Raw genomic sequence first — 72,089 nt, forward strand, 5'->3', positions numbered from 1 at the left:
TTACAGAATACCTTACACCAGAATGAAGTTCTCTTGATGTTTGCCTGATGTCTTGAAGAACTTATTTCTCCCAGTAGAAAAAAAGGTTGTAGAAACTCAAATGAAAGTCATATTCTCCTTTTTCTTAAATACATCCAGTCCCCGCTTTCAATGCTGCCAAGGCCTTGCCTTTTATTCCCAGGAGCCCCGCAGGTTAGTGTGTAGGTTGGGATTTCCTTGTGCGGCATTTCAATCTCTTGCCTTTCAAATTTCCTGCATGTCCTTTTGTCTGCTATTACGAGACTGTAAGTAAGTCCATCTCGTTTACTGTTTTAGGACAAAGAGGCTGATTTTTTCCTTTTCTTCCCTATTGCTCGGAAACAGAACCCACACAAGGGGTAAGGAAGGCAGATACTGCATGGAGACCCTTCACCAAGCCTGCTGTCTCATCATGCCTTCCCTTCCACCCAACATGGGGCTCGGTTTCGTGCTGATTTGGCAGCCGCTTGGCCACCAGTGCCATCTGCCAGCGGGTGACTTCACCCAGTCCCAAGAAGGCGTCTTGCAGAAGCGTTGCCAACTGACTTGGGGTTGAAGGGAGGAACGAAAATAGAGCTCTGCGGAGTGGTGCAGGACGTGATCCCTAAAGCTAGGTGGGGATAGATAGTATCAACAGTAGGAGTAAGTGTGATCAACACATTTCAGGCTGCACTGGGCTGCATAGTCTGCCAAATTCAGGAGTTCCCCTATGAGTACTGGGGAAGGCAGGAGCTAGAGGAAAGCCCGTGCTCTCTGATCCCACTCATCAGAAGCCAGGTGGAGGGACACTGCTGCGGGGAGGGCTGGCAATAGGTGTACCCAAAGCCTGAATCCTGGCAAGCAGTCCCTAGCATGCTTTTCAAGAATAGCTTTCCATGCTTTTTAAGGCCCATTGTGGCTGGCTTTGCGGCACACAGAGCATGGCCAAGTCTCCTAAATCTCAAGACTATCAAAATGATAGTCAAAAGGACAGGCAGTCAAAAAGGCCCTGAGGAGCCTGGTGAGGTTTGATCTCAGTGCATCAGGATGTGGACTGGAAGCTGGAGATGAAGTCCTCAGAAGGGGCCAAGTGCAGCTGCCCACCACAATCCCACAATATGCCTGCTGACAAGAAGGGCGGTGCTCCAGCTGAGGTTTAGAGAGGCATGAAGGGGAGAGGGTGTCCTGGGGCCAAATAACATTTTTGCAAGCAGGCCAATGAGAAGTGGAGGCCAGCTGACTGTGAGGGGGCAGGCAGCCCCCAGAGAGGCACAGCCTTGAGCCCTCTCTGTTGGTGACATGCACCAGGGCACATGGTGGCAGCAGTGGTGGGATACACTATGCCCCTGACTCCCAGTGGGGAGGAAGATGCTGAGTTCCTCGATGCTTAAATCTTGCTGAAAACCATGTTCCTCCATTAAAGTCACTTCCAGGGAGATTGCAGCTGGAATTTCTGCTGTACACCCCTTGAGCTGGGTCAAAGAGACTGGGATTTGGGAGGGGTAGAAGGATTCCCCTCGTTTCAGTATCTGCAGGAAGGAGCATGCTTAGACCAGGGATGATGAGGACTGGTCCCCAGGTCACAGGATCCCTGCCCTCCCCAGCTGCCAGAGCAGCTCCTTTGCATGGAGACTCCAGAGTTTCAGGATCTGTCTCCATTGCCTTTCCATTGTTAGGGAGTCTGATGACTATTAGTGTCTTCTTCGAGTAGAGCTGAAATGAGAGGGATGGAAGGACAGCTGTGAAACAGGTTGGAAGTATTATTGATTCTGGTTAGAAACAGCACATTGGAGGTCATTCACAGGAGACTCTGTCTTTGCGAGGATAATTTCAAGATCACAGTGGTTTTGGCAAGGACAGTCTGAAGTCCAGAAAGTTGAACTTTTGAGCTCTCCGTCAGTGGTTACAAGATTCACTTTTCAGTTATGCATGTATTTTCCCTACACAATCTCTGACAGGTAAAGAAAATAAGTTATTACAGCTATTTTGCAGACAAGGAACTAAGCTTAAGAGTAACTAAATGTCTTCTCTAAGGTTAATTGAGCCATTTGTGGCATTACAGAAAACTGTACGGAACTCTTGATGCTGCCCAAGACATTAAGCCGTCTTTCCTCTAACCAAGCCTGTCTGAGTCCTGACAAACGGCTGCACAGGCATGTATTTTTCAAACTGTTTTCTTACCCTTTTCATATTTTCCAGAAGAATCACAGGTAAAACAGAAGCAGAAGTAGCCTAAATTCAACTCTTCTGGCATAAATTACAGTGACGGCAATTTGACTTTAACTCCCATCTGTATTGTCGCGCCCCTACGCACAAGCATGAGTCACACTAAGCAATAAATAATAGCTAAATCCTTATTCTGCCTCGACAGGTGATTTTGAGGATTTTCTCTCTGCGTACACATGAGCTATGGTGCTATAGCCTGATGATGTATTGTAGCTATGAATTTGGGGAGATGAAGCTTTTTCATCATGAATGTCCAACATGAACACAGGAATTTATTAGATTGTTTGGGAGGCAAATGCACAGCCTTCTCACCGCTATGAAGTGGTATGCCTAATTGCTTTTTGGTTTTTTTTTTCCCTTTTACTGGCTGAAGGCAACATTAGTTTCCAAGACTGGGTACTCCAGCTACTGTTACGCCTTCTCTCCCTTCCTTACTGACCTTCATCCTCCCACCGCCTGCCTTGTCCTACCTTCTTTGCCATAGCTCATGCTCTGCTGTTGCTTTCTCTCATTCTTTGGCTCCTGCAGTATCTGCTCCTTGTTTCAGTGGTTTACTCCTTTCCTCCTCTTCCTCTCCTATTCAACAGAGGCATGAACATTATTTCAGAAGACTGTGAGACAGTAGATGACCTGTGGCACAGCTGAGAACCACATGACTTTGGGCTGTCAAGATACTGCCCAAGCTTAAGGCTCTGTGTAAATGAGCTGCTCTTGCAAAGAGCTATCCTAAAAACTCCTGCAGGAACAAGAAAGGAATATGGGATGCTTGGGAAAAACCACTGCCAAGCAATCCACCCTTCCATAACATCAGGGAGCCCACTATATGTGCTCAAATTAGCTGTATTCCTCTTCTGCTGTATAGTGCACAAAAAACTGCCGGAGGCTCTTTTGAGTTGAAAGCCTCCATAAAACGTGAGTATAAATGTAATGTTGCTGTATGTGAGGTCTTATGTTACTGTTAAGTCAGTGCCAACATATTCCAGGCCCTATGGCAATTTTAGCATGTGCATCTAGTCAACGAAAAAAAATCTATTTTCATGATTTTCTGCAAGATACTTTTTTCAAAAGCAGGTTCTTCAAAGATCTGGGAATCTGAGATATTCAAGTTATAGTCTCCCAGCTAAGACAGGCTTTGCAAATTGCCTTCTTACAGAAGAAAACATCACTTTGTGGGTATGTTTTGTTTGTGCTGCAGTGATATATATGATGCACATAGTGAATTTGATAATCAGATAATGGAATCTGTTGAATGATCCTGGATGCTACAAAGTTCAGGTCTCCTCAGTAGTGTTTCATATCCAAAAAAATGGTCAAACTAATGAAAATGCTATGAAAACGGATGAAGCAATTGCTCCAGTGTTTTCCCTGCTAAATAACCTTGAAAGGAGTCTCAGAGTGAACATCTCTTTAAATCTGCTGCCGCTTGCACTTGTATTTCTCCACAGGCAAGGTGCATAATGAACAGTGCATTTGCAATTTTGAAAGCTCTTGTGGCCACAAAACAGTTGTATTGGAAGGCTTATGCAAAAAAGAAAGAAGCTGAATTTAGTTTGAGAACCACCTCTCTTATTTAATCTCAGTCTTAACACTGTAATAACTGTGCTCCTCAGACTTGATCATTGAGCAGACCCGAAGGGAAACATAAGTAACAAACTTATTAAAGAGCATGATGGAAGCATAAGGTTGGCTGCGACTGCGACAGGCTGCGGCATGGGGGATTTCTTGGAATGAGCCTGAATTCCGGCACGGCCAGTGCCCTGGTACACTTCACTGGAGCTGGCAAGCAACTAACTCTAGAGACTGATGCCTGAGCATCCCGGGCTGAGAAAGAGCTGTTCCCAATAACAAGAACAGTTCCCTGCAGAGAGAGATCTCAGCCTGTGGAAATGTCTCTGCTAGAGCCCTTTCTTAACACGCTCCAATACCATGGTGGAAAACAGGAGACAACCACCCTGCAAGGGCTGCTGTGAGGTGCATTAAATGATTTGTCCTTCTGTCTCCAGTTTGTGGGGAGGTTTGTTGGTCCCCCAGCAATGGGAAGGTGATCCCAGACAATAATTGATGATGCTTTTCAGTATCTGAAACACTACAGTCATTTCCCATTTGAGATGGGAGACGATGAGACATTGCACCCTGGCCACAGCAGTGTGGTAACTCTGGGCAAAGAGTGATTTTGTGGCACAACACACTGAAGACACCTTGACTGTGTGGAGCCAAAGGAGAGGGGGAGCTTCAGGCTTTGGCAAGGCAGAAAGGAGGGAAGGACAAGAGCAGGGAGCGCTGGGGGGAACAGACACAGCAGATATTGGCGCTGCTCTATTAGCTAGAGGCAGGAGAAAGAATGAGGCATTTAATAAAGATACTTGCTCAAATAAAATCCCTTCTGAAAGCAAGCAGTATTTAGAAATCACTCAGGGTTGTGTCTGCTTTCATGACTCTGTCACTGGAGCAAATATATTCATCACAGCCATGTATTAATGAATTAGTTAATTAAGTGGCTCGTTATTTAATAACACAGATTGCAAGTGTGATGAAATAAAAGTCTCCTTTGTAGCTAGAGGCACATCGTTGCCAATAAGCTAAGCAGTTCATAGTTAATCAGGCGTGTTTGCTGTCTGACACGGGCAGAATTTGCTGAATTGCAGGCAGTTTATTTCCAAGGTTATTGCTTACACTCATCTCTGGGAGCTTGTCAGGGCCTCCAAGCCCAGTAAGGTTAGACCTAATAAGCTGTCCAAGGGCAAACACCCAGAGAAATGTTCAAACTCATTAAAGGGCACCAGGGCACTCTTGTTTCTGAATCAACACTAGATTACCCATTGGTTTGTGCTGCCAGGTGCAATGCTGGTAAAGAGGTTGGTTTATTAATAAGCAGTAAAGCCTCGAAGACTCTAGCTCTCTGTATTTAAAAAGACAAGGACACAACAGAAACACGCACTGGATGTTTGGCACTGATATGGCTTCTCCAGGTGATCTTGGGAAAGCTTCTTGATTTACAGCTACACTGGGACATCTCAGAGTATTCCTTGGTATCCAGATCAGGGTTTGTTCCTCAGCTCCACATTAGGAAGAGATTTCTGGGACAGCAATGTTCACCTTTATCTTGGTCGTCATGTCAAAGATAGCTGGGTGTGAAGGTTGGAAGGAGGCCTTAGTCTGGTCTACAGGGGCCCCGGGAGTATGGGACACAGTGCACAGCATTTCTGTTTCAATGCTCAGATGAAGCTTTAGTCTCTTTCTGCCTCAGGTCATGATGTGCAAAACAAACCTAAGAACTTTTCCCAGCCTTGCATGGGAGCTGTGAGCACTGTAGGCTGCTTAGGTACCACGATAATGGGAGAGGAGGAGAGGAAGGAATAGATATCTAGGAGAAGTTTAGAGACCATGAGTATTTTCTCAGCTAAAAGATTGCTAATCTTGATAAGATGGCCAAATTCCAGTTCAGGCATATGCATTTCTAAGTTTTCTTTGGGTAAATTATCATCTCCACAAAACTCTGGCACTTGAAACCAGACACTCCTCTCCCACTAGTCCTCCTGCTGTGATTCTCCCTCATCCTCCATGGTTTTGTTCTTTTCCCCTTCATCACCTCCTTTCTGACTAAGCTCTCGGCTGTGATTTCTCCCTGCTTTTGCTCCTTGAAGCAAGTCTGTTCATTATTTATTAGCTACCATACTCTTATACCATCTGTCTCAACTCATTATCCATATTCAGCTTGTCAAATTGACCTTTTCTGGCCTTTCTCTGGAATCATAATGTCTAGTCTGTCCCTCCTTATATAGCTTTGTGCTGCTAAGCCCTTGCTTTCCAACTCCTACTGTTAAACATTCCTCTCTATATCTCACGAACATCCAACTTGCTAGTCGGCATCCTTAACTTCAGAAAAGCTGTTTATTCTGCTTGATTGTTGCTTGTTCCTTGTATCATCTGCTACACATTTGCTGTGCCAGCTTGCTGCAGCACATACTGTCTTAGATATGACCTTTAAAGCATCTGCACCAACGGAATATCAGGCTTTAAGATATGATCGCCCCTTAACAACCTGGGGGACTTTCTGTCCCTTAGTTCATAACATAACATGGTGGATTACAAGTTAAGTTCAGCCCCAGCCGCTTTGCCGTGAAAGTCACCACCACATAAGGCAATGGCATTTTACTGCCCAATGTGCTGGAAACTAGAAATCTCCCCCAGTGCGCTCGGGACGGGATGGTATGAAAAAGTATAACGGCATTAGAGCGATACAGCCAGATTCTTACTTAACATAAATCAGGATAGTTCAATCAAACACAACTGAAGTATTCATGTTCATACCACATCCAGCTCTGCCCCCAAATTCATGAGCTTCAAACATGATAGCTTCTCTTCACACAAAAATGTGTTTCTGTACCAAAGTAATGCAGGATTCCAGGACCACATTACACCAGAAGTATTTTGCCGTGATGGAAGAAAATACACACGGTATGCACCTACACAGAAATGCGTAAACCCCACCACAGATCAATAGAGATTATCCAGAAACTGTAAGACGACTTAAGTTCAATAGACTCTGTAGCAGAGAATTTTGAACTAAAACGCTTTCTCTGTTAAATAATTAATCTGATTTGCTGGTAGCACACTAAATTGCTTCAGCTCTGTTTTCCCTGAATTTCTCAATATACCAGGGCAGCACCAATCTTCTTCCAATCTACAGCGTGGGCAGTGAATAAATGAGTCCTGTCCCAGAGATCCCAGCAGCATCTTAGAGCAAATCAATGATTTTTACACTGAACACAGGACTTTTACCCTACGTGTCCTACCTATGCTGCAGGGGAGCAATCATTAGGTGCCATCTGTACTGTTGAAAGCCAGTTCTTTGAACCAGATGATGTCAAGTCAATGCCTTTCAAATATCTTGCTCTTCTTTTAACTCACAGCCACTAATACAGAATCGGTGGCACAGATAGCTTGCTTAATAAGCTCCATGGAGAGTTTTTGAACCTGTGTTACATATTTATCAAATAACTTCTTACTAATAAAAAAAGTCTCAGGAGTAACTTGGTTTTATCCTTAGTTTTCACTTAATGCAGCGCTCTCCTCTGAAGCCACAACAAAAGATACCTCTTTATCCGGAGTTCAAAGCACACTCTTTTTAAGGTAGGTCCTGCTACAGACTTTGATTTTTAAATCTCTTGTTGTCCAGACCCAGGCAGCCTCCTGTAAGTATTTGCAGCCACAGCTAATTGTTGTAGCCAAAGTGTGTAACTTTGCACCTGAAAACCACATATTGACATGCCCACAGACATAACTGCGGTGTCTTTGGCAGCAAAGCAGCTCCTTTTTGCTTCCAGCTACCATGTCACTGATTAAGAAAACTCATATACCCACCTTAATTTTTCTGAACGAGCAGAAAAGAGACCAAAGAAAGTACATCTGGAGCTGACATTCCTCCAGATGCAAGGGGTTTCCAACCTGGGACTGTGATATGGTCATCTCTTAAGAATGCTTGATGTTGCAAGAACAAATTTTATTTCCAGTCTTGGGAGACTGGAAAGGGAATGGGAGGAATCAGAATTTTTTTCCTAGTGGTGTATATAGTGCTCCCTTACCTGTCTACAATTGTATATAAACTTGCATCCTAAGAGCTCACCTGTATTTCCAAAAAAGAGCCAAGGTCTTCAGCTGATTAAATCACACTGATTCACTGACCAGTGTTCAGATCTTAGAACATCTTACTGGAAATTCCCCAGGGACTCATTTCTCATCACCACCGTCTGATTAGGATATTTAATGGAAAGGCCAAGTAAGGAAAGCGACCGCTCAAGACCTGCAAGGGATGTGACCTATTTTGATATAACCACCCCCTTAAATAGAAGTGAATAATTTTTTTGACTCAGTGTTGTTCCCCACAGCCCACTTCTTCCAAAAGTGTTTGAGAGTCTGTGCTCTCAGACTTTTCTTCCCGTCTGTTTATTATTTTGGCAGTGAAACAGAGTTGCAAAAAGTCAAGCAAGAATTAGTAAGGATTAGGGCTGAGCTCTAACAGAGATGGCCTGAGATGGGTTTATAATCCTTAGATATGAAGGTGAGAGCTGCTGTTATTACTAAGCAGTAGGTGTCATTTTTTTCCACAGTCTGTGGATCAATAATACATCAGAGCTTCCATCCTTCCCTGGTCATTTCTCCCTTTATTCTGAGCACAATTTGGACCATTAATCCCTGTCCCTGCTCCTTGACTTCTGATTTCACTTTGTTTCTACCTCTCCGCATTAGAAGCCCGCTCATTTCCTTTTTCTAACTTCGCTGACATATATATTCTCTCCAGATCTTGCCGCTTTTCCCTCTGCAGGATCCGTGCCAAGAGCCCAGCCTTGCCATCTGTCTAGGAAAATGATGATACTGCTCAGCTCTCTTCTGGATGTTGAATCGTGTGGCTGCAGCAGCAATGTTAATGTTAGCAAAAAAAGAATAATCAGAGCCCTGTGGAAGAAAAGGCCTTTTCTGCCTCACAGCATAGAGGTCAGACACTTTTAGTCATATGCCTGTAACTAGCAGGATTACTTTTCCTGTATTGTATTTCTCTACATTGCCTTCTTAAAGATGCACCTACATAATATTATATCCACGAGAGTAAATTGGAGAGTTTCTGATGCAATTTCTGTTGACAAGAAAATGCCAGTTTTTAAAAGATTTTCTTCAACAAATGTTTCTAATAAAAAAATGGATCAAGCAGCTGACACGCTGGCATTTCTTAAATTAAACGTTTGTTTTTCAGTTTGAAGCAACTCTCCATGCACCTGCTTTTTTTGGTGCAATGAAAAGGGCAACCTTTTACAGTACAAGATGAGATATTTTTAATGGACCTGATCTGAAAGGATTATTTCTGTGACTTACAGGGCTGCAGACTGATTTTTTTAGATTTTCTTTTTATTATTATTTATACTGGTTGGAAAGAGGGAAGGTTTCAAAATTCTCCTGAGGGTAAATAGCAGTTTTCTTGGTTAAAAAAGGCTAGACTGCAAGAGTTCAGTGAAAACCTGACAAGGACTCTGGGAAAACCACTTACTTTTCCTGGACCTCAGCTATGAGGGAGCACAAGGACCTCTTTTCTCCAATTTGTGCTTTATTTAGGCTTTTGGGGGCACAAGTTGCCATCTATTCATATAATCACAGCTGCAAGGGGTTTGAGCAACCGATCTGCAATTCAAACCAGAGGAAGGCTGTGCTGTTCCCCTGTGCTGTTGGGAGGGACATAAAAATGCCAAGAAGCCAAGGGACAGACCCAAGGATGCTCAGCCTGCAGCACAAAGCTGTGTCCCAGGCACTGTAACACTTCACCTCCATCTAGCAACGCAGTGATCAGACCTTGCTACAGTCTTTGGTCTGCCTAATAATATTTGTGCAATTGTTGGCTGCTTGAAATCCAGAATACTACTCCCCTGGGAGCTGTGAGTTGTTAAGCATCTCAAAAATCTGGTCCTTCATATGTACAAATGGATCCATTAATTGCATCCTCATTAAGAGTCTGAGATAGGTTTTTGTGAAGTTCCAATCTGCACCATTTCCTTTCTCCTTTCAGTGAGGAAAATTTCCTCTCAGGATTTTTTAGAGTCAGCTTTGTGACTGCAAAGTGTCCTTATGGTCACTGTAGGATTTGGGCATCTTCCTGTTACTGCCAGCAGAAAGCGGCTCTGGGAGTGAGGATGTTTTGCTAGAGGAGTTGTCCTTCAGGCAGAAAATTAAACTGCTCTGCCATCTGTTTTACAGGGATTATTCTGGTGAATGCTAAAGATCTATTGAAAGCATTTTTATAGTGTCCCCATACTGCTCCTTATCCTTAGCATTCATATAACCTCTCTCTTCAGCCATTGACTTTGAGAGCTTTCCCTTTCTGAGCATGCAAAGGCAAAGAGAAGGATCTGGATGCCAGCTCCTCGCCTTGGCTCTCTCCCTGCTGCATACATACGTGCACCCATGGCTCCCTTCAGCTCTGGCTTCCACAGAGCGACAACCTTGCTCTCACACCTTCGTGACCAAAGATTCAATGAATTCCATAAGAAATCACCTCTCCATAACTGCCCTGCTCACTAATTTGCTATAAGGTCTGTTCTCTGCTAGAGCTCAGTTCTCTAACAGTCCAGTTCTCCCTGGACTCTCTTCATTCAGTGCCAGGTACAAGAAACTCACCCTTCTCTGCATCCACTCCAAGCTCTGCTGCCCTTCAGCCCACCTGAGCATGCCAGGCACCTCCCTTATGTGCTCTTTCACCGGGGCAAACGCAGGTGTTAAGCTGCTCTTCTTAAAGGTCCCTTTTCCTAGAGTAGATATGGTTTCTATCATGGGTACATCCAAGTCTTCAGGTTACTATTTTAAGTTGCAGAGCTCAAATGACTGAATTCCTGGCTAAATATGCAATGTCTGAGCTGAATGAAGAGCTAAGGAGTGCAAGAAAACTGTAAGGTGAATAGTGTGTATTGAAGAGTTGCTGTTAAATAAATTAGAGCGTGCAAGATACAGGACTAAGTGAAGGATGCTTGCTCACATCAGGATAACTGATGAGATACTGTTTGGTGTGGAATTAAGATTACGGTAAATATCAAGCAGAATATAGAGGCAAAGCTATAATGCAAAAATTACTTCGAGGGGTAGAAAAAGAAAGATAATGTATTAAGAAATAAGTACTGTGCTATGGAGAATTACAGTAAGGAAAGGAACTGTATTCCCAGGTACTTTAGGTTTTTGTATCCAAAGCTCAGTTTAATGGGCTACTTTCAGGGGATCCAGAATGAGACTTTCCTGCCTCTGCCCCTCCCTCCCCTGCAGACTCTGCCTTATGGAGCCTTACATTTGTTGTGTGTTTAAACCTCTCACCTTCATGTCTCAGAAAGGTGGCTGTCAGTTTAAAAGGGCCCAAGGTTGTAATAGGTTCGATGTGATGTGTATATTTGTCTCAAGCTCTCATGCAGCACTGTGAGGGGTAATTATGGCAATCCAAGCCTGCAATCTTCACGAGAAGTCATGATTTCGCATCTAAATGCTAAATGGGGCTGCTAATATGAGTAAGTGCAGCTCAGCTTGAGTGGAAGGGTGTTAAAGAATCAGCTCTAGAGTGAATCAGCCTGTGGATATGTGGCAACGAAAGGAAACAAGTAGTGTGAAGTATCAAAGTAAAGCATTCAAGAGTCCTAAGTTACAGCCTGCCTCTGGACACTGCCCCTTCTCCTAGTGTGATCCCAGAAAATATCCATCCGGCACACTGAACGGGAACCCAGGGACTATTATTTGCCACAACCTTTTTTCTGAATTACGCGTTCTTCCCAACACAGGTGGCTGTCACTGGTCTATGAGACTCATCAGCTCCTGCTATTATTTCCTATGCTGCCCAAGATGTAAGTGATCCCGTATGGTAAATAACAATCTTTATGTATCAGTGAAAGAGCATGAATGCTTCAACAGGTCTCCTCTAAGTTTGTGATTGTCTTTGGTTCTGTTACTGTGGGAGGCAAAGAGTCCAGCTTCCAGCCTTGGCAGCTTTTTAATAGAGAACGAAAAGATTTCCAGTGCTTGGCCTTCAAGAACATACTTTTACCTTTTGAAAAAGTAGGTCTAAGGTTAGGGGTAAGGTCTGTGGAGACCCGGAATCTGATCAGTTCTGTTATTGATCATTAGTATTATTATGACTTCATTTCCTACGATGAGCTTTCAATCCACTTTTGTAGCAAACAGAAAGGGACAAAGACGGTGAGGTCACCGTGCTTCCTCCTCCGACGTTCGAGGTTGCTTTGAAACACAACCTGCCAACACATGATTTTTAAAGACTTCCAAAGCCAGGTCTAAAGAGCACATATTGCTCTTTTTTCTTTTTTTCTTTTTTTTTTTTTTTTTTTAAAAAGACCCTTTTCCCTACTTTTGAAGAGAAATATGTCTCTGTGGAACTACATTTTTACTGTCTTGGAGAACATGATGTTCAGTCATGACACAAATCTTTCTGTAATCAAGAAAGTTACTTCAAGACTGGGAGGTTCTGAGACTCAAAAGTGCTCTTGGATTTTTTAACCATTAGTGGTGACACTCCAGCATTGAAACAGGAGCTGTAAAACCCACTCAAGTGCTTCTGATGACTGTCAGATGTATTAACTCCCCTGCACATTAACACCTCCATTGCAGGTGCAAATGCTTCTCTTTGCTGCTACCTGCACTGTAGTCTCCTGATCCTTCTAACCTGATCAGAATGCTTTTGGGATTTTTTAAATTTCTTTTTGCTTTATTGATTGCTCTTTATCAGCCCTGGAATAATGCCCTGCTGCCTTTTGAAGTTCATGCAAAATGTATTGTGTGATTCAGCATAAAGAAAGGGAAGAGGAAACACGTCAAATGCCGTGACAAATGTCAGAGGCGTCGGAGAAAAGAAAGATGCTCTGGCAGGGCCTGCAGAGCCCATGTCGTAATTATATGCCTGTGGTGGATTGCCCCTGGCTGGACACCAGGTGCCCACCAAGACCGCTCTATCACTCCCCTTCCTCAACTGGACAGGGGAGAGCAAATATAATGAAAGGCTCATGGGTTGAGATAAGGACAAGGAGATCACTCAGCAATTACCATGATGGGCAAAACAGACTCGACTTGGGGAAATTTGTTTAATTTATTACAGGTCAAAATCAGAGTAGGATAATGAGAAATAAACCCAAATCTTAAAAACACCTTCCCCCCACCCTTCCTTACTTCCCGGGCTCAGCTTCACTCCCGATTTTCTCTACCTCCTCCCCCCGAGCAGCGCAGGGGGACGGGGAATGGGGGTTGCGGTCAGTTCATCACACGTTGTTTCTGCCTCTCCTTCCTCCTCACGCTCTTCCCCTGCTCCAGCGTGGGGTCCCTCCCACGGGAGACAGCTCTCCACGAACTTCTCCAATGTGGGTCCTTCCCATGGGCTACAGTTCTTCACAAACTGCTCCAGCGTGGGTCCTTTCCATGGGGTGCAGTCCTTCAGGAGCAGACTGCTCCAGGGTGGGTCCCCCACGGGATCACAAGTCCTGCCAGCAAACCCGCTCCAGCGTGGGCTCCTCTCTCCACGGGGCCACAGGTCCTGCCAGGAGCTCACTTCAGTGCGAGCTTCCCATGGGGTCACAGCGTCCTTCGGGCGCATCCACTTGCTCCGTCATCGGGTCCTCCACATGCTGCAGGTGGATATCTGCTCCATCGTGGACCTCTGTGGGCTGCAGGGGCACAGCCTGCCTCACCGTGGTCTTCACCATGGTCTTCACCAGGGGCTGCAGGGGAGTCTCTGCTCCGGCGCCTGGAGCACCTCCTCCCCCTCCTCCTTCACTGACCTTGGGGTCTGCAGAGTTGTTTTCCTCGCATATTCTCACTCCTCTCTTCTCCAGCTGCTGTTGCACAGTTGTTTTTCCCCTTTCTTAAATACGTTATCCCAGAGGCACTACCAATGTCGCTGACTGGCTTGGCCTCGGCCAGCAGCAGGTCCGTCTTGGAGCCGGCTGGCGTTGGCTCTATTGGACATAGGGGAAGCTTCTTACAGAAGCCCCCCCACTACCAAAACCTTGCCACGCAAACACAATACAATGCCATAAATATATAGGTAGGTAAACAGAAATGCAGGGGAAGCTTTCATGAAGTTTCTTGGAGTAGCTCCCATGAACAGCACAGGCAAGGCATGGCCATGACTCCACGCAGAGAAGTCAAGCCTCTGCTCTTTCCTTACACTGAACATTTGGGCTGCCAAAAAATCATAGCATTTGCAGAAGGAGTGATGCCCTTCTGAGCATTTTGTGAGAGTGCTTCTACTGAATTTCTCCTCTGGAGTAATTTTAGCTGCATGTTGTTTAAACCCGTACTGTCTGCCAAATAAGATCCCAAAGCGCAGAGTTATTTACAGCATGTGCATTTGTGTACACTTCTATAGGTCAACTGACTGTGTAGATACCAAGGCCCACATATATACAGACATGTGCCTGCCCATTTCATTTCATAGCTCATTTACACTTTATTTAGGTAAGTAGCTCAAAGCTTAAAGTGAAGCCCACGTTTTGTGCGTGCCTACACTGTTCTGGCTCCTCTAGCGTGACTCTACTCAGTTTCCCATGTAAGTCTCCTTTCAAACTCCTTGTCCACAGCTGTGTGTGGCAACAAATGCAGGAGAACACTGCAGAGCCAGCTGCCTGAAAACTGCTTGAAAAATAATGGAAATCAGGTGTCCAAAACGAGAATGTGTTTAGATGTGACTTGGCTTCCCTTGGTTTTCCCTGCGGAGAGCAGTGATTCCATATTAGCTTTGTTTTTTGCTCTCTGTGAAAATCATCCTCCGTTGATGGTTAGATATGGGAAGAACAGAACTTGGTGCGACTTTCGGTGACTTTATCTTGGCAGACACCGCATTTTAGTTGTACATCTGTCATACAGACGGAGAGACACTAGGGAAAAAAAGAAGCCGTTAAATAAAATTAAGTTCGGGATCTGGATGAAAAAGAAAGCCAAGCTCATATTTTGTGTCATTATGATGTTAGCCAGTTGTAGGTACCAGGGATGAGTGTGCTCTGGGTAAATGGATAGAAACATATTTAGCAACTTGAGAGCTCCGTTCCAGCAACGCAGCCCAGTACTATTCTGCTCTCTGTAGAAACCAGCACCACATGTGGGAGGCAGGACTTCTGGGAACGACAGCAATTGGGACCACACATTACATTCTGCTTTAGGTTCCCACTTAACTTGGTAATTTTTAATGCTCTTTTTTGTTCTGAAGCTTTGGGTTTTGATGATGCAAAAACATTCCTTCAAGACTCTGTTGCCATTTTTTTGCAATGGAAAAGCATGTGTTCAAAATGTTGGGTGTTAAACTCCTTGCATGTGTGCTTGCAAACTTACTGCTGTCTCATTGCTATTGTTTCCTCTTTCTCAGGACATGACCTTCACCGCAATGAATCAGGAAAAACCTGTCAAATCGTCCTAGCTCCCTGGCTGTGCAATTTGCCGTTCCCTTGCTGTTCACCAGACAGCAGCTCTTCCCACCCAAAGCACGGAAGAAACCAGCAAGTCACAAATGACAGCTGAAAAGTGAAGCGTTGTCAAAAGCTGTGTGAGACTCTGTCAGAGAGAAACTTCGTATAGTAATTCTCCTTCTGAGCCTGGGAATCTGTGAATCCCATCAGTTCCAAAGAACAGAGAGTAGATATGTTCAAGTAACCAATACCAGAAATTGCACAAATTGATACATATATTAGAGTATCTACACACAGTGATCTACAACATTTAGAAATCTCCATTCAGAATGGATGATGGATATAGAAACACAAACTTCTATCAAGGGGGCAGGGAGGCAAACCAAGTCTCAGAAGACTACAGGTACCAGGATGGTAACTATGAAGGGTACACACCCAATGACGGCTACTATCGTGGCGGGGATGATCCCGCTCATGAAGAAGATGCCCAGAGTGATGTTACAGAAGGCCATGATGAAGATGATGAGGTCTATGAGGGGGAGTACCAAGGGATCCCGCACCCAGATGACATTAAAGAAAAGCAGAAGCAGCGAGCTCCTGCTGTGGCTGATGAGTACAGAGACCGTGATGACCTTATGGCAGAGAGGATGGAGGACGAGGAGCAACTTGCCCACCAGTACGAGAACATCATTGAGGAGTGTGGCCACGGACGCTTCCAGTGGACCCTCTTCTTTGTTTTAGGGTTGGCACTGATGGCAGATGGGGTGGAGGTGTTTGTGGTGGGATTTGTTCTTCCCAGTGCTGAGAAGGACATGTGCTTATCCAGTTCGAACAAAGGGATGCTAGGTAAGTGCCACTTGCGAACAGCTCTTCTAATGCAGTAGACAGTAGCTAGAACATCTTTTTCTAGCGACCGTCTGATTTCAAGATCTTCTGATGACTCTCCTCTTGTGTTGTATGTGTCATGCATAGTCATGGCTGGGTGGATCTGACTCAAAAGGGGTTTGCATGGTGCTGAGAAGGCAGCTACTCAAAAGCAGCAGAATTGCACCACATCTAAGCTCACCTTATGAATGTGCTGTGGCCCCAGTACTGGTCACTGCAGGCTGGATCTGAACAAGGCAGCTCACAGCAGCAGGTCCGCAGGGCAAAACTCATAGGGGTGTTCAGGGATAAGTAAGTGAAAGGCTGAAGGTGGCTTTTCCTACTTGAGGACCTAGTGACTCCGATTTCAGTGCTTTTAGAAACTAAATTGTAATGAGAAGTCCACAAAGCGGTACCATCCAAATAGGATATAAAAGACAGGGGTCTCTTCGCTCTGGATCACTTTGCTGTTACATTGTGGCTCCTGATACTGCCCTGCTCGCCAAAGTTTTTCACTTTGCCCATGTTCTTTAGCCCCTTGCCCATTTTACACCCCACCCCATGCCCTTTTCTTTAGCCCCAAGTCCCAACTGGCAGATCAGCTGTGCAGCTGGTTCGTTCTGCACGCTAACTTCTCAGTCAGAGCAGTTTGCTAATGAGAACTGGGTCAGAAGTAGCCAATGGAGGTTTCTTCTTAGGCCTGTGGAATGCAGTTGAAGTGCTGCATGGGGATTAAAGGCTGAGGCTACTGGCAACATCCCTTTTGCATCACCATTGACATGTCCCTGTGGCCAAAATACAAAGGCTTAGTTATTATGAGTGAAACTGGGTGGAAAGGTTTGTATGAACAATTTTTTCCCTTGCACATTATAAACCAAAGTCGGCAAAGTCTCCCAGATCTCCAAGAATCAGGAAAGCATCCAGCATGGCCTGTAGTGAGAGCCAGCCATGCAACACTACTGCACATCTGGAAGGAAAATAAAGTAGCTCTTGGAAGAACTGCTTTAGGAGGGTGATAGTGTGTCTGGATGGCCATGTACTGAGTTGTAGGGGACTCCTCAGGGCCTGTAGTTCAAACATTCTGGCCCAGAAGCCCTGCCTGATGCAAGGTAAATGCAGATTTTGGATTAGATCCCAGCCCTTGACTCCATTCTATTTGCATTATTTTCATGTGACAGAAGTGACAGATAATTATCCTTATACAGACCTCTCATCTTGGTGTACTGTGGTCCTAGACACATTTCTCTTCTGTTTCTTCTTTTTTCTTCTTTGAACTTGAGAATCAGGGTGTTTATTTCCATAGTTAGCTAGGTTTGTGCTTAGTTTTGTGCCTTGAAGTGTTTGCTAACTTTTTTTTGCTTCACAAACCACTTAAAAATTCTAGCTCGAAATATCTCAGGTCAGATATCTGAAAGCAAATTGCTCACAATTGGATCCTGATTTCAAAGGGACTTCCAAATTCACCAGCTCCCTATGGGACACCAGGCTGGGTGCCTTTTCAGTGATGAGACCTTTTTTGAAAAGCAGGTCATTTATTTTGGTGACTACGTGAAAGCTGAAATCTTCTGAAACTCTGACCCCATAAATATCCATCTCCATAGAGCTCAAGCTCTGGCAGGCACCTGAGTCAGAAAACTTCAAATGTCACAAGAAAATCTATCTTTGAATTATTTCTGGCCCAACCACAAGTAAAAATGAACAAGAAATCTCCCCAGAGAGCTCGTTCTGCTTTTTCCAGCTCAGTATTTGCAAGGCTGAAAGTTCAGGTTGTTCTGATAAGCTCTGAATATGCAAGGAGACATTTGGGTCTGTAACCAACTCCAGCTCCAGCCTCCTGCGCCTTAACCAAGCTAATCTGGAACTGCTAATTAGGGGAAGAGCACTCTTTTTGCTGCCTTTCCTGCCCACTTTTAAGGACAACTTTTGAGAACCTGGTTTTGCAGAGTAATTCTTCCATCCTTAGCTTGTTTGTTTGGGGATCTGCTGTCAAAGCTTGTATTTACACTATTTTGTAGCTTAAGTATGAGGAAAAATAAGTATTTTCATAAAACCAAGAAAAGTTGATTCATCTGATTCATCTTAGCTTGAGGCAGAGAGGAAAGTGGATATTTATGGTAGCACTCAGTTGTTACTGATTGGCATTGTACAGGATTCAGTACTGTGATTCAGTCCATCTTATTTGTTAAACACACTTTCGTGTCTGCTGGATATTTCTCTGCTGCAGGTTTCCTCTTGGATCCGAGGTTTGTGAGATGATCCTTTGTGAAAATGAATTAAGCTTGGCTTAGAAAGCTTTAGATTGCAGAGCAGTGCATTGATAATGAGTAACGTATACCCAAGGGCATCAAGAAGCGAGGGTGTGAGGAGGCTGGAGCAGGTACGAGGCTGCTGGAGGGCGTAAGAGGGGAAGAGTGAAGATCTCTGGGCCTGGAGAGAAGGCGGAGAGCTTTCTGCCAAACTAAGGGCAGCAGCAGGGAGTGGAGGGTGTTGGAGACTTGGCCGGCAGCAGGGCAGTGTTTGGGTATGACCTGCCTCCAGCACAGCCTGGTGTCCCGAGTACTGCCCCTGCAAGAGGGTTTCAACCCTTTTCTGGGCAGCTGTGGGTACACGGCATGATAAGGACAGCCAGATATCAGCTCCTGAAGGGAAAGGCTGGAGAAGTGCTATTGATGGAAACAAGAACATAATCTTCCTCAAAACCTTTCCTGGATTAGCTTCAGCACCCATCCACCAGCAACTAGAAAAAGATATCTCCTAACAAAGCTCAGAGCCTCCAACACATGTTCATTTCCCTCGGGGTTTCCATTCCCTCGACAGTCTATGGGTTGTGCTGTTGCAAAATTGATCTTGCTAATACTCAGGGTTCAATGATACTTATAGGTTGACTTGGCACAATAATGGGTGGCAATCAAAGAGCTCTTGCTCTCAATTTCTACTAATGTGCAGTGACTATCTTGTAAGAGTGTGTCTGCACAGAATGAATGGAGGGTTGATTAGAGAAGGCACAGCTTTCCCTCAAATTGTCATGAGGTTTTAGGGATGCAGGGTCATCATCCACACATGAGTTGCTGCCCCTTACCTTATCCCCACGTACCAATAGATGTCTACAGATGAGCTCGTGTTTATTCCCAAGCGACCGTTCGTCTCAACACATTTTTGCTAAGGAAACATAATCAGGTTATCCCAGGTGGAGTTAAGATTGCTTCCAGGCAGCTGCTAACATTTAAACACATGAGAAGGTCTCAGCCATAACAACAGAGGCCAGGAGGGAAAAAATGGGAAATAAACCAGTTAAGTAATCAAAATCTCACAGAAATAGGAAGGGACAAGTAAGAGAACTAAAACGGATGTCCCCTAAAGACCAATGTAGTGAAGTTCAGCTTCTGCTAAAAGGACACTAAATACTCTGTATATTGCATACTTTTCCTCCCTCGGAAAGCAAGCATGGAAAAATATCAAGCAAATTATGGACAAATTATGCAAAAATTACAAATAAACAGATGCCCACAGTGTTTCATGAAATGTGTGAAATGAATATGACACATCTTAGAAAACGTTTACATTTTTTGCTGAAAATAAACATTTCACCATCAGATGCAAATTAACAGCTATTTTAGCCGTAAATATCCCTAGTGGGACAAAACACATATTTGGAGTTTTTCTGTTAGGCGAAATGCTATTTTGAAGATCATTACAGGGGTATTACAGAAAAAAAAAAAGAAACAACAACTCTATATATTTTAGCAGTTTAATTTCATCAGTTTTTAACACTAGTTAGGAATAAGTTTGGTAACTTGTAACAACACTATTTTTACATATTCATTTGGTAAATCTGCTTTTCTGAGCTTTCACCAGCAGTAGTCATAATAATAATTAATTTCTTAAATTTACTGAAAAAGAATATTCTTTTTCAGTATAATATATCCTGTCAGAACAGATTTTTTTTTATTTGCTAAGGATAATCTTATGAAGAGTCATAAAATTTGTATTTACTTTTTTACTGAAAGGAACACAGTATCATTATTTGGAGAAATATCATATAAATTTATATCTTCAAATGCTTTTAATCACCTCTCAGAGGACTGAATACTGTATTTGCAAGAGTAGAGCAGTAAATACACAGCAAGTATAAAGGATGGTGTCATAGTAATGTTTTGAACTTTTTCACATCCTGCATATAAAAACCGCAAAGCACAGTTAAAGCATCAGACCTCCCAGATCCCCAGAGCTGCAGTTGTGTTGCCATCATTTCACAGTTCAGTAAACTGAGGCAAGAAATTTTTAAGGGCTTTGCCCATAACTGCAAAACAGCCACACCAACGCTGAGAATAAAATCGCTCTTTCAGGCACACGGCTCCCTTTTTCTTTTTATGATTTAATAACAATATTTTAAGGAGGATATCATCTTACAGACTCTTACCCTCACAATGTTAGATTAAGAAAACAGAGAAAAGATCCTATTAGTAATTATGCAGTTACATAGCAATTCAGGCTTGGCTGTGTGAGTCAGGTTAAATAGGATGTGTAACAATATCTCTGCTTTTAGTTGTGTGAAGAGGATGTTTTATTATCAGCTGACATAAAATCTGGCCTCAGCTTCTCATTGACCTGAATTCACCTGATATGACAGTAAATCCTAATCCCCTTGGCAGACCTCAGTGGTTTTTCTCCACTTCTTTTTTTTTCTGGATAAGCGCAGATGAGCCCAGCCATGGCTCCCTTGCTCTGCCGTGGCTTGTGGCTGCCTGTTCTGCACCCCCATGGCCCCGGACCCACAACATGGCAGACGGCTAAACCCTGGTGAGACCTGCCCGTGTCCACGTCCCGAGCACTGGGCACAAAGTCCTGGCTGCAAATTCGCTCTCGGGCAGAAACGCTCCCACAGCCCAAGAAGCATCATCACCCCGAGCGTTAGGGACATGCTAGGGGAAAAAAGGTGGTTTTGTGATGTGGGAACACCCGGCACCTTGTGCAGGTCTGATATGGGGATGGCTGCGTCCCCGTTTATAAACACTGCGGGAGTTTCATCTGACGAGAGCCAGCACGAACAGGTTTTCGTTTAACAGCAAAGGATTTGTTTGGCTTCCTCTGTTGAAAACTTTGCTTTAGCAGAGGGGTTGGGTGGGGGGAACCAGATGGTCCCATGAATATTGTAGTGATGGACAAGTCCCGTGGGGGGACTGTGAAGCCGACTGAGTAAACAGCCACCCACACTGTGCTGGCAGTGCTCACAGAAGCACTGCCTCGCCGGTGCTGCGTCACAGCGCTCGTGGATTCGTGCATCCACCTTTGGCTTTAATGTGCAGAATTCCCTCGATCTCAGCAGCCAGAGTCACCCAATATCCACCCCCAGATCTCCAAAAACGGAAAGCCGCCTTTCACATGGGCCATCCGTTTCGCAGTGGCAGAGCCATTAGCCATAGATGAAGTCTCTCTGCTGGTACTTAATCAACAAGGCAAGTGCAACGAGACTACCCTTTCATTTGATTTCCATTTACAAGGTCAAGGAGATTCATGGGGAAAGCACTAATAAACCTACAAGGAAAAGTGGATTAGAAATTTCAGGACGAAAGGGAAAAAAGGCCACTCAGCCCTCAGCTCATCCTCTGCTGAGACCGTCCCCTGTTCCGGGGCACACCGGCCATTGCTAGAGCACAAGACAGTCAGGACTACCACTGGTTTATTCCTCTCTTTAAATTACTTACCCACAATTGGAACCTGTGCCTTGCCTCATCCGTCTCCCAAATTGTCCAGTCCTGACTCACAAAATTTTGTTTGTGTCCATAAAGTGCATCCTCGTATAACAGATGCTACACCAGTAAGCGTGTTTGGATTTCATTTTTATTATGGTTTGAATTGCAAGATATATAAGGTCCTAATCCTTTTCTGTTGTCCAGATGCTTTCTCTCTTCAAAAGCCTTCTTTTTTTACTGTAGGGCTGTGCTTGTAGTGGCCTGGGCTTTGAAGGCAGGTAGGAGCTTCCACATTCCTGTGGTTACTGGTTCCATGCAGACCTGTTAGCAGCGGTGAGACAACCCTGCACCTCGACCCAGGCAGCCGCCTCACCTTCCTGATGGCTCCAAGGACTCTGGGACTAATACTTCCCATTGAGCTGGGGTTTTTTCTGCTCAAAATTTCCATTTATTCCATGAGTCCTTGTCCTGACTTGAAAGGGATTATTTTCAGACGTGCTTCATTTTTAAGAACTTTAATCCCATTAACTCTCAATGAAAGAAATTCATGCTTCTGATGGAGATTTAGGTATACCTTGAATTTTTTGTTTTCTTTCTGCAACACTTATGAGTCTACTTTTAATTATATTGAAATAGTAAAAATACAGTTTAGCACACACATAGCCATGTACTGTATCCATCTTTCCTTATTCCTAGAACTTCAGCTTATAAGTCCACAATTCCTGTCTAACATGGAATGCGCAACTTCTATAAAGGCTAATAAATTTCTTAGTGTGAAAATGCTGCATATGTTACCTCTTTTCTAGTGGGAATAAGCCCAGTCAGTGGCCACATATTTTCCTTATAACTTCAGCATTGGATGAGTCATAACCCGAAATTTATTCTTAGAATTTCTGCTCTTTGGTTTTCCACCGATTTTATGGGAGGCTATTGCAGACTTCCCCCCAGGCATTCATTATACTCCATTACTCGTGGAATAGTCTGCAAATAATGGCTTATTCAGTGTTGCCCTTGAGTAAAACAGCAAAAGAAATACCATTTAGTTATCACTTTTCTTGGTCTAATTGTCCTTAAAATTTAAGTTTCCTTGATAACAGAGGTAACAACCATCACTATGTTCTCCAGAAGACTGTCTCTCCTGTGCGGAGACTGTATGAGTAACTATTCCACTCCTCCCTGGGTCCCTGCCACCTTATTGTTAAGCCAGGACACAGCAATCTGCAAAGCCTGACGCTGTTCTGCTCCTTGGGTCCCAAGATCGTCAGCTGACAGAGCGTTTTATAACAGCTGCCCCAAAAGGTTTAATGATACTGGCCAGAACATGCAGTCTTCCCAAAAGAGACCTCTCCACCATAATAAAGTGTCCCGCTGGTTTTGTTTCAGCCCTGAAGTACACATTTCTATAACCGGGATCCTCCCCCGCAGAAACTGGCCGAACGGACAGTCTCTGGTCATCCTTGAGGTTTCCTTTACCACAGATTTTAATTGTTATAAATTTCTAAGGAACAATGCATCCATTGGTTTATCACATACAATAACCAATTAAAGCCCCATCTTCTAAGTGAGTTTGTGACATTAACAGCTCTGCTGTGCTTTACGTTGCTCACTGTTTGATGGATGCTGTGTTGCAGAGATGTAATCTTCCCTTCCATCACAAGTTCGGGCTCCTCAGTCAGAATCTGCTCACAAAAGCAGCTCCATTCCACTTCTTGATGCCCGGTTTCACACACTGCCACGTCCCATGCCAAGCCCACTCTTCCCCTGGCCAGAGAGCTGCTATAAATCACCAGCTAGAATACAGTAACAACCTCCTCCACCTCCTCCTGACCTGGGACATCTTCTGTTATTAAGAGGATTTGGATGGACATCTGCCATCCAGGGATTTTCTCCGGGGCGGGGGGTGGGGGGGGCGGAGAAAAAGAAATTAACTCTGGCAGATCATTTTTTCTTCCTCATCGGGGTCTGTTGGTGTGGGCTGAGCTGTGCTGTGAGCCGCTCGCACGGTGCTGGCAGGGCTCACTGTCAGATGGGCGGCTGCGATGCACCAGTGAGTAGATACAGGGTGCATCATCACTTCCGTCTGCTGGCTGCGATCAGAGCTGCTCCATTAAATGTAGCTCAGGAGCCAGGGTAGAAGCATTAAGCCTTACGGCACTGCATTAAGATTCTTTCTTCAGAAAGATTTTGGACCGAAACAGTTTTTTGCCTCAGGTCTCCCACGTAATTTGCACTTCAGCGAACAAGCTGAAGGCCAAAGTTAATAGAGAAAGAGATCCCACATTCCCAGCTATGTACACATCTTCTCTGACTGCTGCAGATCAGTATCTGAAACCTTTCTGTACCTTCAGATCACCTCACCAGGACAGCTTGGGTGAGGAGGGTAGGGCAGGGAGTGTGGGTATTGATTCCACAGAGCCACATGCTTATGGTGGATGTACAATTGCGCTGGCAAAATCCTGTGCCATTGTTCTGGCACAAAGGCTCTTAAGAGGCAAGAACAGAGTTTTTGCCTTTGACACACAAAATCCTGATTGCTCATTAGACATCGTGCAGATAGGAAAGAAAGGAGAACCATTCACAGAGAGGTGACCCCACTGCCCTGCTATGGAACGGGGAGATTTCAGAAGTCCCAACTTTTCCACTTTTGATCAATGTGAGACAAACATCCTTCAAATGCTGCAGTGGCTCTCTGCTGCATAGCTTTTAATTTAGTAATGCATTTCAAATCAAGTGCAGGCATTCACAATCAAAAAAAGAATCAGCTGCCAAATAATTCCCTGCATTAGTCCTTAGCTAGCTTTGCTGGATGGCACAGAACAGCCTTCAGCCATCAGACTGATCATCTTGTTTAAATATTAACAAATTGCAAAAAAATTCATCGTCACCTTGTTTCCCAGTGATGTGTTTGACAGAACAGGTCCTGGGGAAGATGTTGGCTCTCAAGAGAAGTCAACATTTAGTTAAAGGTGAGGATTGACCCTCCAAAGAGATGTTCTTCAACCATGCCTGAAAAATGTTCCTTTTAGCTGCGTTTCTTCAGTCAGTGAATAGGAATGTTTCCTATTAAGGCAGTGTATATACTTGCTCAGCATCCATTCCCTTCACTGGGGGCCAGGGATGCAGGGAACACTGCAGCTTTTCTTGAGTTATGGTGTTTCCTTCAACCCCTGCTCAGCTGGATCTTGACCCTGACACACCCCCAGTCTCCAGGCATCTCCAAGCATCTCCAAGCATCATTGTTTCCTTCGAGAACCACTTGCACTGCAAGTTCTGCTTTTTGGCAAGCAGATATTCTTCCATCCTGACATAGTTCAGCTCTTCTGGATCATATTCAGCCATGATCAGGCCCCATCAGGATCTCCACTGCAGGACTGTGCAGCCTATAGGCATAGACTATAATCCTGCCTATGGTGTCTGAGATGATATAGGATGTGTTCTGGGAACAGCCTCTTGTGCCTCTGTGCTCCCCAGGAAACACAGCGGTTGCCAACACTTTATTCTGAAACGTGGTGATGGTGACACTGCTCCTACTCTGTTGATCACCAGTTCAGAGTAGACAGCTCTGAGACATATGCGGCTTAGCAGCCAAGGAGCTGCCAATGCAGTAAGAGTGTGCTTGGATGTGCTGCCCCAAACCCTTCCATGTCAGCAGCTGGGAGAGCCATCAGAGCACGCAGTAAAGTCACCTGGTCACCAGGTGTTTTGCTCCTGCAGTGCTAAGGCAGAGCCAGCCACAGCCACACACGGCAAGCGGACAAAGCATGAAGGGCTTTGTCTTTGGCACTGTGAAACTCAGAATAACTTCAGTAGCATAGATCCACCTGCTGATAGTCTGTCTCCTTGTGGTCTTGCCTCATCTGGGCTTTTTCAGAGGTGCCTTGGAGACATATGCTCCTGCCTGATCCCTTCCATCCTTACATCCTTCCTGGCTCAGAGGAATGAACAGAGGTTTGTCCACAAACAAGCGTAAAACAAAAATCTGAAGCCCAGAGGCCAATACAGCCTTCAAAGACCTGGTCCATGTGCTGCCAGCTGCTGGACTGATCGATTCCCAGATGTTATTCCTTAACAGCAGTGCAAATAATTTCACTCTAGCTGATCAATTTTTCCAACCCTCCAGCACTGATTGCTGGATTTTAAATGCTTAATATCTGAACCTGCTGTCCTTTCATATCATAACTCCTGCAGGCTTCAACAGGAATTTTGCCAGCAAGAGGACCATAGCTTGTGGTTCTTCCTAGGACTATTGCTCACTGACGTCTCTACATCTGGAAAGTAGATAAAATAAATGAAAAAAATATTCCTGGACCTTTCAGCATTATTAATTAGTGCTGTTTACACTGGTACCCACATAAAGGAAATGGCAATATAATAGGTGGCCCTTCTGGTGGCAGTGTCAGTAGAAGAGCCAGTGACAACTGCTGTGTTTTCTAGGCCAGAGTTGCAAGCACACAGCGAGCTGGGTACAGGGAGTCTATTTGGAGAAGAAAACCATTCTGTCCTATTCAGCTTGGTGCTAAACTTAGTCACTTTGGAGGACCCCATAGTAGAAGATCTAATGAAGTCAAGTTAAATAGAAGATCCTGTTTTTCTTAACAATGTCAGAGTGATAATTCTATAGAGCAAACTGTGAAGACAAGCAGTAGGTTCTCCTTTCTCCTGAAATCTTCAGATCAAGCCTGCACTCTTTCCTGTAAGTTGTCCTTTAGTTAGCTGCCAGATCTTACCTCAATAATGAAGGAAGTAGCTGTGCTACACAAGGTGAGTCTCGGTAACAGACTGATCCTTTCAGATAAAGCTAGGAAAAGCAGAGAGTGAAAGAGATGATACTCTGCAAAGGAAGCATGGGTAGGATAGGTAACCTGCAAGGAGATTTATCTGTGCTTTAGCAGTGTCTCTGCTCTCGCAGCTTTCTAAGTATAAACAGGAACCAGAGAGTGCCTCCTCCCTCCACATCCTCAGTCCCATTGCACTCAGGGGGGTTAGCAGAGTTAAGACATCAGACTTCTGTTGTATCGATGGTGGCACATAGCTGGGACACGTGCATCCTAAGCTGCTTATGTCTGGCCATTGCTTACGTGCAGGGGATATGTGAGCAGCGAGGTTTGGAAAGAAAGATGTGGGTCTGGTCAAATGAGGGTATGTCTATATTGCATGATGCAATGCAGCAGGGAGCAATACAAGCTCATGGGCAGAAGATGGGGAAATTAGGTTCCACCAATGGATAGAGTTTCTGGCACCTGAGACAGCTGATGTTTGGGGGCGTGAGGGTATCTCTATTACCTAGTATACTGGGTCAACGTCAGCTGCCATACGGGCGTCTTAAAATCTGCTTCTACACTGCATACTATTTCTACACAGTTACCAAACTCACTGTCTCTCTGTCTCTATTCTAGGCTTGATAGTCTACTTAGGAATGATGGTGGGGGCTGTCATGCTGGGCGGCCTCGCTGATAAACTGGGAAGAAAGAAATGCCTCATCATATCACTTTCAATCAATTCTGCCTTCGCGTTCCTCTCCTCCTTTGTCCAGGGATATGGATTCTTCCTCTTCTGCCGCCTTATCTCAGGCCTCGGGTGGGTAACTGGTGAATCCATCCCATGTCGTGGAGGAGTCCTGTCACAGATTGGCAGTTTGGGGTGGGAGAAGGAAGGCTGCTCTGGAGATGCATCTCTGGTACTGAGCTGGGATGGCACTGCTGCTTAGCATGTGTGGTTATGTTACCTCACTCTTGACCTTTAAAGCATTGGCAGTAGGAAAGTTTGGTCATTGACATTCTTCTGTTACTGCCCAAATTGTGCAGAAAGGCGAGTGGGACTCATAAATGCCCACCTCGGTTTACAGTCCTGACTGCCAGGGCCTCCAATGAGACCCTCAGCAGTTCCCATTGCCTGCCTGTATTTTGCCTCCCTAAAATGAGTGATCACAAAATAACAACGGAGAAGATGTCTAGATGAAGAGCAGGGCATTACACTGGCTTTGTATAAACTGTACAGGAAATCCAGCTTTTAGAGCATGACAAGGATCTTGTTTACCTTTGATGTCTAAGACCAGTCTGGCCAAAGAGAGATTTGCATTTTTCCTACAAGTCTCACTTTTGTGCAGCGTGTCTGGGAGTTTGACCTTCCCTCTTTATATGTGCAATCCTAACTACAAAGACATTGAAGAAGACTCTTATTCTTCCCATGTACTGTTTTTTCTCCTCAGTATTGGGGGATCCCTCCCCATCGTGTTTGCCTATTTCTCTGAATTCCTATCTCGTGAGAAGAGGGGGGAACACCTGAGCTGGCTTTGCATGTTCTGGATGATTGGTGGCATTTTTGCTTCAGCAATGGCTTGGAGCATCATCCCACATTACGGTAAGTGGTTCGTGCTTTTGACTTTCGACAACACCACATTCCTGCATTACTACACTACCCCAAAACCTCACACAGGTAACATTAGTCAGTCTTTACACATCCCACCATAAACAACGCTGAAAATAATAGATACCTGAAGTGTACATAAAAGGTCTGATAAATTGACTGCATGATTGATTGACTGATACTAAGGCTGTAAATAGGACTGATGAGGGCTACTTTGCATCAAAAGCCTCAAACACACCCCTTGAATTACACTGGCAGAGCCTCAGCTCTTAATCTAAATGTCAGTGCATTCAGGGAAAACTGGACTGAGATTATATTGCAAAAATTGAACCAGTTATCAAAATAAAGTAACTTTAATCACAGAATTACTGGGTGCTGTGAGTGATAGCAGTGAGGACAGCACATATTCTTTACCTTAGCCAAATGTCAACACTCTCGGAGCTGTGCCTCTGGCGACACATCTCCCCAGCATGTGATGGGCTGGAGTCACATCTGACTTCACCTAATTGAGTTCAGGAGTGGAATGGGTTCTCTGCCCAGAGCTGGAAGTGGGAGAGAAAAAGTGGATGGGTGGACTCTGAAACATATTTGTGCTCTGGGGAGCAAAAATCTGCATGTCACATGGTTTTGCTTATAACTCATGTATATCCTAGGAAAATATCAGAAGGAAATATCTGCTGGAAAAGATTAATTCCCTCAGTATGCAGTGACACCAGCTGTTTGCAAAATCCTGTCTGAGAAAAGTAGGACAGGCCATAGAGACCATGGAGAAAAACACTAACATTTACCTATCTATCAATTCATTTTAACCTTGTTTAAAGTACACTCAGTATAAAGAAATATTCATGCTTTTGATTGATATGACAGAGACTGTTGGAAAAAATAGGCAAACTTACTGCATAGTGGTGTCAGGTTGAAATAATTCTATTATCTGCAACTACATTTGCTTTAAAAAGCCCTCATGTTACATTACGTTTATTTTTCAGATGATTTTTTGATGTTGTGTTATTATAGTTTCTCTTTTTGATTACCCATGTTCCCCTGCTATTTTGGAACTTCGGGAAATGAGTAAAGCACCATGACTCACTCAGATGAGACCTCTGCAAAAGCCATTGCTTGATGATTTCCTTATTATGTGAATAAAAATGTTTATAGGCAAAAATTTAATTAAACATTCCTTCTGAGATTTGAGCCTAGGGAAAGTAAATGGAACAATGTAAGAACGATGCTGTGCTTTCTAGTCCTTAGCAGGGGAATACCTGACCTGGTCAGACATCAGGAAAAAAACAGGAGAGGGGGAATCTCAAATGCAGGATTAGGATCTTGATTCTTCTAAGTTGGAGTCCCAGCTCAGATTTTGTAGGTCTGGAAAAAAATAAACTTGCTTTCCTAGCTCACTTCCATAAAAAGTGAAATGCACGTGTGAGGTACGAGATGGAAAGGAGCCGTCTCTAATGTGCCTCTCAGATCAGGGAAGATTTAACCTTTGTAAACTTTTTGTAACATCATTGAGCAGCAATAAACTATGGCCCTGATTCCTCTACACTTTCCCAGCCTTACTTGCCTACAGCTGCATGGAGATATTCTTATCACTAGATGATTTCTGAACTCAAAGTTAAAAGAAGGTTTTTAAAAGGCAGAGCCTGAGTAAGGGTGTTGCATTTTCTGGAATGAACATGAGCTCGCTGTTCTGAGCTCCACTGAGCATGCTATTGAGCCTATAAGAGCCATCATTACTAAGAATAGCAAACTTTCAACCTGTCCCCGTGTCATACAGAGCTGTAAAGTTCAGAGCTGCTTTAGGAGAGAAAAACTCAGAATGCCTGGTCAGTATTTTCACATTTTGGGTCTTGCTGTTTCCAGGCTGGGGGTTCAGCATGGGAACCAAGTACCACTTCCACAGCTGGAGAGTCTTTGTACTTGTCTGCTCTCTGCCCTGTATCGCCTCCCTGGTGGCACTGAAATTCATGCCTGAAAGCCCACGTTTTTTGCTGGAGGTAAGATGATTCACCTGAACATTGCAGTCTGATATTAGCAGAGGATATCTGGTCCCTAATGTATCACTGTCTGTCTTTCCTTGTCCCATCAAACACGCATAACACAAGCTCAGAGGCAAAACCACTCCTACGTGTCTACACTAGCGCCACAGGTTGCTGAAACCCCAAAGACTACAGACTACAGGGTCAATCGACGACGGTTAGTGTTTCACTGCCAAATGTGGTGCAGAAAGAAGGTGGTGAGGGCTGGGAATTTTGTAAGTCCAACAAAGGCGTTTTGAAAACATCTCAGAGTTGGGCATGAATCCTGGTGGAAGAGCAAAGGACAGAGTATGTTTTACTGAGTAAAATATATAAACCTCAGAAATTTTAAGCAAGTATACTTTATTCCCATCTCAGAGATGTGAAATGTGACAATACTTAGCTCAAGTTAACATTGCAAGTCTTTAGCAGAGGTGGGATTAGAGCCTAGGCCTCCTCATCCATCTCCTCCTCTTTCATCTGGTTTTAAAGCTCTGTTCCTCACTCCTCTGCTGCCTCAGACAGTTTTAGGGTAACTCCTTTCTCAGCACAGAGATGCTGCACTCTCTGAATACAAACCGTGCTTTCAGCTCTTTGCGTTTAATGCAGCCAGTGCTGTATGTGTGCTTCTCCACTATACTGGACCTCTAGAAATAATTTCTCTATGCTTTGGTAAATTGCAGAGCTGGGAACTCCAACATTTGTTTTCCTTTTCTGTGGTGTTTTCAGACAGGTAAACATGATGAAGCCTGGATGATCCTCAAGCAAGTTCATGACACCAACATGCGGGCCAAGGGCGAGCCGGAGAGGGTGTTTACGGTGAGTTTAACAAAGCCATCAGTGTGTAAAAGACAGGTGGGACATACCTTCCTTGGTGCAGCGCAGCACAGCACCAGTTTATTCTTTCTTGAGTCTCTTTCAATGTGACCTCCCCCAGCAATCAGAAACAGGACTCTGAGATAGGTTTAGTGCGTTTCACGTTAGATGCCAATCTGTTTTTTCAAGAATTATTCAATCCTGTGAACTGCACTGAGTACTCTTCATTCCTGGTGTTACTCTACAGCGTATAGACCAATGATTTTCCAACTACACAGACGCTTAATTGGTCTGCCATAAGAGAGTAAAACCAAATAAGAGAGATATTAGTCGTGAGGGAGATATGAGTCACTCCTTTCTCCATTCTGGCTTCTAATCAAACCCTGATTAAACTTCATGTACTTTCTAATGAGCTTCCCAAACTCCACCTGCCTCATACCCAATCTTTAATCTCTCCAAGGGAAAGTGGGATGAGTGGCTATTACTCATTAGTCTGCTGCTTGTTGTGAAAAAGTTCACACCAGTGGACTTTGTTAATAGTAAAATCAGGTAAAAGGTGCATGCTGGGATTAGTTGCAAATTACTGTAATTCAGTTGTGAACTCCCAGTGAGCCTGCCAGGGAATAGCTCTTGATTTATGCTTTTAAAGATGCTACGACACGTGCTCTTAAAGGATGGAGAAAAGGAGATACGGTTGTGTGTAAAACATGTCTTTTTGAAGAAGAAGGAGAGCAAGGCTCCGTGTTCAGAAGGGATGTCATGAAACAGGTCCCCTCAGGAATGATCCTTCAAGAAAATTAAAGATTAATATCAGTGCATGACAATTGTGTGCAGGTTCAGGTAGGAACTTAACGAGCATGTGTTATTTTTAGGCTACCAACCATGAACCTTGATAGCAAAGATAAGAGAGACCATCTCTCTAAATCCCTCCCTGGCTTTGCTGTAACGCTGAGCTGGGCTGGCCAGTCCTGCTGCATGGTGGGGGAGAAGAGGACTGAAACTCGATTTTATATATATATATATATCTCTAGATAGGCCACTATGACAGTCTGAGTAGGAGAATGAAGGAGCAGCTGTACAGCACCCATTAGTGGTCGTTACTCCATCCAACAGTGTCATGACTGCTACAGCATGAGCTGATCTCAGTATCGCACATCGAGATACGGTGCGCCAGCTGAATCAAGATTTACTGACATCCGTTGGCACAGGCGGACGATCAGTGGGGCTGGTGTAGCACAAACTGTCAGATTTTGTGTTTTTCTGACAGGCCAGAAGTTGCCAGTTTGTGGTGAGTCACCTGGTGCCGGGACAGTTCCCAGATCTGACATTTAAACGGTGCCAGCAAGAGGAACACGGAGACTCCACAGCCGAGCCAAGGCACTCATTCATACTCAGAAATTTATTCAGTAAATTTTCACCTCCTTCTCGTACTTACAGACAGATCTGGTTTCCTTGAATATGTCCTTTATTTAAAATTACTGAGCAAATATTTTCTGGGACCCATTTTTAAGGTTTCTTGAGCAGTCCGGTTCAGGTGTTCAGTGTTGAAAATGCAGACTGTTTTGGTGGAGCGAATTGATTGCATGGTGTGGGCTCACTTGATGACAGGAAGCATTTTCAGATGCAAAGATTCTCATCTACAGGTTCATTTGTCACAGAAGTTCTGCCAGTGGTACTTAAAAGGTGCTGAATGAGAAATATTCCTGCCAGTTGTCTTTGAAGAAACAGATCCTGAGGGCACAGTTTGATGCGGACACAAGTGGCTGATCACAGGGATAATTTTCAGTATAATTGCCTAGTCCTAATTTCTAGTGGGAATCTAAGGGATAGAGAAATAAAGTAGTGCACAGGCACATTAGCCAATAAATGAAAGATTGAAGTGGATGTGATGCACTTAAAATATTTCAGGGAAGGAGAGAGAGCGAGAAAGGATAGAGGGATGGAGGGAAGGAAAGAAGGAAGGAGGGCAGGCTTCTTTCTATAATAAAATATCTTGCTGTAATTAAATAGGTTAGTTCAATTGTTAGTGATAACGTTCAAGGAAAAGATAGTAAGGGATATAAGGTGGAAACATTGCCCAGAAGACAGAGGAATTTAAAATCCACCCAAGATCAATTCTGGAAACTTCAGTCCAATATTTTTTTTTCTCCTTTTTTTTCTTTTCCAGGTTTCCTATATCAAAACTCCAAAGCAAGTAGATGAATTTATTGAAATCCAGAGCTCAACAGGGACCTGGTACCAGCGGTGGCTGGTCAGAATCACGACCACTTTCAAACAGGTAAAGAGAAGAAAAAACATCCCACAGAGGCTTTTGAGCTTTGGGCTCTAGTGCCTCATTGCTTCAGGTCATCGTGTCTTGAAACCCTGCCTCTCACTTGAAAAAAATCTGCTGGTGTTTGCAAAGGGCTGCAATCTGATTGCACTTTCTATGCAGATGTGTGCATCTGCAAACTGCCAGGCCCCAAAATGGCCCTGGGAGCATCACGGCAGTCCAGGTGTGCTAATGGCAGGGCTTCCAGGGCACGCCACAGCCCCACGCACCTGGCTCTCCTTCTGGGCAGATAAATATTGATTCCCTCTCCCCCAGGTCTAAGTGAATTTACCACCCGCAGTGGATTTGGAAGAGTGTTTGCTTCTTGCTCCTGCTGAGACTGAGTTTCTAACAATGTTATATTGCCTCTTCAGCTAACTTAACCTTTCACACATGCTATGCTGCTTACCTATGCCCATGCAGAACTTTGTGGAAAATCTTGCTAGATCTTCTAGTCTAGGAGGATGAGCTTAAAAGGGAGTCTTTCTTAATTAATAGCAATGGAGGTGCTATACTATTACTGTATTTACGTGCCAAGGTAAAAGCATGAGGAGTTATGTCCCCTCCTGTTCCTGGCAGTATTTCCTGCAACAGGTCAAGAAGAGCAAATCTTGGTCTCCCTCCTGCTCTGTTTGGCTTTTTTTGAACCTGAGTTCATCTTAGCCCTCCTGAAGTGCCAGCTGTGTTTGGGTTTTTGCTCTTCAGTGAGCTTTGGAGCTCAGTTTGAAAGCACCCCTGAGGCCATACACATATTTGAAAAGTCAAAATTGTCAGAGGGTCTGAGAACAGGCTTATATCCACATTTACTGATATAACCTGAGAGAGACACTGCATCATCCCAGCCTGGTCCTAGTCATGCACTCCAGCTCATTACAGACAGTTCAGATCAAGTACCCTGGCACACAGCTGAATAAGTGATCTTTTTGTAAGCCATTTATCTCAATAATTATAATTTTGAACAAACACTGAATATAAGCCACACATCTGACCTTCCCCCAGTGAGCTCTTTTTGCTGACATTTAAATTTATGATCCACTCAGAAATTAATCTGTCAAGTGGCTGCTAGGGTTTCCTTGCAGCTAATTCTTTCTTGCGGCTTTGTAGGTCTGGGACAACGTGCTATATTGTTTAACAGCCCAGTACAGGATGAACACACTGATGCTGGCTGTGGTTTGGTTTACAATGGCCTTAAGGTACGGTTCTTCTTTAACTTTTTCAGGAAACTAGAGGGCCTTCAGAGTTTGAATAATTATTTACACATTTAAATAAACTATTACAAGATTACATAATTAAGGCTTGCTCTCCTATGAACTACTGATCAATTTGATTGCTTATATGAGGGTACAAGGTGCTTTGAACACATCAGGACTTGAGAATTGGTCAGTTGGACAGTAGCATATTGACTTTCTCGCCTCTAGATCTTTCATTTGACCTTGTCCACACAAAAAAACCCCAGAACCCTATCTGATTCTCAGCTGTTCCTTAGTCTAGATAAAAACTATTCAGGTGAGCATAAATCTAAATTACAGGTAAAATCTGTCTGTCACTTAAACCTCACACTTGCAGAAATCTGCCTTCTGGGGGAGATTCCAAATTTCTTGCTACTTTGCTGGTCACTTGGGCAGCAAGGATAGCACATTGCTGTGTTTCCCAGCCAAGGAGTCAATGTCACTAAAACTTAAATGAATTGTCCTGCTTTAAGTGAACAAAAAAGGATCAACATGTTTCTGAGAGCAGCTGGGTGTTTAGAATAGGGAGAGACTTTGCTTGGTCCTGTGTCAGAGCTGAGCAAGAATTCGTACCAGAAATGCATTTGCATTAGGAGTTAAACAAGTTCACAAGTTATGAAGTAGATAATTGGAAAAGCACTGTGATGTTTGCAGTGCCAGGATCTTGCATCCCTAATGTGTTTCTCCCATCCTGCTATAGTTACTATGGCCTTATTGTCTGGTTCCCTGACATGATCCGTTATCTCCAAGAAGAGGCATATGAATCCCGAGTGAAGATCTTTGATGAGGAAGAAGTGTCACACTTCACCTTTAATTTCACCCTGGAAAACCAGATCCATAGAAATGGGGAATACAGAAATGATAAGTAAGTGAACAGAACTTGGTTTGATGCATGCGAACTGAAACCTATTTCTAGAACGCCTTTTTTTTTTTTTTTATTTTCCACCAACTTGAAAATCTCTGTTTTTCTTTTGGACACACAGTCTATATCCCTCAAATCCCAAAGGCAGTTTTCCACAGACCAAATACCCTTTTTCTACTGCTTTTCACACACTGTGCCTCAGCCACTCACGTCTCCAGAGGCAAGGGGGTGCATGCGAGGAGCCCTCCCTCCAGCAGCCCCTTGCTGGGAGCAGGGCGGTGGGCACGCACCAGCCTGTGCTGGGCAGCTCTGGAGGCAGAGGTGACTTCTCTTTCCTTAGCACACGCTGACATCTACTGGTCTTGGGCAGCAGAGACCATCATTTGTAATGAAACTGCTCTGCTGCTGCATTTCCAAAACAAAAAGGTATTTTCCCTTGAAGTCCTCCCTATGACTTACCCAGTCCCCATCCTGTAGCCCATTAGCGTGAGCTGTGTCATGGCCAGTTGTACTGGTGTGCTTCTCCCACATCGGCCGGCATCTCCCCACAGAATGAATGTGTCACCTTCTCTTTTAGTGTTTTGAAGTCAGTGAAGTTACTCTAGCAGAACAACACTGCTTTCCTCCCTTTCTTATCCTATTTGGGCTGGGCCTGGTGGTTTTTCTTCTGCATCCAGCCTGGACCCCAATCACTCTATGTTCCACAGCAATATAAATCCTAGTGATTTGTAGCAGGCCATTATTACTTTTCTAAATCCCAATAAAATGGGTGGAAAAATACCCCTATGTAAATTCTGTGGAGATCCCATTGACCCAAATAAACTAGACAGGGTGTTGCTCCAGCTGCCTTGCACTATGTGGGGAGGTCCCACAGGATACTCAATGTTACACAAAATACTCATTGTTTTAATCTTCATTGGTGAAAATATACCTCGTTGCCCAGCCAGTTGTTCCTCTCCCCTCAGAAAGTATTTGTCTCCATTTACTTGGCATATATCTGATAGGCATTGGTGGGGGATCCCAGTATGTGTCCCCATGTCCTTCCGGAGACCTCCCCTGCAGTAAGGAGCTCTGCTTGATGGTGCAAACTTAGCCCCGTAATTCCTATTCCCCTGCCTATCGAGCAGCCAAACAAAGTCTGGTGAAAAGTGGATGGTGGTCAAATTTAGGGATTGGGGACTTATCTTATGCCCAGAGCAGATGCTCAGTTTTCACTAACTTCATTGAGAACTGAAGATGCTCAGCACCTTGAAGGATGAAGACAGAAAACTGTGATGTACATCACTATTCTCCTGCCTTGGTCCTCCCCAATTCAGTAACTCAAAACCTGATCAAGCTACATTCCAGTAACGCCCAGAGCATATCTCATGATTTATAGCTGCATTTTCCCTCCAGCCCTGTGAGTTAAAACTCCATTGAACACCAGGCCATTGCTGTATGACTCTTTTAAAGTTGTATATTAAGAAAGCAAACTGCAGGGAAAGGGCTTCTAACAGCCTTTGGGAGTAAATACATCACAGGCTGTTACTGAGCAAATGCAGAACAGCTTAAATTTTGCTGTAACCTGTGAGACCTTCTACATGGAGCAAAAGACTTGAACAGTCATCTTGTGGTATTTTGTGCATTAATAATATCTGTTAGTAGCTTCAGTTAAGAAGCCCTGCAGTGCTCATTTAATGGTGTAAACAACCAGCATGCTAGACTGTGTTGTAAGTGCTCAATTCAATTAAGTTTCTGGGTATATGTTAGAAGGCTTTTTATTTGGTGACAGTTGTGGCCTCCTTAACTAGAGCAATAATGCTCGCTCTTAATAGCTCCTTACATCTTCCAAACATGCCTGTGCATTAACTAACACATCTTCCCAGTGTCCCTGTAAAATTTCACAGGTAAATCAATATTGTGGCATCCTTCAGGCAGGCAGGTCAGACATGTCAAGCTTCCCATCAGAGGAGAAATCAATCACCCAACACAGCTGATTATTTTTAGTGTAATCTGTTTTCATTACATGATAAGCAATAGTCCTCAAACAGAGATGGTTACAAGCAGAACTCAGATAATCTCCCCCCTCTCTCTAGAAACTCTACTGCATTTTTGCTTTAAAAAAATAGCTTTGTGTTTAAACAACTGTCAGAAGCCTTTCACCAAATGGCTTAATGAGCTCCTGATAATCTCTTCTTGTATTTGTGCTGGAGGAAGGGGCAGAATAAGGAAGGCAGGAAGGTCAGCTCACAAAGAAAATGCCATGCACTGGGTGAAATCATGTCTTCTTCAGCTGGACTAGTACTGAAAGCGAGAGGATTTGTGTCCACTCAGCCTTAGAAGCACTCTTTCTTAGATGGGACTATTTTGAGGAATAGAAAAACTGCCAGAAATCCTAAAAGGTCCATCTTTCTTAAAAAAAACCAAACCCTCTTCAAATCCATCTCTCCTACTAAAATACAAAATACGTAAGCATGGAGTTATGCATTCAAGCAACACCTTTTTTGTAGGTGACCCTAGAAATTGCCATTAGTGCTCTGTCTCTTGAAACAGCCATTACATGCTACATAGTGTAGAAAATACCCTAAAGCACAGAGTGAAGTTCTGTTTCCTGCCCCACAGATTTATTGGCATGAAATTCAAGGAAGTGAGATTTGAGGATTCACTATTTGAGGAATGCTACTTTGAAGATGTGACATCCAGTGAGACCTTCTTTGAAAACTGCACCATCATCTCTACTGTCTTTTATAACACTGGTAATGGGATTCCTGCTGTGGTCTTATCTCTGTAATTAGGATCTATTTTGTCAGATTCTGGGAGAAAGGATGATAGGGATCTGTGTATTTGTGTGTGCTGGGTAATGAGAGTGATGATGGAAAAAAGAGGATGATGCATTTGGAAGGAGTCTTCATGTTGCTCCATCAGTGTTTTTAACCACATGTCTTCTGGTGTCATTCGCTTCTGCATGCATGGGAAATACACAGTTCTGCATTCAGACCTTGGGACATTAAAGTAATGGCAAAATGCCTCGCAGTTTAACAGCTCGAGTCAACAAACTTGGCTTAAAATATAATTTTAACCAACCTGTGGTTGATGATCTTAAGCAATAAAATATTCATTAGTTTATCCTGAAAAAGCTTTTCATTTCTACTCTAATAGAGCTCAAACCATAATGCCATGAAAGCAAGAGCCTACATTGCCCTGTCCTTGTGGCATGGGGATACTGGTCCAGGTGACTCCACAAATATAAGGAGTGCATGAGCTTACACCCACCAGGTACCAAGCACGCAGCTAGAGTTTGCCACTAAAATAAAAACTCCCTGGCCATTTCCATTTGATGAGGAGCTCCTCTCAAATCTTTGATTTGGTTTTGATCCTGACTCCTGTTGCTGCTGTATGAAGGGAGATCAGCCAAGCAGGATCAAGACTTTGCCTTTTTCCCTTGCAGATCTCTACGAACACAAATTCATCAACTGCAGGCTCATAAACAGCACGTTTCTGAAGGAGAAGGAAGGCTGTCACTTGGACTTCGAGGAGGACAATGATTTCCTGATCTACCTGGTCAGCTTTCTGGGCAGCCTGTCTGTGCTGCCGGGCAACATCATCTCTGCGTTACTCATGGACAAAATAGGGAGGATAAAGATGATCGGTGAGTGGGGATGATGGGTGCACGGTGCAGGTCGTGGGCAGGAGCACCACTCTGCAAAGAGCCAAGGTCAGTGTGAAGGTCTCACTGCATCTACGCAAGCCGAGCTGGCTCAGGTGGGGATGAGTCATTCCTATGTCAAATGGAGCAGAAGGGTAAAAAGACTCGAGGGTGAGGCAAGTGATCTACTCCGTGGCAGTGGGCAAGTTATCCGCTCCCTGCCTCCTCACCCTGCTTTTCTGCATATCTGTGACATCCTCCTTTTTTATTTTGGCTTTTATGTCAAAGACTGTATGTTTATCCAGCTCTCAGCACAACAGGGTTGGAGCTGAAGCAGGACCTCTTGGTGGTGTTGAGTTGATGCCGATGTCCATAGCACTCAGTATAAATCAATAATATACTTTGCTTGTAGCAATAAATATTCAGAAAGATTATTTGATGCAGCTGCTTGACAGCCCAGGAGTTCCCTCTTTTGGTTTTCTGATTTTCAAATGATTTTACAAACAGCTTCAGAGAGCATATGTTAGATTAACTGACCGTGTCACAGCCAAGCAATATGCAACCCTTTAGCATTATAGGAATAAGTTATCATCTTATCAGCTTTATGATTACTTTGGGAATTTCTGGTGTTGCTTCCTCCAGGGTTCAGACCTTGCTCTCCAGGTACTGTGGGAATCATGCCTCAAGGGACAGCCAAGTGAGTTGAATAAAATCAGGGATGTGGCTCAGGGGTAAGGGATGACTCACTCTCTTGAGCTCACCTATCTCTCCTGAGAACAGAGGGAAGTTTAGTCAGCTTAGCCTCACCCTCAGACAGGTTAAGGTAAGCAAGATGACCCCACTGCTGTGTCAGGAATGTATGCTGGGGGGGAAAACGAGCATTCATATAGTGAATTTGGAAAAGACCCAAACAAATCAGAGGGTCTGTGGGAAATAAATTAAATAAAGCTGAATGAGAATCAGATTGTCCACCCTGCAAACATGTCAGCATTTCAGCATCTTCATCTGGAATGGAAATGACAGCTGGAATCCTAAATGCTATTTCTTCTGCAGAATGAAAAATACAGGACAAAAATTAGTAACGACATGCTGAAACATTTCACTGTGGAATTTTCAATTGAAACAGCCTTCTGGCATCCCACCCGTATCACTCTGTTGAACATATTATTTCTGGTCAGCTTAACATGAAAACTAAATTCCGCTTTTGCGTTACGAGCCTCGCTGGTACTTCAGTTCAGTTTTATCATGTTCTGCTAAACCCTCTCCTGTGCCAAACAGCAGATCTCCTGGTGCACACACGGTGACCCTAATGCTGTACTGTACCTCTTCAGCAAAGAGAATAACCACACCGCACAGTGGAGGATGTAGTTTGGCCAGGTACCATGGAGGAGAAGTGGATATGGAGTCCTGCATGGCAGCTTTTCATAGGCAGGGCCCTGCAGTGGCAAAATGCAACATAATGTCCAAAATGAAGAATATTAGTTCCAGTTCAGCCACCAAACTATTTTGGATGGTGTCAGATGGACTCAAAAATCCCCAAGCAAACAAAAAAATTGTTTGGTTTCTGGTAGTAAATTGAGATATTTCAGCAATAACAGAACTTTCCAGTGAAAGATACTTTAATTTTGCAAAAATTGCATCTTTCAGGTGAAAATTCCCAATGGGGTAGAAGGCAGTGATGTAGCCATTAATATTTCTGAATCTGAACTGTGCCTAACTGAGCATAAATGGTCTCACTTTCTCCCTCGGTGGTGTTCATAAAATTATGGCTTCTGTGCAAATGTGCCATGAAATCTAACGATGTTCTTATAATTAAAAGAGACCTCAAGTGCTTCGTACAATTGACTGTAAATTATCCTAATTGAGACTAGAAATGTGTCAAGTGATTTCAATATGATATGAAATGCACCAGCTCTTCACTCAAAACTCAAGCTGAAAAACCTTCACAATGATTCTTCCTCCTCATTGACTTTCATGTTTACTTGCCTCTGCTCTTCCTGGGTCCATCTGGATGTCTGAGATGCTGGAAACCTGCCTGGAAAAGCCTGCCTTCAGAGTTTCCATAGAGCAGGACTATCAGCAAGATCAGATGGTCATTGAGAACATTTTCAGGCTGGTTTCCAGCATCAGAGAATGACATACAGGCAGCATCAAGGTATTTTTGGATTCTTGCAAAATTTAATTCATTTTGGGGTGGAACGCCATCACTTGGAAGCCATCTTTATCAACAAATGTGTTTGCTCAACTGTGGACAGGGGAAACTGGTGCCAACATTTTTCTCTTGGTTTCCGCCCGTAGGTGGCTCAATGTTGATCTCGGCAGTGTGCTGCTTCTTTCTCTTTTTCGGCAACAGCGAGTCAGCCATGATAGGCTGGCAGTGCCTCTTCTGCGGGGCCAGCATTGCTGCCTGGAACGCCCTGGACGTGATCACTGTGGAGCTCTACCCCACTGACAAAAGGTGCTCAAAATATTTCTCCTTTTAGTCTCCACCTTCTGACTTTGGCTTCAGTTCCTGACGGAAAAAGTCAATGCTCACTCTAGATACATGTAAATGGAGGAGGTGTATTTTTTTTATTTTCACCAGTCCTTAAATGTTGGGTAGTCCTGTGGCTATACTGGATCAGCACAGACATTTGCAAGCATAATTCTGCGTGCACGGTGGCTTGTACACAGGGAATTGCGTGGGTATATGGAAATTACGGGCAGATAAAATATGGAGTCTATGCTTTCTGTGGATGTGCATGGAGGTCTGGCCTTTCAGACTGTATCCCCCAGCCTCTTGTCATAGCTCATCACCGTGACAGCCTTCACCTCCACAACCTGGAGACAACCATTAGCACAGAACGGTTTGGGAGATGTGGCAGCACAGGAAACTTTGGGAGAATGTGCTGCAGACAAAATCTTTCCTTGTGACGTCATTATAAGACTTTTTTGCCTTTTTCAGGCTGTTGGGGGAAGCCAGAAGGGAAGGAGAAGGACTGTGCTTTGAAGGCAGTGCGCTTTTAGCTGCTGGGTGAAGCAGGATTTGGAGGAGAGCCCGGGTTGTTTCTCTGGTGACAACACTCCAGCCAGTGCTTGGAAGGGCTTTGTCAAGTTCTAGAGCAGGTTGTGTCCTGCTGTCTTTGGGGAGGGCGAAGGCTGTCATAGTGGGCCACTCTAGGGCTAGGGAGAAGCTGAGATTGAAAGGAGGAATGAGAACACACAGACATTCTCCTTATTCACACAGACACGCAAAACAGTGACATCTATTTATCTATTTATTTATTCTGCCTGGCTTTACTTGCTAGAAGCATAGCCTGGGCAGCATAAGAGCATTCACAAAATTACCCATCCAGATCTTCTGTAGTTATGCCAAGAACCTGCCTCCTAACCATTGCTTTCTGCTTTTCTTCCCTGCAGGGCAACAGCCTTTGGCATCCTCAATGGGCTTTGCAAGTTTGGTGCCATCCTGGGGAACTCGATCTTTGCCTCCTTCGTAGGGATAACCAAGGTGGTTCCCATCCTTCTGGCTTCCTCTGCTCTGGTTGGAGGTGGCTTGCTCGCTTTGCGCCTGCCAGAGACTCGAGAACAGGTCCTCATGTGAGCAACTGAAGCCAGGGGGGTCAGGGGGGCAGACGTAGAAGGAGAACAAAAGAGAGTCACGTTTGGAAAAATCAGAATGTCCATTTCTATACTGTTCTGTCGATACCTCAAAGAGAGGGGGCAGGGGGAAACAAGAGCCCAAAGGGATAAAACAAAACCCCTAATTTCTGACCCTTTTACAGCCACGACTGGTGCATGCAGCTACTACACACCCCTTGCAGAGCTTGGGTTTAACCTTGCCTACACTGGGAGTCTATCCTTTCACTCTCCATCCCGGTGTAATGACACAGGATGCGAACAGTGGCTTCGTGCATGTGTGCACCTGCGTGGGTGTGAGCGTGTCCCATGGGAGAACAGATCCTGACCCCCTCATGCCTTTGCGGAGCTGTGAGATACTGCCCGCCTTGCCCAGCACTCCTTGGCAACTCATATCTGCTGTGCTCAGACACGAGGGGCATCCGAAGGGGAGGCAGGTAACAAACCTACTGTAGGTGAGCTCCAGCAACAGGGACAAGAGCTACAAATGTGACTAGTGACCCTAGCTGTCTTGATTTTGGGGTTACCACCTGAACTGCCTGAAAGAGTGAGAGAGTCCTGATTTCTGGAGGATATGAGGGTGGGTGCTCGGTTCTTTCGGAAGAATCATTGTTTCCAAGCCCTTTAGTGTTGTCACTTAGGCATAGAGAATCACTAGGCACCTTCTTGGTCTGGGAGAGAAATATATACATAACTTTATACATCTATATATGTATTTACACATACTTGCAAACATACCTACACACAGCTATTGAAATTTAGAATTTTTAATTTCTGCGCCCTGAAGAAGATCTGAAGAGAGACACTAAAAACTAATCCCACTGATTCAAGATTATCTAGAGTCATGACCCACTTAGTGACACTTCATTCTTTATATCCAGACACCAAATATTTACATGTATTGATGGCTGGGAATATATATTTCTATGATGATTAAGAATTTTTTTCCTACAACTTTCACAGAGGAGAAATTGATATGATGTTGGAGCATTCCACAAACCAAATATGTACATATTATGCAGTGTAAATAGGGGACTATTTGTCTAATACCTAAGGTATGGTAACTGTGAATTTACCAGCATTTTAGCCATATTATTTAAAGAATATGATTCTTGATTTTCTTATATACTTGGGTCTCATTGAAACATGGTAAGCACAGTTACTTAAAGCCATTTAACTTGTTACACAGGGAATGCATGCAGCAAGCTTTCACTGTACAGAACATTAAATTCTCCACAAAATGGGACAGTTAAGTTTGATATCCTGTAAAGATCATTTTTGAAATTCATATGCCCTTTTTATCATATGACTGAAGTTCTGTTGCACCTAGAAACAAAGTAAGTTGTGTATTTTTGGATACACTTTCTTGGGAAGCAAGAATGAAATGCATACTGTTAAATAACACACCAATGCTCACAACTGACTAGATAGTGCTAATTAGACCCTTTCAACAAGCTCTCAACAATAGACCAGGATTGATCAGAAATAGTCACATAATGCAGGGAATTTGTCTCACCCGGATATTTTGTGACATAAAAAGTTCTTTTGTATTTTTGCTAATGACATTCCTATTTACCTTTCTTTGGACCCCTCTTTTTTTCTTTGTCTTTTTTTTTTTTTTTTTACGAAAAACATGCGATGCTGGGCTGAAATCCAGCAGGACTGAAGTCTAGCACCTCTGCCTTCAGCTGTGCAGAGGCAGTCTACACGAACAGCTCACACCAGGGCCAGCCCCACGTAACTGCAGGAGTCGGTGTCGGTGCTGCTGCAGAGGACAGATGAAGGAGACAGAGTGTGGTTAGATCACAAGAAGCAAATCCTTGCCGATGAGGCAAAACCCTCTAATGAGCATCACTTTTATCATTGTGTCAATCAGGGATAAACACTTACGGTGCAGCTAGGCTACAATGGGCTATTTGGGATCTTTTAGATTTATTCTGAGGTTTATGAAATTGATAAAATCACAAGCTGCTGTAATAACAGAGCTTATTATGCCTCATTTCTTCATTTTATGGGTAGCTTAGGGCTTTTTTTGATTTGTCTTCAAAACAGCAAGGTTCCTTCTCTAAGGTAGGAGTGAATGTAATTACATCCTTTGGCAGCGGTTCACAGCTTCTGTTGAGAATCACAGCCCAGAATGTGGGTTTTTTCTCTAGGAATGTCTGGTCCTTTTGCATGGTAAGAAGCAGCTAAATATGTATCTCAACACAAAAGATCACCATGGCCTTTATGTTTCATCCAATTTGTTGGATTGTGCACGCCAATTACCACATTGAATTTCGGGGAAAAAAGGTTTGTTTCATTTTCTGGACTATTCTGTTGTGCTGCTCTGTGCAGCCAGAACTTATCTCTATTTATTTTACGAAGCACTCTTAGTTATGTATCACCCAATGCTCTGACAGCAAACCTGGCTATTTGTGTTCTTCATCGACTTTGTACAGTGACTCTAATGACATCATTTATTTTGCAAAACTTCTCTGTTAATTTTCTGAGAAGGAAGAAATTGAGGTCTTGAGGAGATAGAAATGGCATGGTAATATTAGGAAATATTATCCGATCTTAGAAACCTTTCTTCTTTACAGAATGGTTCTTTCACAGGCTGCTAAACCTCACCTTTGAGAGATTATCTGGGACAAGGTAAAGAGCAGTAGGATCTTGTTTTCAATGTCACCCAGGCTACCCACGTGACTGTAGAAACTCTTTCCACCCCTAAAATCCATGGGTCAGTCACTTGAGGGCTAGGGGACAATGCACGTGTGTGGTGACAAGGCTCCTATCCCTGACTTGACCAGGGAGTTCATGACCTAATAGGAAAGGGCAAACACACGGTGCAGCTGGTACACAAGAGCCTGGGAAAGGACAGCAATGAACACAGGAGGAAGAAAGGAAAAGCTAAGTAGAAACCATATCTCCTAGGCTTAGACACCTACGAGTTAGATGTCTGGATCTGAACTCATTGCCCTGGGTTCCCATTATTCTCAATTGAAAGGCATAGGCGAAACAGGTGACCACACTCAGGCACCATGCCAAGAAGAAGATGGCTTGCCCGGGATAGCCCTGCTCTTCTTCTTCCGTAACAGGGAAATCCAGGGCAACGGCTCCAGCTCAGGCATTTGCCTTTGTGACACCTGGGCTGACATCTCCCATTCAACTTCAGTGTGGATAAGTCTTAGTCAATACTCTTGATGTGTTTGTTTATTGTCCTCGTCATGGTGTAAATCAGTGTAGGCTTCACACAGCTGTTCTCCAGACTAAAATGGTTGATGGATGCAGTCCACTCAGCACTGGCTGTGTTTTGATTTGGGTCTCAGTTCCAAGCTGTGGGCTCCCTGCTAGGCTGAGCCTGAGCCACAGAGCCCCGGAGCACCGTGCAGGGGTAGATTTCTCACCAGGCACCTCCTCTGATGGCTCAGCTTTATTTCTGCTGTAAAATCAGCATTACACCTGCAGTGCAAGGGCCAGCATGCCTCCTCCAGTTGTTGCCCCTGCCTACATTTGCCACAGTGAACAGTCTCCTTGTCTTGGAGTTTTGATACACTGGACCATTCACAGAGAAGAGGAAAACTGCTGACCACAGGTCCACTGATGATCCCAGCAGAGCACTATTTCCTTGGATTCATGAACTTTACTGCAACAGGGACACAGAAGACCAAGACAGGGGACTTGCCTTAAATCCCAAAGACCTCTTCTAGAGGACAGCTGGACCTCTTCATGCATGTTTGGCACACCAGTCCAGCCACTTAGCCAGGGAGAAGGTGGGCCTAGGGAACAGAAACTGGCCTGCTGTGACTTAGTGTCGATCTGTACAGCAGTCTAATGGGGGTCCCAGGAGGAGTTCATTACTGAGCTTCTGAGCATCCAGAAACAGACATTTAGAAGAACACAAAGCACTGTTGATATTATTACAAAAGACCAGTGGTATTACGATAAGAGTTCTGCCTCCTTATAGTCCCTGTTGATTTAACTGGTTGTTGTATACCTATTCCTTTACTCCAGTTGTGCAGAACAGCTCCTGCCACTGCCTTTGGCTCTGCTACATCCTACTGGTGGTGGCTGCAGCTTGGGCTGGGTGGGGTGATCCTCCTCCATATGATCCTCATCCCCTTGAAATGCTATGTGACTTATAAACAGTGGTGTATGAATCTTTTGGACTAAGAAAAGGGTCATTCTTGGAAAACCCATATCCAGAGCCAGACGTCGTGCACACTGGGGAGTGATCAGGCAGCTCGATGTCCTTCAGTGATACTGGAGAGGTGCACTAAGGGATATTCCCTGAGCCTGGGAATGGTCCAGCCCCTCAGCTGTGTTTACAGAGGGGCACAGAGCGAGGCTGCATGCAGCTGAGCTTTCTGCAGACATGCAGGTCTCTTCCAGGTCCTGCTTTGAGACCTCCAACAAAAGAGTATACTCTGATACAATTCAAGAGGTACTAGGTCCATTTATGTTCCCTGTTTGTGTCCTTTGACTTTCCAAAGGACACACAAAACTGGAGAGTGTATTTTTAGGTTTATGTAGATTTGAGCCCCATACATTATGTTTCCATCAAGTTTCTCCCTCAGTTTCTCACCCTTGTATTAGCAAATGCTGTTTTTAGGAAGAATCAAGTCTGGGAACTGTGAAGAAAACAAAATCAAAGCAATTTCTTTGCTGTATGTGATGCTAGTGCTATATAAATGTACACACACTGCAAGTTCCACTGTAAATAACACCCAATGTCGTGCATTTAATGGAACGTTCCATTTAGATGTTCTGTCAGCTCTGTGTGTGAAATAGCCAATTCCAGTCCCTTGGTTCCTTTTCTTCATTGGAAACCTTTCTTCTTTTATTTTTTTTTTTTTTGTTTGATCTGTGTCTGGTTGTCACTGAAAATTGCAGCTGTTCCAATGGACTTTGTTTTTGTTCTCTCCGTCACATTAAAAAGCTGGAAGAAAAAGAATTACTCTTGTAGCGCTTGTGTTTAATGGACACTTTGAGTCCTTTTACAAGGGTGGTCGCAGGTGACTTTGTACTCTGACAATGTGGGGACTTCCTCTGATGTTTGCTATCTGTACATCCTTGCTCTCTCAAACAATCCCACCTCAATTAAATCTCCCTCTTACCACAATTTTATCACACTGTGTACTTCCTAATATACTACATGAGAAAATCTATATCCTGAAAAGTTTTCTGGTGGAGGAAGCATGAAATATTTTTAAGTGCCATGCAAAACTGGAAAGCTAAACTTTGCTTTGTAACAAGAATATGCCAAAAATAAAAGTTTCTTCTTGTAGCTAGGGACACCACTTAACCTTAGCATACACTCTTCTGGATGTATTTCTAAGGATATATATGCTTTTTTAAATTTGCAGCTCTTTGTATAAAGCTAACTATCCAACCCATGCTTTCAGAGCAGGATGGTAGAGACCTGCACAACATCAACTGCATGGAAAAAGAGCTCATGGTGTAAGCAGTGGAGGCTCGTTGGCAGACTATGGGGTTTATGCATGAATTGCAACTGCATGTATTCCATAAAACGCAGCGATGCCTCTTCCCCCAGACCCACTGAAGGTCAGCAGGGTTTTGATTCTGAGTCAACTCTGTCTGGTTGATAACACATTCAGGTGCTGAAGGCTGTCAGGTCAATCAGTGTTTAGTCCTTTCTTCATGCACACTGGATAAGCAACATGCTAAAGCTAATATTCAAGGGAGAGATAAAGAGCCAGAAGATATTGGAAAGGTAATAAAGGGATCATGAAGGCACCTCCGTCATCAGGAGACTAAATCAGGCTTTTTTCCTCACCTCAGGTTGAGCCATGTCCCATAGGACCCATCTGAGCTGGGGTCCCACTGGGTGAACCAAAGCCCCCAGCAGGCTGGGGGAGCTGGTAAGGACTGGTCTCAGGTGGGAGCTGCCAGCCGTGGATTTTGCAATGCTCATCTCCAACTTCAGAGCACAGAGCTATGCAGGCAACAATCCGTAAGATCCCTGTGTGTGTTCTGCCTTTATGTAGGAAACTATGTATCAGCAAACACTGTCAAAGAGCATTTTCTAAGAAGAAGTGGGCTTTTAGGTAAAGGTCAGAGATTTGCACTGCAAGCCTTGGAGGTGCTTTCGAGTAGTCCTTGCTCCAGGCTAGTTGACATTCTGCGTAAGGCTGAAATCTCAGTAAGCAGGAAAAATCCCATATTTGAATGTGCAGACAAGGTTGACAATAAAAAACTGTGCATAAAAAAGCCCTGACTAATTTTAAAGTAGGATGCAGGGAATTTAAGACCAGGATTATGTGACGTGGCTGCCTGAGATAGCATAGGATGGACTGGATGATAGGAAAACCTTTGCAAATCTGTGTTTCTATTTTTCCATATTGATGACTTTACCTTGACCATCTCATGTTTCTCACTATGTGGAGTTTCTGGCACAGATTCTTGTAGCTACCAGTAAATGACCCAGATTCCCTGGATGTGCAGGTTCACCCAAGCTGTCACAGAAGGTTAGCTGGTTGAGGAAGAAGGCTGGAAATGACAGCATTTCCAGCAGCCACTAAATCCAGCACTAGGTCTGAGTGATGCTTCTGAATTGTGAAGTGACTTGACATTGGGAATATGATTTGAGCTACATTATGGTAAGCTGGCCCATCATTTTATCAGTGCTCCTACATCTCACACCCTGGTTTTGGGACTGTTAAAGTAGAGGTCAGACTTGGGAATTTGAGTTCACGTTCATTGAAAAGTCAGGGAAAGAGCAACAACTTGGCCAGGCACTTGATGCTGGGACACGGAGCCCTGTTTTTCCAGCTTGTGACAGAAATTGCTGGAGACTGAGCACCCTGGCAATGCACAAACACTGATACAACTTTGTGGCTGATAACAAGTGAGTCTGTGTTTCTCAGACCAGTTTCTTGTAAGCAGATGTATATAACACAAAAAGAACTAGCCAAAGCGATTACCACAGGTGTTTGGACTTTTTCATGGTTCTCAGTGGGTGAGGAGAATTAACTGAAGAACTTGCAGCCACCTTGGCCCATGATAATGAAAACAGTCAGGGCTTATATGTAATTTTTAACATTTTAAGTGTAATATGGTTATTCCTGCACTAACCCTCAAAAATACTATTTGAAAAGAATTACAAGTGAGATATAAATTTATTGTTCAGCACTTGTTTCGCCTATAAAAACACGTGCGTGTCTATACCTACATATACATGCATGCTCATGCATTTATATATAAAAGTAAATTATCACGAGTGACTTTACTGGTTCTACCTGGTTCTGTGGGGTCTGAAATCAGCCTCAGTAAGACCAGAAGATGGCAGCCGTTGCACACAACAGGGACTGCAGGTCCCTGCTCACCAGTAACTGCAGTGCTGTCTGCAGGAGGCTGCACCCAGGACCGGAACGCCTGGCCAGGACCCGCACCAGCAGGTAGAGGTCACAGGGGTCTGACCCCCAGGAAAGCCAGGGAAAAGGGGATAAAAGAGCAATGACTGGAAAGTTTAGAGAAGAAAGAGCCCTGTCTAGGGCCAAAGCTTTTGGAACTGGAGTTGTGCTAACCTGAAGCAAAGCAAATGTAATTATGGGGGAGAAAATAAGAGTTTCTGCTTCGGTAGTCTAGTGCAATGGTTTTCAAGCTTTCTTGGCCTGCAGCTCCTACATGTTCTCCAGTGGAGATGCAAATCCCTTGAAAAAATGTGGTGAGACTCCAGTTAGAGGAGAGGAGCTCTGGGCTGGCCAGTGCTTTACCCACAGACCTAGAAACAGGGCAGCACCAGCAGTGGCTCCTGGGGCAGCTTGTTGAGATGCTGCAGTGAACAGGTTCTGTGGCAAAGGTCTGCAGCCCGACTAACCGTTATAAGATGTCACCAACATTGCCTCACGGGTTCCTCCTTCTCCAGCCTCGAGCACAGGTGGAACCTCTGCAGTTAAAATCTGAGCTCTTACAATGAGAAGTCTCCCCCCAGGGCAGTTTCATGAACTTCTTCCGCATACCTGTATCATGAATGTAAGACAACGGACAACACACATATATCTAAGTACTTTGGTTATCACCTCAAAACAACCTGCGGTCACAAATCCTCAACACCTTCCCTATATGGATGGTAGGTGGTTCAGATCAGAGGAAAGAGCCTGCTGAAAATTAACCAAATAACACCAACAAATGTTGCAGTTGCTCTTCTTACAGCTTGTAGAAACCACGGAGACCATCTTGAGACTTGTATTCTAGTTAAGCGGGGCTTTACCCTAGCCTTGCAAGCTTGCTGCCACCACAGCTGGATGCAGCTGCTGTCCACCATGGATCTCACATTGATGGTTTCTCTCTGAGAACCAAGAGGTTGAGTTTCCCTGAAAAGCTTTTGATTCAGCATAGAAAATAAACAAAAGAGCTGCCTTGTAAATATAAACAGACCTAATTGCAAGGAGACCAAAGCCAGATCTCAAGTGGCTTCGTTCCTTTCTTTTGTAACCCTAGCAAAGTAAAGAGACTTATCCCAGGGATGACATATCTTCGCAGGGCTGCAGCCTGTCTCCAGGGACGAGTGCCTCAGGCAGGACAGCAGCTGCAGCAGCCTCTGTGCTGGCTGTGGGGTTTCAGAAGAAGCTGGCAATATTTCTCCAGAAGGACCCCATTCTTAGCCTTGCAATCTTCTGCTTCAGACTGGGAAAAGCATATTGTACTCAGCCGCTCTAAACACATCTTTGAATGATAAATTCAGCACTTTTATCCTTTCTTTTTCAGGATAAGGATACGAGCTTTGAAGACTTCCCAGCAGCCCTGTTCTTTTCCTTAGACCCCGAACAACAAACTACTCCGCAGAAACCAGCCACATACTGAGCTCTTAGGCCTATAAATATTTCAGAACAACTTTTTTACAGCCCTTGTTTGACTTTATCCAAAGAGACCATAAAGAGTTCGCAGCCCTGGCTCAGCCCAGCTGTAGGACCCTGCTCAGTCACTTTGTCACCTTTCACATCCCACCTGGCAGAGGGCAGGAATAGTGTCACCTTTGTCTTGGTCTCTGGGGCAGATGTCTGGCTCTGTGTGTGGTCACACTTGCATTAGGGGCCCAAGAGACCTTCTTTGGCATATTTGCAGAGGTTTTGGGTTTGGGGTACCAGTTACTATTCACTGTCCTGAGGCTCTGTTACTTTGCTGGCATTTATCTCTGGTATTGCAGCATATGCCTCCTCCAGGTCAGTTAAAACAGCTTTCTCTTTTAATTGGTGCAAATTTAACTTCAAGTAACCAGTTTCCCTATCTCCTTAGGTCAAGGTTCAGTATAAAACTTGTGCGAGAGAAATGCTGATTAAGGAGAAAAAAGAAGTAATTTGGGGTGAATGCCACACCCACCACAGAGGAGTTCAAGGCTGAAGTTAAGTGTGTCTCCAAATCATGACCAGTTATTGCAACCTTCCGATGTCCACGGGGGATGAAAAACTGCCTTAGATGGGCTTTAGAGATAGGATTTCACAAAGAAGAGGAAATCCAAATGGGAAAATGATGCAGGGAAATGTTAAAAAACAATCAAACAAAAAACCCAAATTCAAACCCAAACCCTTTTCTAATAATTATCTGGCCTTAAAATCAGAGTTTTAGCAATTGCAGCTTTTCCTGGTCACTCCACTTTTAGCCTGGGAGAAGTTCTTGTCTGGAGATTTTGACATCCCAGTCAGCTCCTCAGCAATGCACAGATAGCCTAAACTGTCTAATGATACTTGTCTCAGACTGCTCAATCAACAGCAGTGAGAAGATGAACCTCATACCCTCAGAGAGAGACAATCCCAAAGTTTATATCCACTGTTGCAGAACTAAATGGTGTCACCAACAAGTTGAAAGACTTCCCCAGCCCACACCCTGCACTTGTAGGGGAGAATTCACAGCTTTTTGCTGGAAATCTTGTTTACATGGGGATGGTGTTTTGAAGAAATTCATTGACAAGAGGAGCAGCTTTGAGACTGGCTCCACTCAAGCCCAAGCTGAGGGGAAACAGAGAGTGGGCTACTCGGGATGTGTCAACAACCTGCAGCCTACTGCCTTCCCTTTCTTAGGGCTGGCTTAAGGCTTGGAGGCAGGTTTGCATAGGAAGTGTAATGTGATATTGTCTGGACTTTATCAGACAAAGAGAACATTTTATTCTCCAGGGTTGTTTCTCTGGTAGCATTTGCTAGCACAGAATGCTGAGCCCTTGCAAAGAAACAGAACAATCTCAAATAATTTCCGAGGACCACAAGCAACATAGACAAAAAGCTTGTATGCATGAGATAGTTGCTTCCGATTAAGTGAGCCAGTGATCTTAAACAGGGTAGCTATTCTTGAAAAGTCTTCACCCGAATGGTCTTATGCTGGAGGAAGGATGCACTAAAACAGGAGCAGTTACCAAGCTAATCAGAAGACAATAACCCTCCTCTGACCACTGGGATCCATTTGGTGTGAGGCATTGTAATGGGCCTTTCCAATGGCTTCTGGCTTCTCCCAGTCCAACACTGGCCACGGTGCAAAGCCAAGGCAAAGGTCTCAGCCCGAATCTCTGTCGTGCATGCAGGTCTCAAACTAGCGGAGGTGTGGGTGGCAGGTTCTCTGAATGAAAATTAGGGTGGTGGTGTGGCTTGCTGGAAAGCTGACAGTTCTTTCTCACTTCAGAATACAGACTTTCTGAACTAGATCTCTGAGGTGATTCACAGCACAGTGAAATGTGGGAAAATCACCTTCTGTCTCCCTTCCTTTCTCTCTGTTTTACCTCTTCATCTTCAGGTATGACTTCCCCAAGTATCCACTCTCATTTGATGCAGTTGGAATCTGGCGACATGAGGCAAATGCCGCCTTGATTTTTAAGCAAGATTATGTAAATCCAATATGTTCAGCCACTGCAGTCCTGGGAATTCCCTTATCAGCAACATAATCATTGAGTATGAATTCCTCCAGTGTGTGAGACAGTGGCAGGGAAGGAAAAAGGGCTGAGCTAATCACCAGGCATATCTCAGCCAGGATTTTCTCATGCATGACAAGGAGCCAGCACAAGCTGAAATGTTTGTACAGCAGAGATTTCCACTGCAATGGCCCTGCTTTTCAAAGGGCACAGCAGGCATTCTCATATAACTGCACAAAGCATTAAAGCCAATGTGGAGGAAAATCTAGATCTTTCTGTTTGCCACATAGGGATCCTAATCCAGTTTGGTGTCTGCCCTTGAGCTGATTTAGGGATAAAGCATTACACTTTTCTGTCCTGAGCTGCTCTGCAGTCGTAACCCCGAGCGATTAGTTCTTGTGTTTCCCTTTCCCTCTGTAACAAGAACCTGTTGCTTGACATTACACCTATGAGTGAAGTCCTTGGATGGGAGCCTGAATAATTGGGTTTCAAAATGAGACATGGGGGATGATGCTGTCAGTACCTCTATTATATCCTTGCATCTTTCTTGCTACCTGTCTTTGCAATCACAACTCACAAGTGACTACTTTGTTTTCCTCTGGCCATAATTAACTTTATTTATTGTCATTGTTGTTATTACTATTCATAAAAGAAATTATCAGGGTAACCTGGCTGATGGACTTTCAAGCATTTGGTAATGAGTTCTGCAGATCACAAAGAAAAATGTACCTTCCAAACTGAGGCATAAGCAAAAGCAGGGCAAGGTGATGATGAACTTTAAAGAATAGATGTCCTTTCAAGTCAAAGATTCATTCCAGATTGAGATTATCATGCTGTAAATAATGCATCTGAGTCTTTGACAGTAAGAAGCAAATTGACTCTGTTGCAAATATACTAATCACTAGCCTAGTGACTAGCATTATTAGCTGAGAATAATTGTTTTCTCCAAGGAAAGCATAGACCTTCAAAGGAGATAACATCTTAAATCACAGCAAATTTTAGTTTAAATTCAAAATGTAGGAATGCACATAATACCCCATCTCTCTGTTATCTGGCTGGGATGCTGTCATTATAGTGTTTTAAAGACAGCCCAAATCATTGAACTAAATACCTGCAGCCTAACACTTTGCAATTTCATTTTCTCCTTGTCAGACTGTGTAATTGATATTTGCACTGGAGGTAACAAAACAGAAAATGTGAAGGTGTTGATAACTTTGCCATTACTGTCTCTTAAACTGCCTGAGAGATACTGAGGAACTGGTGCCTTTATAATAGGATATAAACCCATTCACATAGCCCAAGCTTGTAGTCAGTGCCTGCTTGGACGGGGATAGGTACATGATCTGACACTGGCTTGTCACAACATCTCGTGTGATCATTTCTGCTAGCAGAAAGCCCCGTCCTGCAAACAGCCAAGTCCATTGACTTCAGCAAGATCTCCGCTTGCTGCAGAATATGACTGGGGATTTGGAGATTCAGCCACTGGCAGGTGGCATGAAATTGGGCTCTTCTTGCAAACCACACAGTTTAAGACACATCTGCAGGGGCAGATGGAGGAAGCTGAAATGTTTGCAGTTGACTTTGCTGTCTATCTTCAGTGATTCGTGGTGTCTCAAGGACTGACAGCTCTCATCTACAGACATGTCCAGGGGAGTGACTGATTCTGTTCTTTTTGCCCCTGACTCAGGGACAGAGTAATGGGATCTGTTTCATGGGCTTTTTGTTGAGAGTCCACCAGGTGAATTAGAGTGATTTTTCTTTCTGTGTGGGAGTTTGTTTCCTCCTCTGAATGCCTTGGGTTCAGTAAGAGCACTTCTTCTATGGAAAATTGCTTAAAAGTGTCAAACTACAGTGAGGGTCAGGTAATTGCAAAACTTTTCTCTGAAGAAGACTCCCAGAGGCAGCTCTGGAAGATTTTCACAAACACACATCTGAAATTACACAAGCTACGCACTGCACTTAAGATGCTCAATTACACTTACATTTTATTCCCAAAACTAAGCACAAATATAAATAAGCTATATGAGCATCTTCAAATGATTCCTGAATTTTCACTCATCACTCCAAGTGCCCTACCTCAAGATGCAAAGTTCATTGCCTACTAATGGTATGTGTGCAACTGGAAGAGAAAAAATGTGTCCAAAAGTCAGTATTCTGTGATTAGTCAGACCCCAGAAATTTGTGTGTTTGTGTGTCCTAAGGAATACAGAAAGCTGTCAGAAAGGCAGGGATGGAAAGGCACAGGTTTGGAAGTGATTCCCAGCAGATGTGCAAGAGGTACTTCATTCATTGAAGACCTGGCTGCAGTGGGCTGGAGGGAGAAGGACAACACAGTGGCTGTAAAATGTAGTTGATGAGTGATCAGGATTAAAAAGGTGACATTCAGGCACCACAGAGTTCAAATTCCTCAGATTTTCATACGATGGAGCTGAACCTAATTTTCTTGAGCTCATCTGTGTTTCTGCAGCTTGCAGCAGAAACTTTCAGGGGTCAGGTCCCTAAGACACCATATTGGCACAACTCCAGAAAACTTGAGTCAATTCAGTAAAGCACATTGCAATATCGGGGTTGACTACATTGATACTGGTATTCCTCTTTTACCACTCTGGTGCTATCTATGCCCATGCCTGGAGAGACCTGAACAGACACCTAAGCAGGTCTTTTCTGAGGATTCAGCTGTACCATGGGCCATTCTCCCACTCCAGAGCTAATGTCAAACCAAAAGCCAGTACCCATCTGCAGACTGCTGCCTTTCCAGGTGCTGCAGCAAGCTTTTCTTCAGCCATCATAGCTCTGAAGCTATGTAAATGCTCAAAGACTTCATCTTCTCCATTGCTTTCTGATCCTTTTCACATTTTGCGTTCAAGTTTGTGCAACACAAAGTGCAATTGGGCTGGTAGGTTGGGGAGATGCAAATGGCCTGCAGAGGTGACACTGAGTCTAAAGCCTTTGAAAACCAGGACTTTTGTGTTGAAATTACTCGTCAGGCAAACAAAACAAAAGAAAATGCCAACCCCCTCCCCCCCTCTTAAAACATGAATCATTTGTTGAGAGCATCTTCCGGGGTGATAGATAATTGCTCTCCGTTCCGCCTCCAAAGCAGCTCAAATCAGCCCGGTGACATTTGTCACAAACGGAGGCAGTTATTAATAGGCTGCATACTTATAAGACTTTTTTACAATGCAAATTGCTTCTTACTGAGACGCCTTTATCCCAGCTTTTGGACCATTTTATCCATATATTCCCGACATCTCACTCCTCAATGGTGTCTGAATATCCTTAGGGGAAAGAGGAGTGAAAGCCCAGTGGACTCCATAGCTTGGGGCAGCACCAGGAGCTCTGGAGATGTTCCAGCAGGGATGTAGGACACTGCTCCAGCAGGATTTGAAGGCCCTGGTGCCTGCCTTATTGGTAAAACAGCTATCAGAATAAGTCCCAGAATATGGCCAAAACACTTGTCATCCAATGCTCACTACTGGAGGAGAACAGGACGCTTGTACCCATCCACTTGGCAACGATGAGTGAATAAGAAATTGAATTTATTTGGATTTTGGAGACGCTTTGGCAAATGTAGACTGGGGATCACTTTGTCTTCTTTTCAGCATTATATGAAATGTATATTTTTAGCACTTGAGTCCAGAACTAATTTTTCAGGAATTCCCTGGCTTTAAGCCTCTCAGTTTGAAAAATAATCAGTAAAACATTAAAAAAGGCTGAGGTAACGTAACAGGGATGGGGACAGCTGAGAGCTGTTGCTGATGTCCCATGTTGATGGCTGTTTTCATTCTCAGTGTCAGAAAGAAATTCAGACAGGAGAAAGCAAATACAATGCAGCTTCCAAACAAAATATGTAATGCAAATCAGCATATAAAAGTAGCAGTGACCCAGGGGCAAGCACTTGCTGGAGACCAGAGGTTTTCAGAATCTCAGATGAGATTTAAAATCAAAGTCCTGAGCTCTTCTTGTCAATAATGGATTAATGAAATGAATAGACACACTGTGTATATTATGGGAAGATGTCAGAAAAGTAAGAACTGAAATCCTGACTGTATTTTTGTGTGCAGCACAGTATACTGAGTTGCTCTAAGAACTGAGCTTTTGTTTCTTTGAAAAAATGCCCCCACACTGGAAAATGCCCCTATATTTATACACAGATGAAATCAGACTTACAGCAATATGCATGTTATGTAAACGAACTCTGGTAGCTCTTGCGGTCAGATGTGATTTAGAAATGCAGATTACTGTTATTATTAATAAGTATGATCATGACCAGCTGGGGTTTATAACCCAGGACACGCTAGTCCTGGCAGTCTATTACTGATGTATGTGTCCTGATCATTATCATATAAAACAGCCAACCAAAGTGCTATACTGCGTGTTGGAAATCATCCCCTCTGTGCTGCTAAGTGAACTAAATGCATAGGTATCATTAGTCCTCCATTATGTACTCTTCCAAGTACAATTAAGTGCAGACAGGGTCTAAAACTGGGGCCTGTTGTTTTTCCCAAGTGCATGATGTAGGTGGAGTTGGCTTATTATGCCCATTTCAGTTCTTACTTTTTTTAAAAAAAATACTAAATGGTCTCATTAAAAGCTCATAGAGGAAATTTATTCATCCTATTGAAATATTTTTGGGCTCTTCCAAAACCAGTAATCAGAGTCTGAAGACAGTCATCTGCCTTGCTAATGGACCACAGTTACATGTGTAATTGATTAATTAAGGAAAGAAAATCACTGCTGAGACCAAGGGAGGAATCCACAACTTCAGCAGGCATTGAAGTGAAATAGCAGCTCCTCCTGGGCAAAGCAGCTGGGTCTGTTTCAGGTATTTATGTCCTCTTTATACTGCTCCATCTTTTTTATACAGGTTCTTATTTGGTATCCCAGTGTTTGCTGTGTGGGTAAAAAAATAGGGAAAACAAGAAATAGTCCAACCCTTCTTTTCCAGCTGGCAGTTTGATTGGGTTTTAGCATGTGTGTGTTTATTTCCACGTAGTCGTTCATTGGCTTGTGTGCATGAGCAATTGTGTACGTGTGAAGAGGTGACAGAGGCAACTCAAACAAATGAGCTCTTTGGCAAGCTTTGGGTGAGCTCGGTGATGTCTGCTGTTCTTTGTAAGCTGTGTTGTCATGATTTACCTCCTGTGGAGATTGTGCCTCCTGCCTCACCACTTGTTTTACTAGTTCAGAGCTTCACCGGTGCCTCATAGCAAAGCTGTTTCACAGGGCCCTGGCTGAGGAGAGATCTCACACGTTGGAAGAGCCAAACATAAATATCTCGACAGATATTTGGAACAGGGGAAGTGGTGCAAAGTAGAGTCATCTCTGGTGAGCCCATGGTGAGTGTATTTGTAAGTGGATGGAATGTGCTCCATGGGGGCTCTTTCAAGGCATATGACTTCTTAAAGAGCAGAAAGGAGTGGGGCACTGAGGGATGCTGTGTGCAGATGGCATGGTGAGCACTAGGGGTTTGCTGCCTCCACGTAATACCTACCTGAGAGACTCCTTGCTCTTTGAAAGGACTTTCTGGTATTTTCAGTGATATGGGTACTAGTGGCTGCATCTAAGAGAAAAGAAAATACAGGCTTAAATGGTTTTCATCACCAAATCTTTTCTACGGCTCTCACACATCTTCCATTCTGGGTGTGTTAACCTGATCTTGCACAAAGCTCCAGGCAGATCCAAAGATGAGGCAGAGTTTATAGCAGGTTAGAAAGAGCCACAGAGTGGTGAAAATTGATGAAGAGCCCTAAACCTATCTGCAGATAAACATCTCAAGCCCTCTAATGGGCAAGCCTTTGGCAGTTCAGCCAGGAAGCCCAACCAAAGCCAGTTTTTAATAGTTAGAGACCAAGCTGTTCAGCTTGCTCTCTTCATCTGCCCATTAGACACCTCCCATTAGGCATTGTGTGCAATGGTCAATGAACTTTTGGAGAACAGATGTCTCCTACAAATACCACAGACAAATTTTCTTCAGACCAGAAGCAGGCAGTTTTAGTTATTTTATGTTCTATGTTTGTACATAGACTGCAGGTACAGTTTTGGAGTCCTCACTCCCTGTACTCACATAGAGCCCTTCATAGCCAGCCCACTATACATCTTCCAGGAGGTTATTTCTGCTGTTGAAATGAACTGTTTGTGTTAGTGATGAGTTATCTCAGTTGGTCATGACGGGTCAAGAGAGTAACTGAGACAGTGAATGGTTTCCACTCAAATTGTCTCATTAGATGATGACTTTCAAGTGTTGGAAATTGTAGGCAAGCAGCTACAAAACAGCATCCCTAGGTTACCGTCAGATTTTGTAACATGCAAATTTAGCTTTTAGGCAGATAAAATTAAATACATGGAAGTCATCTGGGTTTTATGGCAGCTGTGAGCAATTGCTATCCTGAAAATTTTAAAAGCAGCATTTTTCTGCATTTATTCCTCAGAGCTTTTGTGATTTTTTTTTTTTTTTTTTTTTTTTTTTTTTTTTTTTTTTTTTTGAGGCAATTGAACCTTCTCCTCTCAGCTTCCTTGAACTTTTGCTTGTAAGTGCAAAAATCTGAAGTCAGGTACATTTCCTTAACTGCACCTTCAGGTATTTGCCCCCAGCTGCTATGAACAACTATAATAAGCAGCTTTTTGGAGGTCATTTAAGTCTGCATTGCTACCCAGTGCCATATAAAGATTTGACAAAGCACTACTCATCTGGGCTGAATTTTAAGCATGACATTAACTATGTTTAACTCCACTTGGTATCAGTGGGGCTTACAGTGAGTTTTAAATGTTTCACTGAATAAGGATGGATTCGAGCAGGTGCTTATTGTTAAGCATGCACATAAGCACCTGACTGATTCAGGACCTAAGAGAGATAAATGGGGAGAGTTACAGAGCAGCTGGTATCTCTGCCTTCCTATCAGTGCAATTTCCATTCAGTGAGCAGGTGAAAAGGGAAAGGAATCAGAAAAGAGAAAAACTAGATTAAATTAAAGAAAGAAGGGAGACAAACAGGTGTTGGTTGGGTCATGGGCATGTTCGGAGTGACACATTGAGTCCTTTTGATGGATCCTCTTGTATGGATGTGTCCTTTCTTTCTGATGGGCAGTCTATCTTATGGTTATGAACGATGGCCTAATAGAAGGATCATCAGGATAAATGCAATCTTATTCATAGTCTATAAACTAGCAGAGGAGAAGCTCCTGGTCTTCTGATTTATGTCAGCTTTGAGACCAAGCCAGAAAACCTGTTATTATGGAGCAACTTTGTATGCATGTGCACACACGTGTGTCTGTGTATGCAACACCCATCATTGTCAGACACAATAATGGCATTTTACTGGAGAAAAATTAAACTTCCCTTGTCTTTTTGGGTTTTGATCCTTCTTGGAGAGGCAAAACTGAGGGACCTGCTACTACCTCAGCTTCACTGACTTACGATTGAAGCTTATTTTATTGTAGATTTTGTTTTCTTACACATTCAGATGATAACATGGTTGAGAAGGGAGAGCGCAAAACTGACATCCAGAATTTCTGGGTTTTCTTAAGCATTACATAGTTTGTCTGTTGTTTGATCTCTCTCAAACAATTTGACTTCCATCCTGGATTTGCATTTTATAATGAGAATAGCGATACTTGTTTACCTACCTAAGAGGTCCCATAGAATGGTTTGGATTGGAAGGGGCCATCAAAGATCATCTAGTCCAACCTCCCTGCCATGTGCAGGGACATCTTTCACTAGATCACATTGCCCAAAGCCCTGTTCAACCTGACTTTGAACACTTCCAATGATGAGGCATCCACAGCTTCTCTGAGCAACGTGTTCCCATGTTGCACGTATGTGCAGTTTTGTGGTTTTCCTGTCACTCTAGGATTGTAACAGTAGCTCTGTATTGAACTGTCCCTTCCCCCTTCTCTAGACGGGAATTTATTACATATTCCCGCCCCCCACTCAGTTCATGCTCTCATCTGTTGGGAATATTTAGCCCTCTCATGATACCCAACCCAATTCAAAGAAATCAATTCATTCAGACTTGTGAAGACAATGATACTGCAGAAGGAAAATAAATGAGTAGCGGATGTTTAGCGTAATGGATGATGAAAACCTAAAGTGTTTTAAACACTAATTTATTACCACTGAGACTAGCAATGGGATTGAGGGGCAGGAAGGACTGAAGCTCCTGAGTTAGTTCATTTTCTTGCTGACACCTCCATTTTTCCGGTTGAAGGCTCAAAGTTTGCATCAGTTGGCTAAAGCGGACAGTGTCTGTAAGGCACAGCAGGTAGCCTGTAGGTTGGCTACTCAGAAACAGCAGCCTGTAATGACCCACATTCTGCCACTATCCAAAGACAGAATAAAGGTGGCACGAAAGTGCTTAGGACTGAAGACTAAATCAAGAGAAAACAGAATGGAGGATGCAAAAACTATGAAGTGATAGCAGTGAGCACGACAGGCAGGGACATCTGCAGAGCAGCCTCCGCAGTCCTGATTTGCAGAGGGCAGTCGTGGCAAACTTTTAGTTCATCCTCATGCAATTAAGATCTGCTACAACAGACGTAGTCTATGGTTTCCTTGGAGCTGTTCCAGCCTTCAGACACCAACCCGGTAGCATCTCACATGCATTTGATAGAGCGTGGGAATGTCTGAGTCTCAGGGAAAAGAGAGTGTGAATCCTAGGCTAAATTTGAAAGAGGAGCACTTTGCTAGCACAGATACAGCTGCTGTAGCTTCCCCTGGTAAAATGTATGCTTTGGAGCACGTGTCCTTTCAGTCCTCTGCGGAGGTAAATGCAGAGGCTTTCTGGCATTACTCTGTCTCCTGTAGAAGGTTTTAAAAGTGCAGATGAGCACCGAACCATTTTACAGCTACATTAACAAAGATTAGCAATGCTTTTCGGGCCTTTGTTTAACTCCTAAAGGAACAGGGAACAGTCTCCTCTGTGGCCCTGACACTGTTCAATGGATCTAGGGGAGAGATCCACCCAAACTCTCGCTCCACACAGGGATTTGGCAAAAGAAGCAGGGCCATGGATGCCTGAAAGCTGAAGACTCACATTGTTGTCTGATTCTTTATCCGCTGCCTAAGAAATGATGCGGTTACAAAGTATTTGTATGTTGATGGTAACCATCTAAAGCAGAGAGTATATGAAATACTCAACTTTATAATTACTTACTGCTGTAAAATGCAGTTAAGTGCCCAATTCCCCTCTAAGCACCTCCTCCCTTCGTTGTGCCTTCCTCATCATGCTGGAAAGCACAGCAAATTAACAGCTGAAAGGGTTAGGTCATAATAATGTCCAAGTGGAGAAAATCCTAAAGCAGTCGGTCACATTAATGTAGCTACCTGGGCTCAAGCATGGGCTGTTGCCTACTGCAAATACAATTTTCTTTTACTTGACACATCCAAAATGAAGTGCTAGACAACACGCTTAGCTTCAGTAAATGGATTTCATTGAATAATGTCAACTTTTTCCCTCCTTCCCTTTCATTATGTCCCTCCCAAAGTCATTATATATACGAATGGATTATTATTTTGCAAGTAGGAACCAGAGAAAAAGCTTTTTGAAGATGTTTCTTTTTCAAATTTATTTAACGGAGTTCTGCTTTTGTATAGAGGGCTTTGGGCTTGGAACTATCAGTGAGCACACATACAGGAACATTTTTGTGTGTTCCGCTCTCCCCTGAAAGGTGCAGGAGTCACTGCTGAGAGGCACACGAGGAGAGCTGGTGCCACTGCGCTGTACCACAGGCAAGGGGGCTGCTTCCTTCTGGGCTCACTGCTTCTCCTTCAAGGCTCCTATGCCAAAAAAGAGTTCTCAGTGATGGCTCAGAAGTAAAACGCTCACGTGTCAGGAGACGTGTTATTAAATTTCACTTGTCAACTTTAAGTCTGATGCTGGTGCTACGGCCTTAAAAAGCACTCCTTCTTTGTGCCATTGCTTTAATTGTTCCACTGTCAACCGATCTGAAGCAGCAGTCAGACTGTCAGGGACCATAATCGCTGCTGCTATACCAAAATCAATGCAAATTTGCTGGTTTACCCCACTGGATGTTTGGGTCATCTCTTCCATTTGTCCCAAACCAGCCAAGTCTCTGGGTTTCTATATCTATCCTGAACTGGCAGCGTGTTGCGGACATCTGATGTCTGAAGTGTATTGCATCCAGAGCCTTGCAAACCGAGCCCCTGAAGAGGTACATTCCCCTGACAAACATAGTATTTGGTATCTGCTAACAGAGACTCGCTAGAACAGACCAGCCACTTTGGCAGAGAAAATGTAAGTGTTCAATGTACTGTATACAGGAGTCCCTTTTTCAGCATATATCCTATTAAATTAACTGGAAATGAGTGTTCATCACTCTCTAAGGGAAAGAGCCTGAAGCCTTTTCTTTTCTCTTCACATCAGACATTCATCAGACCTTTGATCTTGCTGCTCGTGACTACATTGGCTTATAGAAAAGGTCAGAAAACAGCTCTGCAAATACAAGTTGGATTTCCAAGGGCCAAATCCTTTAGTCCTTAGGTGGGAATTTTTCAATAAAATAATGGTCAAATTCAGCAGGTCAATCCTATTCTTTTTATTCAGTCAGTGCTGTTGGGGTTGTGTGGAGACTTCAAATTCCCCGTTGCTTCTCTCTAAAAGCAGGATGAATTCAGAACCAGGGTAAAGTTACCTTATTTTTGCATGCTCAAACCCTTCAGCTCTTTCTTCTTACTCCAGACATCCTCTTCAAGAAAATTCACAATGATGACTGTCAGCTGTTCTTCCAGTTTTTGGCAAAGAGCTAAGGATTAGCTTTAGGGAAAATGGCTGGCCTCAGAAATCCTTTTGAATGCTTCTTATTTGTTCTCCACCAGAAGCAACATCTCCTCTGCTTTGGTGACAAGGTTATAGAAACATCTAGAACCATTTTGTTGTGACTCCGTTTGCTTATAAACATGGAGATAAAGTCCAGGTTTGGCTTTGTTAAAGTGTCTCAGTGCCTCTTGTTGTATGATACTATACTATACAGAACAGCGTTTGGAACAAAACAGATGTGTTTTATCATAAAATTCTGCTCTGAGATAGGTGAATCTGAGACGGGTAAATCTCACCTGTAGTCTTCACTGTTGAATTGGGTGGCAGAGTCATTCTGCAGAAAGCAGCCCAACCCTCCTACTTTCCTTCTCCAATTTGTATTTCTAAAATAGATGAGAAGTAAACTCCTGAACCCAGGCTCTGGAGAGAAGTTTAATGCCTCACTTGCAATCTGCATGTCCCCAGTTAGGGAAGAGAGAGTCATCACGCAGGTTCCGTGGCAAATGACAGCTCCTGCAGTTATACCACCATAAAGGGGCCCTTCTTGTGCCTTGTGAAGCTTTCCCAAGTGATAAATGGTGCTTTCCTGTCTCTCCATATCCCTCAAAACCTCTTAATGAATTTGATTGCACTCTGAGAGTGCACCCTTGCCGCAGGAGCGAATTAACATCAAGGGGAAAAGGCAGTTTTCCACTAATTCACATCATTTTTTTCATTTGTCACATTATCTCCTCAGCTTTAAAATCACTAATGCTCTGGGTATAAGCTACCGATTAATGACATAAACTTTCACCATTCATCTATGCACTCGTATAAAGCAAGGCAAACTCAGACCATCTACAGAACTTCTTTACTCTACCCCCGAGTCTCTGCAGTGACCTGCACAAGCAGACATACTTTGTGGGATGTCACGGGTAAGTGAACAAGCCTGAGAGATTTCAAGTGAAAGTTTGTCACAAAGCTGAGAGAAGAACACTGTGCTGTCAACTCCTTCTTTGAAAGTGAGGACGATCTAGCCCAGTTTCCTTTAGCAAATGCCATCCTGGCGAAACTGCACAAGGAAGGTTGGCTCTTGAGCTGAAGATTTGCTCTGAAGACCCACAGAGCTTTCAAGGCAACCTTGAAATTCTTCCAGAGCAAATCCTCTGGCAAATGCGTATTTGCATTAGCTTTTGCAATGGCTTTCTCTTCTCACCAACTTCTTGGATGCAGAAATCTGTCTAAATGTTTGCAGAAAGCAAATCTAAGTGAATGCAAGCACCAAAACAAACACTTCTTCTTCCAAGGGAAGGGAGCAGCGTTTCCCACACTCCAGCCAGGAGCAATATGTAAAAGCATACAAAACAGTTAAGGTTTTTGCCTGCCTCCTCCATAGTTAATCCTCAGAACGACACCCAGACTTTGAGCCACTGCAGGCCACCCTATTGCTGGGCTATAGGGGTTTTCTGGGAAAACTGAAAGGCAGTCATACTTGCTCCCCTTATCAGATGCCTCATCGTTTAACAGCCCTGTCTTGCTTAGCTGCTCTAAATTATACTTCTGTTCTGTCACACTGACTAATAGGCACTGCGGCCATTATTTTCATTTTAAACTAGATCCAAACTCAAGACTCCATGGATGAATAAATTAATTAATTTATTTTATTGCAGTACTCAGTCCTCAATAAAATGTCAGAGGTAAAGTGGGATTATTTTTTTTTTAACGTTCTCAGATGGAATATTCTGGGCATGTGCTGTACACATGCTTCCTGGGGAAATTAATTATTGTTATTTTACTATTATTACCATTTAACGCTTGTATGGTGTTTTACATCTTCAAAGCACTTTGCAAACATTTAGCTAATTAATTAAAGTGCATTTCATGCAAACTGTTCCATTTCCATCTGGATTTACAATCAGCCCTCCTTTATGGGGAAATTATGTCACATATAAACTAAATGAAAATAAAAAGCCGGTTGTAGCTAGGAGCAGTAGCTTGCGTGGAGCAGTGGGAGGTAGGAGGTAATGATGCCTCTACAGCTGTCACCCTCGGCTGGGGTCCTGGCGGCTGCGGTACCGCTCGCTGCTCTGGACAGCCCTTAACACCGGGAGACCCGCAGCTCACAGCGAGATGCACACCCAGCGCAAGATTTAGAGACAACCCAGTGGTCTTATTTCAGAGGAGAGTTTTGGAAGTGTTGACAGCTGCCTGTTGTTAACAGCGTTCCTCTGTCCTGTTTTCATCATGGGATTGAAAGCAGTTATTTCAGCCTTACGCCCAGTCAGAGCAATGGCAATGACATCCTCTGAACATCTCCGTCCTGGAGATGAAGACAACATTCGTCACAAAGACTTTTTTACCCCTGTTGGAGTTCAATGAGGCTTGAAAGACACTGAGTGCGAGTGACTAAATGGGAACACTGCTTTTGACAATGTGGCATTGGGGAACCTGTGGATTGTTGGTCAGCCTTCTCCAGCACCACGTGACAGGTCTGGCTCTGCCTGCCAGCCTGTCCATCTCCCACACCAAGCCATTAAAGGCAGAAACACGCTCAGCTATTTGGATGAGACTGCACTCAGAAATGCTTCTGCTGACTCACAAAGGATCAGTCCTGGTTACCTCCAGAAGAGGCTTTGCCAATGACTTTGAAATTCTCTACAGCATTTACTAAATAACCAGTGTAATCCCCAGAAGTACCAGATACAATTTGGTAGATGCAAATAGGGTCCTAAAGTTGAGGAGCTCCTGCTGTCTCAAATAGATAGGGCCAGAGCCACCACTCAACAGCCTAGGCTAAGGACATCTTGGTTTAACTGGGCATCCTGCTTTAGCACCAGCTGCTAGAAACTAAACATATGTAATAGATATATAATATATATATACACACACACAATATACAACTGTCTGAACAACCATCACATGAAGAACTGTGGAGAATTGATATGAGAATGAAAAGACAGCAGGAAAAATCCGCAGCTGGCAGAACTCAGGAATTTTAGAATATGTTAGGACCAAAAGAAAGTTTAACAACCCAGATAACTACTAGATTCGTGTGTATGGTTCTGGAGAAAATGTTACAAAGAACAAGTGTCAAAATGCCAAAAAACCCCCTCAATTTGAACATAAGATGCAAACTTTTAAAATGGAACAGTAATTAAGCAGCAGAATAATTCAGTGTCACAGATGTTCCATCTTCCATGGTCTTTAAAACAAGAATGGATGCTCTATCAGAAGTTTTGCATTAGCCGAACAGCAGCTTGCATGTTAAGTTCAACTTAACTGGATGAAGCTTAGAGATGTCTGATGACAGAAATTTGATGAGAATATCTAATGATTTCTTTTGTTCTTGAACTCCGTGAATAGCATAGCTTAGGACACTGATTTCATGTAGAAACTGATGTAAAAACTGCCTTAGAAAGCATTCCACACTGGTGGGAGGATTACTCAGCTGACAATGACAGAGCTCCACTCCGAATCCTCAGTGTCCGGGGCTTTGCCAGGCTCGGGCTGCACCGATGGGCTCCAGCTCCTGCGCACAGGGGTTAAACTTGCAGGGGGGAGCATTTCTAGGGAAACAGCAGCATTGGGAAGGGATGCTCTGGAGCAGTCAGGGAAGAAGAGAAACAGAACATAGCTTGTACCAGTGACCTGGTAAAAATAACCTGGAAGAAGAGGAAAAGACTTCACCAAAGAGGAAAACAAAACATTTTCACCTTTTTTGTCAGAAAGATTTTTTTAATAGTAAGAGGTTGATTTTCTTGCAAAGATATTTTAATTGCTTTTTCCTATTCTGTATTAAGCTGAAATTTTGGCAGTCAATGGCCAGTATTTTCCAGCTGAAAATTAAAATATTCTCATTTGGGACTCCAATTATTTTTTTAATAACATGCCCAGACTTTGAAGGAGAACACGGATATGTCTTTAATATTTTTCCCTCCAGTGAAAACAAATGTTCTCTTAAAAATAGGTTTTAATGGAAAACTTTGATTGCTGTAAGAATCTGTACAGTCACGGTAACCTAAGAAGCATGGTAAATTGTGTCTGTAATACTTTAAAGCTATCCTGCTTATCTTCTTGTGTCACTGCTATTGGGCTATGTGGTCATACCCAGTAAAACTGTGGCTGGTAGTAATTCAGCTCTTGCCTTAAATCCATGAAAATCCTGATCTTTCACTTAAGTGAGAGCAGAAACCATTTTTGACCCCTGCTGCAGTTGAGATAGCTGTGTTTTCCTTTACAACCTGTTAAACACATACAAGACCTAAGAGGAGAGAACTAGGGTGAACGAAATCTCAAAACAAGCTCATGGCTGCGTTTGCTGTTTGAATTCTAACACAGAAATTGTAATGTTAAATTCTAATGTACATATTCCTTGAAGGGAAGAGGGATCAGGTTAAAGTTAGCTATGAATAGGCATTTTCTGCATCATGGCTGCGTTCTAAAGGGAAGCCTCCCCCTCCTTCTAATGATGCCCTTTGGCTCTTTAGTTTTTATCTATGTTGGTTTTTCACTTTGATGATAATTTCTAAATTGTTGCTTGTTATTGTAATATTGGTTCTTTGCAGAACGCTTCAAGCAAGATGTTTTAAAATACAGCGCATAGATACTGTTGTAACTACTACTGATAATCTCTACCATGCCTGCAAGAACTTTCCCAGGCTGGAAAGCAAGGTAATCCCAAAGCTCCGGCAAAAGGACAAATTCAGAGTTTCCTTGTCTGAATATTTTCGAGTGCAGAAAAGTCTATGACCAAATTTTTATGTCTTCATAGGACAAAACAGAACTTCTCACACTGAGACCTGAGCTGGCTCCAAGGACCGCACAAAGCCATGGCCTTAGCTCCTGGAGAACCACAGCAGCTCCAAGGTAGGTGGCAGCACCGGGAATTAAAGGCCCTCTGTAGAGCTCTACAGTTTGGCTGGACTTTCTGTGCAACGCATGGGGTGGGAGAGTAATTTATCTTCTATCCATTCTCTCTTCAACTCTACTGACAACTGAGCATCTAATCCTGATAGGTGGACATCTCAGTGGCACCGAATGACCATGCACTGACTATTGCTATCAAGATCATTCATGTGTGCAAACCATGGCTCAGACCAAGTTTCCTTTCCCCCAAGGAGGGAAGGGCTCCCCCTCCTACCAGAGCAGCCAGCAGGATTAGTCATGAAAGACATTGCCCAGCAATATAGTTCATACTTGGCTGCTGGGGTTTCAAAATCTGGCCCCCAGTGGATGACTTTCCTAAGCACAGGAGGGAAAGCTATGCATTGATTATCTCTTGGCAAACACTGGCTTTAGCTAGAGAAATTAAAAGGGAAGATATTTAAGAAATTATTTTCTTTTCTCTCTGTGCCTGGCTGCTTTCTCACCTTCCAGAGACTCAATTTCTATAGCTGAGCTCCAATTTTCAGCTCTGTGCCACCTCTGTGAACTAAATATTGAATTTATTGCGATAGAATCGTTGAAGAGAGATTGAGCCATCAAGTTCAGATCTTGCTCTATGTTTGTGCTTCATCATGCTTGTGTGTTTTGGGGTAGCTTGATAGTCGAAATGCCTGTCAAATTTTCAAATTGTCAAAGTGCAGTCTGAGAGGCTTCTTGCTCCTTCCCCCTCCTTTTCCTGCTTCTCAAGTCTGAGTCCAGCTGAGGTCTTTCTTGTGTACACTGTTCCATTGGGCAAACGATCCTAACACAAAGGCCTTTTTTCAACGACATCATATCTTCCCACACTGTTAACATCATGGAGGGGCAATTCTGCAGGTCTGAGGTTGCAGCAGGTTTGGAGGGACAGCGGGACAGCTCTAGGTCGAGATGGAAGCACCAATGTGATCTACTTTGTCCTCATGCCCTTGCTTCACCTGCTTTTTGTTTTTTCTTGAATGCCAGATTGAACAGTGCATGTATCTTCTTCACATTTGCCCACTCTCTAAACTGATAGGGGAGGCAGTAAATGAAGATTTCAGTGGCCCACGCTCTACTTTTACGCAATGAACAGACATCACATGGGGACAGCCTTCAGTGACTGATGTCGTGGCTGGCTGGGATCAGCTTTACAGATGTACCTGTCAAGGCATCCTTTGAAAAAGGGACTTTGTAAATCATTGTCATCACTATCTTGATAGCGCTCACACATCCCGATCACAGGGCAGGAGCACGGCAGCTCAGGCTATGCAGAATGTGTTTATTCAGGGGATTATTTTCATTTCTTTTGGCTGCCAATATCCTGTAACATTTCAACAGCTAAAGAACTATTTGTTCTTGGGCACCGTTTTCTGAGCAGGGAATCTGTCAAGTACATTTGCATGGTTTAATTTCAGAAACTGTTTGTTTGAGCCCTGATCCCCTCCAGGTTTTGAAAAGTCATTTTTTTCCCCTGCATTTGGTAAAGGCTGATTTCTTCCATCCGTCAAAAAATCCCAATGAAGCTTCAAAATCGACCTTCCTTTTCAATCCAAAGCAAACAAACCGACCTTGTGTTCTTCCGTACTCTGCTGCCCACCGCGTTCTTGGAAGCAGGTCTGTCGGTTAGCTTGCACTCTCGGACTGGCTGCCTTTCCTCCTCCAGCACATAGTGACTGCAGGCACGGTATTTTCGGAGCTGGCTGGAACAGGCTTCCTGGCAGGACTTCTTGGTGATAGACGAGGAGAAAAAACCCACATGAATTTATGAAACCTCTTTCCTGCCATTTTGTGTCTGGTGTTTGGATTATCCTGGGTTTAAGAGCCTGGATTGCAGCTTTTCCCGTTGCTGGGATGCTAATAATAGCTCCATCTTATGTTGATTCTCTAGTGTCTAATAAGGAATGTGGGTTCAGCTCTAGTATCAGCCTGAACATAAATACAGATGCTTTTCTACTTGCTGGCCTATTTCCTCCTGGGAACTTAGTATCTTTCAAAGTATTCACATATCCGATTCAAATCGGCCAGCAGACATCACGATTTTTAGGGAGCCATAGGCAAAGAGACAGACAGTCACATACATAGCATGGACCACAGAAACCTCATTCTCTCAGGTACACTGTCCAGAAACCATCTTCCTTTGTCTGGCTGCAGATTCATCCACGCCTGCAAGAGTTCTGTTAATCGAGACTTGGTCATCCCCATTACATTGAGTGACAACTTCTGCTCTTTTACCTGTAAACTACAATAACCCCATCAGCTGCTGCCCTTTTCCACCGCCGCTGTGGTTAAACTGCCTCACTTCTGTCCATCTGAATCCAGATCTTCAAACCCATTGTTTTTGTAAAAAGACAAGAGTGAGAATCCCTGTCTCCCTTTTCCTTTGGTCTGTGTTTCTAATTCATTCTTAAAACAGCAGCAAATCCCACCCTCCTCAGCCCCCTGGGCCCCAGAGGAACAGAACACTGTTAATTAATTCTAATGAACATCAGACAGCCAGCTCCTCTCTCTCTGCATTGGGACAGGGGTTACTTTTATCTCCATCATTTTCCTTCCTTGATCTGATTTCCCCCCAGCTAAATTAAATCTCTGTCCTCTGTTTCAATTGATTTTTCCTTTCTCGCTCTCTTTTTAACTGAAATAAGTTTACATAAATGTAAAAGTAGCAAGGCAAGGTCTCGGAACAGACACGTCAGCTGTCTAGTGTGGCCCAGGCTTTTGTAAATCAATAGTAGTGTAGTTTAATTTATATTTTCATAACTCATTCAGTTCCCCCTCCTCTCTTCTCCCCTAACCCTGAAAGCTAAGTTTTATTTAAGTGTCACCAGGTCCTGGGAAGCTTGGATGGAGCTGCCCAACCCATTGGACCATTCATTTGATGCAAAAGCCATGAAAGACTCAGATTTACGTCCCAGAAACAATATTTCTTGCATTAGCTATTTATGGATTTACACATCTTTGCATTTCTCAACAGTAAATAAAATAAATAACAGGCACCGAAAGCCTGGCAGCATGACAGAGACCTTTACAGGTTGCAGAACAAGGA

General features: G+C 43.7%; 1 protein-coding gene across 1 annotated transcript; it reads left to right on the plus strand.

Moving 5' to 3' along the window:
• The first annotated feature begins 15,478 nt into the window (after positions 1-15,478).
• Positions 15,479-42,516, plus strand: SV2B (synaptic vesicle glycoprotein 2B). Its single transcript, XM_059823976.1, has 12 exons — positions 15,479-15,995; positions 27,103-27,283; positions 27,915-28,066; positions 29,936-30,069; positions 30,820-30,909; positions 33,074-33,184; positions 34,322-34,410; positions 35,147-35,311; positions 37,910-38,043; positions 38,736-38,936; positions 41,232-41,391; positions 42,333-42,516. The coding sequence occupies exons 1-12, from the start codon at positions 15,479-15,481 to the stop codon at positions 42,514-42,516; spliced, it is 2,118 nt and encodes a 705-aa protein (XP_059679959.1).
• The last annotated feature ends 29,573 nt before the right edge of the window (positions 42,517-72,089 follow it).

Source organism: Gavia stellata, chromosome 13 (genome assembly GCF_030936135.1).
Source record: "Gavia stellata isolate bGavSte3 chromosome 13, bGavSte3.hap2, whole genome shotgun sequence".
NCBI lineage: Eukaryota > Metazoa > Chordata > Aves > Gaviiformes > Gaviidae > Gavia > Gavia stellata.

Bases quoted from the DNA above. Each gene is read 5' to 3' on its own strand.
- SV2B (XM_059823976.1), top strand. From the start codon at position 15,479: ATGGATGATGGATATAGAAACACAAACTTCTATCAAGGGGGCAGGGAG. The intron at 35,312-37,909 runs GTAAGTGAACAG...CCTGCCCCACAG, and splicing joins GGGGAATACAGAAATGATAA to ATTTATTGGCATGAAATTCA. The intron at 41,392-42,332 runs GTGCTCAAAATA...TCTTCCCTGCAG, and splicing joins CTCTACCCCACTGACAAAAG to GGCAACAGCCTTTGGCATCC.